This window comes from Phyllobates terribilis, unplaced genomic scaffold (assembly GCF_046119375.1).
Source record: "Phyllobates terribilis strain yellow unplaced genomic scaffold, ASM4611937v1 Scaffold_8__6_contigs__length_399053987, whole genome shotgun sequence".
In the NCBI taxonomy this organism is placed as follows: domain Eukaryota; kingdom Metazoa; phylum Chordata; class Amphibia; order Anura; family Dendrobatidae; genus Phyllobates; species Phyllobates terribilis.
This window is the reverse complement of record NW_027362768.1, coordinates 135,329,543-135,401,631: the sequence shown is the minus strand read 5'-3', so window position 1 is coordinate 135,401,631 and position 72,089 is coordinate 135,329,543. Positions and strand designations below refer to the sequence as shown.

At 46.1% G+C, this 72,089-nt stretch overlaps 1 protein-coding gene across 5 annotated transcripts; it reads right to left on the bottom strand.

The window, feature by feature from the left end:
- Positions 1-14,414: 14,414 nt before the first annotated feature.
- Positions 14,415-49,248, bottom strand: LOC141156872 (histo-blood group ABO system transferase 2-like). Of its 5 annotated transcripts, XM_073643355.1 has the most exons (6): positions 48,355-48,730; positions 46,082-46,120; positions 45,850-45,982; positions 21,880-22,011; positions 18,664-18,792; positions 14,415-16,754 (listed from the first exon to the last, which is right to left on the bottom strand). In XM_073643355.1, the coding sequence occupies exons 4-6, from the start codon at positions 21,963-21,965 to the stop codon at positions 16,070-16,072; spliced, it is 900 nt and encodes a 299-aa protein (XP_073499456.1). In that variant the 5' UTR covers positions 21,966-22,011; positions 45,850-45,982; positions 46,082-46,120; positions 48,355-48,730; the 3' UTR covers positions 14,415-16,069. The 5 variants fall into 5 exon arrangements, with proteins under 5 accessions (XP_073499456.1, XP_073499457.1, XP_073499454.1 ...); XM_073643356.1 differs by lacking the exon at positions 46,082-46,120; XM_073643353.1 differs by lacking the exons at positions 45,850-45,982; positions 46,082-46,120; positions 48,355-48,730 and adding an exon at positions 49,205-49,248.
- Positions 49,249-72,089: the final 22,841 nt, after the last annotated feature.

Sequence of the window (72,089 nt, the reverse complement as noted above, 5' to 3'; positions counted from 1 at the left end):
TGCATGCCACACCTCCTGCCCAGTCTTGGGAGGGGAAGGACTTCCCCTATATAAACCCGGGGCTGAGGCAGGGTTAGTGAGAAAGAAGACAGAACAAGAGTAGAGAAGAGAAGCAGCATAGCAAGAAACAGCAGAAGCTCAGTGGGAGCAATACTACTACGAGTCAGGGGCTGGCAGCTGCAGAGCTCGCCCTGACTGAGAAGATTTCTTACCGGACCCGGAGTCCGAGGCTGTGGGGACTAACTCCTACCCAGCAGCAGAAACCGTCCGGCAGAGGATTTCAGGTCCTCTGGCCCAGAAGCCCGAAGGCACGGTCACACGCGTGGGACCAGCACCGCCATCGTGGAGCGGAAGCCATTAGAAGGCCCCGAGTCACCGGCCATACGGGTGAGCACCACACGGTACACTCAGGGACGTGGGCTACTTATTCCCGCCTCTAGCAAGGTAGCCAGAAGAGTACAGTTAGTTGGGAAGGCCTACAACTCCGCCTGGCCAGGGGAGATCCCATCTGCTCAAGGACTGACCAGGCCCCGTTCACTAGCAAGTACTCCGGGAGGGTCTAACGTTGTTACCAGTAAAGACCCTGAATTACACCGCACCGTCTCTGAGTGGTTCCTGCTACCCCCATCATCCACATCTGCTGCCCTGAGGCCATACCTCTCCCGTTGGGGGTTATACCATCTACGCTGCACCATCCATCCACCGGCCTCAGCGGACTGTCCTGCAGCGGCAGCTCCATAGCTGCATTCAATGGGTGGCGTAGTCGTCCTACATCTAACGCTGTTACATCGCCGCTCAGTTTGACTCCCTGGGCACGGACCGGGTCACCGCCACGAGACTACAACCCTCAAGAGATCCGGCTCCGGGTAAGCTCCCGCGTGCGCAACGCAGCGCGACACAGGCCCAGGGGCGCGTCATAATAACTAGTGTTGAGCGAGCATGCTCGATACTGCTCGGTACTCACCCGAGCATCTCACTACTCGGGATGTTCGGCGAGCACCGAGCATTTCCAGGTTACTCGGGCGCGAGCTCAGGTCTCCGCCGTGCACGTTTGCCGCTCTTTACAGAGCCAATGAATATGCAGGGATTGCCCGCCAGTCACTGTAATGCCGCAGCCATGTTGTTTGTGGGCATTACAGTGATTGGCTGGCCGCACAGCGTCACCTCGAGTATTTAAAACTGGGCGCCACCATCTTGGACACAGTCGCTCCGTATCAGACAGTGTAGGGTCAGTGCTACAGAGCTAGGGAGAGATTTATACTGCAAAATAGTTAGTATAGGGTCTCTAAAGCCTGCCAAATCAAACAAACAGTCCTTCTCAGGATTAATATCCATCCCAGATATCAGGCAGGCAGGCAGGCTGCATAGGAGACGCAGTGGTTATACCAGCAAACGCTGCATTACAGTCCTGTGTGCTCCTGTTGGTCAAATTGCTAGACTTATCCCCCGGTCTAAGGGGCCAGGAAAAATCCTTTTTTTTTTCATCTAAATCCTGTATTTATTTTTTTTTCTCAGTCAGACTGTACAAATACGCGTCTTATTAACCTTTTGGTATCCCCCGACCCCCAAAAAAAAATTGAGTGTGTCTGTTACTGTTCAGACACCAATATATCTGTTTAAAAGAGTCTGGTGTAGGCCAGATAACTAGAACTGTGGTTTTGCAGTACCATGGGTCAAATCTCTGGATTATCCTGCTTTTGGCATTTTTTCCGTAAAAAAAACTGCAATAGTGTCTCCCTGACTGTTCAGACACCAATATATCTGTTTAAAAGAGTCTGGTGTAGGCCAGATAACAAGAACTGTGGTTTTGCAGTTCCACGGGTCAAATATCTGTATTATCCTGCTTTTGGCATTTTTTCCACAAAAAAAAAAAACAGTAATAGTGTCTCCCTGACTGTTCAGACACAAATATATCTGTTTAAAAGAGTCTGGTGTAGGCCAGATAACTAGAACTGTGGTTTTGCAGTTCCACGGGTCAAATCTCTGTATTATCCTGCTTTTGGCATTTTTTCCATAAAAAAAAACTGTAATAGTGTCTCCCTGACTGTTCAGACACAAATATATCTGTTTAAAAGAGTCTGGTGTAGGCCAGATAACTAGAACTGTGGTTTTGCAGCTCAACGGTTCAAATCTCTGTATTATCCTGCTTTTGGCATTTTTTCCATAAAAAAAAACAGTAATAGTGTCTCCCTGAATGTTCAGACACCAATATATCTGTTTAAACGAGTCTGGTGTAGGCCAGATAACTACAACTGTGGTTTTGCAGTTCCACGGGTCAAATCTCTGTATTATCCTGCTTTTGGCATTTTTCCATAAAAAAAAAAAAAAGTAATAGTGTCTCCCTGACTGTTCAGACACAAATATATCTGTTTAAAAGAGTCTGGTGTAGGCCAGATAATTAGAACTGTGGTTTTGCAGTTCCACGGTTCAAATGTCTGTATTATCCAGCTTTTGGCATTTTTTCCGTAAAAAAAAAACTGTAATAGTGTCTCCCTGACTGTTCAGACACAAATATATCTGTTTAAAAGAGTCTGGTGTAGGCCAGATAACTAGAACTGTGGTTTTGCAGTTCCACGGGTCAAATCTCTGTATTATCCTGCTTTTGGCATTTTTTCCGTAAAAAAAAACTGTAATAGTATCTCCCTGACTGTTCAGACACCAATATATCTGTTTAAAAGAGTCTGGTGTAGGCCAGATAACTAGAACTATGGTTTTGAAGTTCCACGTTTCAAATCTCTGTATTATCCACCTTTTCGCCTTTTTTACATTAAAAAAAAAAAATTGAGAGTCTCGCTCAGCGTTCAGACACAAATATATCTATTTAAAAGATTCTGGTGTAGGCCAGAGAAATAGAACTGTGGTTTTCCTCTTCCACGGTTCTAATCTTCTTTTTAGTACCCTTTTTCCATTGATAGTGAAAGTGTAAGCTATTTTATTTAATTTACAATGGGCAAGGCGCGTGGCAAGGGACGTGGAACTGGACGTTCCGGTGATGGTGCGTGTAGAGGACGGGGCCGTGGCCAAGGTGAAAATGTGCCACAACCAACAGCCACATATTCTCGCTCCCACTTCTTGACCGAATTACTAGGGCAGCACACTACAACACCAGTATTGCGAACTGATCAGTGTGAACAGGTTATTAATTGGATAGCAGATAATACTTCCAGTTACCTGGGCACCACCACCTCCGGTCTGTCTTCCACACGGTCAAGTTTTGAGTCTCGACCGCATACTCCTTCTCACCCTGATACTCCTTCCTCCCACCATGCCGAGTGTCGTCAGACAGCAACTGATCCCACACTTGGACACTCTGAAGAGCTGTTCACTTGTCCATTTCCATATTTGTGCCCCTCGCCTGCTCTGCTTGAAGTGGTGGAAGAGGAAATCCCATGTAGCGAAGGCAAATATTTGAACAGCCACGGCCAGAGGAAGTCGACCCTGGCAATTTGTCACAAGAGGTGGACAATGACGAGGCACAATTGCCACAAAGTCAGGAGGAGGATCGTGGTGCGCAAGTGGAAGAGGAGGAGGTGGTGGATGATCTAGTAACTAACTCAACGTGGCAGGAGGACACGCAGAGCGAGGCCAGTAGCACACAGGGGGAGGGAGGCAGAGTACCCCAATAGGCAGGAAGAAGCAGTGTGGTGGCCGCACACAGAAGGCGGGCAACAGTTCCCCGTATACCAACACGAGAGACGTTGCCAGTACAACCGGTAGGTCTTCCAGAGTCTGGAATTTTTTAAAGACTCTGCTGATAACCCCAAAAAGGCCATTTGTACCACCTGCCATGCCAGCATCAGCAGGGGTGACAAAACTACCAGCCTGACCACCACCAGCATGATCAGGTACATGTCAGCAAAGCACCCGACTTTGTGGGGCGAACCCCAGGGTCCACGACCAGTGTCAACGGGTGTCACCACTGCTTCTTCCGCTGTTGTGCGTGTAAGAGAACCCTCTGTTGTGCGTGCAAGGCAATCCCCTGTCCATACTGCATGCAAAGATGCCCCCTCCTCTAAGTCTTCACTTGTTATTGCAGTTTCTCAAGAAACAGTATCAACGTCCACGTCCCACCGCAGCGTTCAATTGTCCATATCCCAGAGCTTTGAACGAAAGCGCAAATTCGCAGCCAACGCCCCACAGGCCACAGTCCTAAATTTGCACATTTCACGACTGCTTGCGTTGGAAATGCTGCCTTTTAGGCTGGTGGAGACGGAATCCTTCCGCAACCTTATGGCGGTGGCGGTCCCTCGGTACTCGGTCCAAAGCCGACACTATTTTGCCCGGTGTGCCATCCCCGCACTACACAAGCACGTGTCCCAAAACATCTGCCATGCCCTTAACAACTCAGTTACTGGGAGAGTCCACCTGACAATGGACACGTGGACAAGTGCTTGTGGCCAGGGATGGTACATCTCCCTGACGGCACACTGGGTAAACATAGTGGAAGCCGGGACCCAGTCGGACCTTGGGACGGAACACATGCTCCCCACACCGAGGATTGCGGGCCCTATGTCAGTCAGAGTTGCCCCCACAGTGTACAGCTCCTGCGCATCCTCCTCCTCCTCCTCATGTTCTGCCTTCATCTCAGATATCACCACATCAGTTACAAGCTGGAAGCACTGCAAGTGGCAACAGGCTGTGGTGAAACTCATAAGCTTAGGTGATAAACCTCACACTGCTTGTGAGTTGTGGACAGCTGTGAAAGAGCAGGCAGATTTGTGGCTAAGACCGCTGAACCTACATCCAGGCATGGTCGTGAGTGACAATGGCCGTAACCTGGTGGCGGCTCTGAAGCGAGGCGAGATCACACACATACCATGCCTGGCTCATGTGCTTAACCTCGTGGTTCAGCGGTTTCTTAAATCATACCCCGAGTTGCCAGATCTGCTCGTCAAAGTACGCCGCCTGTCAGCTCATTTTCGGAAGTCGGCTACAGCTTCCGCTGCCCTTGCTGTGTTACATCAGCAGATGTCCCCACACGTTGGAACTCTACCCTCCACATGTTGCAAAGGATTTGAGAGCAGAAGAGAGCAGTTGTGGAGTACCAGGTGCAACAAGGCCGTCGATATTCAGGTCAGACTCCACACATAAGTAGGAGGAGGAGGAGAGTATGGTCAGTTGTCATCTTGGTGAGGATACGCTACAAGGAGAACTTTCACTCTCTTATTCCTGAGGTGGAGAGGTCTACAAAAATGGGGCAGTACCAGAAGGCCCTTGCTGCAGAACTGTTAAAAAAATTCCCATCTGAACACGCTAGCGGCAGAGGTCACAGTTTGTTGCCCAACCAACGCGTACAGGCAAGAGAGACGCAACTCCAATCCAGCAGAGGCAGGGGATCACTGTCAACATTCTGGGACAGTTTTCTGAGCCCGCCCAGCTTGCAGGCCCTGAGGCACGGGGTACTGTCACAAGGAGTGGAAAGTTTCAAAAGATGGTGAGGGAGTACCTTGCCGACCGTACCAGCGTCCTCCGTGATTCCTCTGTGCCTTTTAATTATTGAGTATCCAAGCTGGACACTTGGAATGAACTCGCTCTGTACACCTTGGAGGTCCTGGCCTGCCCTGCCGCTAGCGTGTTATCAGAGCGTGTTTTTAGTGCCGCTGGGGGAATTATAACTGATAAGCGCACTCGCCTGTCAACTGATAATGCTGACAAGCTGACCCTTATCAAAATGAACAAGGGCTGGATTGGGCCAGACTTCTCATCACCAGCAAATGACAGCAGAGTAACATAAAGTCAAATCCACTGTGTTATTTCGGGAGGTGTATTCCCATGCACCGCTTCAGACCCACACATGGGTATACGCTTCCTCATTTTGGCTGTTTTTTGCTCTTCTCCTTATCCTCAGCCTCCACCACCACTATACCACCAGAGTGACCGTGGTCTGTGCTGCCAGCATTGCAAGTTCCTCCGTCCTAATTTTTGGCAGCTTTTGCTTGGAAGGCATAGGCAAAGACTATGGGAGACCCACTCCCCAATAATGGGAATAATGTTTTTAATATGCTGTACTGCATGGCTCTTGTAGGGGGCATTAAAACCGTCTTGTTAAGCTACTGTGACCTCCACCACTCTTCCAAGGGGCATTAAAACTGTCTTGTTAAGCTACTCTGACCTCCACATCTCTCCCAAGGGGCTTTAAACCCGTCTTGTTAATCCTCTCTGACCTCCACGTCTCTTACAAGGGGCATTAAAACCGTCTTGTTAAGCTACTGTGACCTCCACCACTCTTCCAAGGGGCATTAAAACTGTCTTGTTAAGCTACTGTGACCTCCACCACTCTTCCAAGGGGCATTAAAACCGTCTTGTTAAGCTACTCTGACCTCCACGTCTCTTCCAAGGGGCATTAAAACCATCTTGTTAAACCACTCTGACCTCCACGTCTCTTACAAGGGGCATTAAAACCGTCTTGTTAAGCTACTCTGACCTCCACGTCTCTTCCAAGGGGCATTAAAACCATCTTGTTAAACCACACTGACCTCCACGTCTTTTCCAAGGGGCATTAAAACTGTCTTGTTAAGCTACTGTGACCTCCACCACTCTTCCAAGGGGCATTAAAACCGTCTTGTTAAGCTACTGTGACCTCCACGTCTCTTCCAAGGGGCATTAAAACTGTCCTGTTAAGCTACTGTGACCTCCACCACTCTTCCAAGGGGCATTAAAACCGTCTTGTTAAGCTACTGTGACCTTCACGTCTCTTCCAAGGGGCATTAAAACTGTCTTGTTAAGCTACTGTGACCTCCACCACTCTTCCAAGGGGCATTAAAACCATCTTGTTAAGCTACTCTTACCTCCACGTCTCTTCCAAGGGGCATTAAAACCGTCTTTTTAAACCACTCTGACCTCCACGTCTCTTCCAAGGGGCATTAAAACTGTCTTGTTAAGCTACTGTGACCTCCATCACTCTTCCAAGGGGCATTAAAACGGTCTTGTTAAACAACTCTGACCTCCACGTCTCTTCCAAGGGGCATTAAAACCATCTTGTTAAGCTACTCTGACCTCCATGTCTCTTCCAAGGGGCATTAAAACCATCTTGTTAAACCACTCTGACCTCCACGTCTCTTCCAAGGGGCATTACAACCATCTTGTTAAACCACTCTGACCTCCACGTCTCTTCCAAGGGGCATTAAAACTGTCTTGTTAAGCTACTGTGACCTCCACAACTCTTCCAAGGGGCATTAAAACCGTCTTGTTAAGCTACTCTGACCTCCACGTCTCTTCCAAGGGGCATTAAAACTGTCTTGTTAAACCACTCTGACCTCCACGTCTCTTCCAAGGGGCATTAAAACCGTCTTGTTAAGCTACTCTGACCTCCACGTCTCTTCCAAGGGGCATTAAAACCGTCTTGTTAAACCACTTTGACCTCCACGTTTCTTCCAAGGGGCATTAATAACGTCTTGTTAAACCACTCTGACCTCCACATCTCTTCCAAGGGGCATTAAAACTGTCTTGTTAAGCTACTGTGACCTCCACCACTCTTCCAAGGGGCATTAAAACTGTCTTGTTAAGATACTCTGACCTCCACGTCTCTTCCAATGGGCATTAAAACCTTCTTGTTATACCACTCTGACCTCCACGTCTCTTCCAAGGGGCATTAAAACTGTCTTGTTAAGCTACTATGACCTCCACCACTCTTCCATGGGGCATTAAAACCGTCTTGTTTAGCTACTTTGACCTCCACGTCTCTTCCAAGGGGCATTGAAATGTTGTTTTTAATTAACTCTAACCTCCACAACTCTTCCAACGCGCATTGCATTTCCTCCTAATTTTAATCAGCTTTTGCTATTCAATGCATAGGCGAACACTAAGGGAGACCCACTCCCCAATAATGGGTAGAAGGTTTTTAGTATGCTGTAATCCACGTCTGTTTCAAGGGGCATTGCAGTTCCTCATAATTTTTGGAAAGCCTTCCATTCACTGCTTAGGCCAACAGTGTACAGGAGACCCAGTTGCTATAAATGGAAAAAACGGTTTAGTTAAGGCCCTCTGACCTCCATGTCACTTCCAAGGGGCATTGGAGTGCCTCAAAATTTTTGGTAGGTATTGCACTCACTGTATGCCCTATAACTGTGTAGCCGAACTACTCCTTTTGGTACAGAAACATATCCTACAAGTCATGTGTGGTTGACTGGCCTGAAATTGATGTGAATGGTCCCTGTTCTTACTGCTCTTTCTCCTTTGCCACCACCTCATCCATCATTCATCACCTGAAGCTTTGTTGTAACGGGAGTCATAGAACTGGGATAGTAGCAGGAAAACATCCAGCAATCCTCGGAGGAGGTAGGATATGCGCCAAAATGCTGACCACCTCAAGCCTAGCCGCTACTACATACATGCGCTTGTATTCCAAGGAACAGAAAGCTAAGGAGATGGATGGCCTCATGATCATGAATAATTTACTCATTGTGTAGGAAGTCGACCACTGCTGCTGTCTATCTTCTGAACTTTGTGTTGAAGCCTGATTGACCCAGGACCCGCAATCCTCTATGTCTGGAGGACGTGTTGCATCCCAGTGTCCAACTGTGTCCTGATTTCCACAATATTAACCCAGTGTGAAGGCGTCAGTCAGATGGACCATCCCTGGCCACATTCACTTGTCCACGTGTTTGTGGTTAGGCTGTCCTTCAAATAGGGGCGGCTGGGGAACGTTTATGGACACCCGGCCGCCCCCAGGCGGCTGGGGACCATGTGTGGGCACCCAGCCGCGGGGCGGCTGGGGACCGAGTATGGACACCCGGCCGCCCCCTGGTGGCTGGGGACCAAGCGTGGACACCCGACCGCCGGGCGGATGGGGACTGAGTATGGATACCAAGCAGCCGACCTAGCCATGACGTGGTGGCCAGATTCCGCCACCACATGCCTAAAAGGCCCAATTTCAAATGCAAGCAAGCAGTATGGTATTGCAGCCTGGGGGTGGATGGCAGGCTGCATACTTGTGCTTGCATTGCAAAGAATGGGGGAGGTACAATTGAACACTGCTCTGGGACAAGGACTTGCATGGGGATAGTTGCAAGTCTGCATCTTCTGATGCGGCAAGGATCACTTCTGATGGGCACACTTTTAGGCAGTGACCTGGGTGTCAGAGATGCTTCCAGGGGTCTTCCCCATGCTCTTCCCATGTCTTTTCAGCACTGTATGCATGTGTCACACAGCACATGGCCAGATAAGGTTGTAAAATGTTAAAATGACATTTCCCAGTGAATGCATTTGTCACGGTTGAAAGCAATACAAAAGTGCAAAAATGCATAAAAAAATGCTACTTGTGAACATAGCCCAAGGTGTGGAGGAGTATTTTTGTTTTTGGTAATTTATTTTACCTTAAACACAAGTCTTTACCCTGGAAAGGAAGTTCCTTAACATATTTCACAGGAAAACCGTTACAGTTTCGTTTTTGAACGTTTTATTGTGAGCCCGTAAAAGTGGCTTAATACCTCTGACCACGTTGTTGACAGCAGTGACTTGGGGGTCAGAAATGCTTCCTGGGGCGATCGCCATGCTGTCCCCATGTCATTTGAGCACTGTCACTATCGTTTTGGGCACTTTTTAGGCTTTCTATAGACTGCCGGGGGTGCCACCGCAAAAATGCTCGGGTCTCCCGTAGACTAACATTGGGGTTGTTGCTCGGGTCGAGCACCCCAGTATCACGGTGAGCTCGGCCCGAGCTTCAAGCACCCGAGCATTTTAGTGCTCGCTCAACACTAGTAATAACCTGTCTAATAACCTGTTGGTATTGCAGACCCCCCAGCCTTCTAATAACCTTGGTCGCTCTTCTCTGCTTTAGTTCAGCTATGTCTTTCTTATACATCGGAGACCAGAACTGTACACAGTATTCTAAGTGTGGTCGCACTAGTGACTTGTATAGAGGTAAAATTATGTTCTCCTCATGAGCATCTATGCCTCTTTTAATGCATCTCATTATTTTCTTTGTCTTTGCAGCAGCAGCCTGACACTGGCCACTAAACGTGAGCTTCTCATCCACCAATACACCCAGGTCTTTTTCAGTGACAGTTTTGCCCAGTGTTTTACAATTAACCACTTTACAGCCTGTGCCGTATTAGTACGCACAGGCTGTAATCCCCGGGTTCAGTGAGGGCTCCGGTGCTGAGCCTGCACTGAACCGGGCACATGTCTACTGATTATTACAGCTGACATGTGCCCGCAACAGCCGCGGGTGGAATCGCGATCCACCCGCGGCTGTTAACATGTTAAATGCCGCTGTCAATCTCTGACAGCGGCATTTAATAGCACCACACCGGAAGCGCGTCACTTACCCCGCCCATTGGTGACCCCGTCACGTGACCGCGGGTCACTGATGGGTGGTCATGACAACCCTGGGTCTGCAGCAGACACCAGTGGTTGTCATGAGCTGGTCGCTATGAGCGCCACCTAGTGGTCGGCACTCATAGCACAGGACTATTTCTGCTACATACAGGTGATCAGACAAGTGCTGCTTCTAGTCTCCTATGGAGATTATAGAAGCATGCAAAAAGTGAAAAAAAATGTTTTTAAAAATATTTAAAAAAATATAAAAGTTTAAATCGCCCCCCTTTCGCCTCATTCAAAATAAAATAATTAAAAAAAAACCTACATACATATATTTGGTATCGCCGCGTTCAGAATCGCCAAATCTATCAATATAAAAAAAGAATTAATCCGATTGGTAAACGGTGTAACGAGAAAAAAATTCTAAACACAAGAATTATGTTTTTTGGTCGCTGCAACATTGCAATAAAATGTAATAACGGGTGATCAAAACATCGGATCTACCCCAAAATGGTTTCAATAAAAACTTCAGCTCGGTTTGCAAAAAATAAGCCCTCACCCGGCCCAAGATCCCGAAAAATGGAGACGCTACAAGTCTGACAAAATGGCGCTGCTTTTTTTTTTATTTTTTACCAAACTTTGGAATTTTTTTTCACCGCTGAAATAAAAAAGAACCTATACATGTTTGGTGTCTACGAACTCATAATGACCTGAAAAATAATAATGGCAAGTCAGTTTTAGCATTCAGTGAACGTGGTAAAAAAAATAAAAAAAAAACAACTGTGGTATTACACTTTTTTTGCAATTTCACCGCACTTGGAATTTTTTCCTCGTTTTCCTGTACACGATATTTTAAAACTAGTAATGGCGATGAAAAGTACATCTCGTCCTGCAAAAAATAAGCCCTCACATGGCCATATTGACCAAAAAATAAAAACGCTATGGCTCTGGGAACAAGGGGAGCAAAAAACGAAAATGCAAAAACGGAAAATCCCAGGGTTGCGAAGGGGTTAAGCATGTAATAATACATTTTATTTCCTCTGCCCAAGTGCATTACCTTACATTTATCCCCATTAAAGCTCATTTTCCATTTATCAGCCGAAGCTTCTAGTTTACATAGATCCTCCTGTAATATAAACTTGTCCTCCTCTGTATTGATTACCCTGCAGAGTTTAGTGTCATCTGCAAACATTGAAATACTACTCTGTATGCCCCCCTACAAGGTCATTAATAAATATGTTAAAAAGAAGCGGGCCCAATACTGACCCCTGTGGTACCCCACTGTTAACTGAGACCCAGTCTGAGTGTGTTCCATTAATAACTACCCTTTGTTTCCTATCACTGAGCCAGTTCTTAACCCACTTACATGTATTTTCCCCTATCCCCATTGTTCTCATTTTATGTATCAACCTCTTGTGTGGAACCGTATCAAAATCACTATTGTTTGTTGCTAGAATTTTTTCTTTACCTACGTAATATGAATTTTACAATTTTTCTACCTACAATACTGCTTGTAAACGTTGATATATTGCACTTTAAAGCTAAGTTCCCTTGAAGAGTATTTTGTTGCACAAAAAATGCAGTGTCTTACAGTTCCAGAAAAGTGTATGGGATGTCTCTAAATCTCATGCCCACTACGCTTTTGCTTACGCTGCAGAAATTAACCTGAAGAGAAAATTTGGTGTATTTTTGATGTTGTGGATTGCACCATTTAGCTTAATTAGCGTACTTGCATTTTCTCATTCAATTTTCTTTTGCTTTTTTTTCTACTACTATTTTTGTCTCCTTTGCTGCCATGTTTAAAAACATTTTTATTGTGCAAAAGCAGCAAAACTAAGAAAAAAAGCCCTACATAAATGTGGTGTCACTGTAAGGCTATGTTCACAAGCAGCGTTCTGGCTGCATTTTTTTTCTGTAGCCAAAACCTGCTTTCTTGGCAGTGAAAATTCTGTGTTCAAAATAGATTTTTTGCAGCGTTTTTGGGTGCGAATTACATGGGTTTTGTCTGTAGTATATGTTTAATAAAAGTTAAAGTTAGCAAAAGATGTCGTAGCAGCATTTTACACTTTCTCATTACTTCCTATGGGTGAAAAAAAACGCTGCAAAAATGCTGCAAAATTTCTGAAAAAATGTACATGCTGCAGTTGTCAAATTCAGTCAGAAAAAAACAAGGGTGTGCATGAGGTCTCTGAAATCTCATCTTATAGGTTTTGCTGGTACTCTAAAAAAGCGCTTTTAATTTTCATAAACAGAAAAAAATGCTGCATGTGAACATAACCTAAGGCTATGTGCCCACGATGCAGAAATGCTGCATATTTTTTACGCTTCTCCCTGGCAGGAAAAATGCATGTGGTTTTTACATGCGTTTTTCCCACCAGGTAGAAGCGTTTGTCAAGCGTCTTTGCATGCATTTCTGCATACGGGTTATCAAGCGCTTTTCCAAGCAATTTTAGCATCACTTGGAAAAGTGCTTGACAACTTGTTCACACTATATAAATCCATGCAACCGGCACAGCTTTATAGTAGCGTGACCAAGTTAGTTAAAAAAAAAAGAATAAGAATGGTAAAAAATATATTATACTCACCTTCCGGTGTCCTCCCGGTGTTATCTCCACTGCTCCGGTCTCTTGCATTTCTCGCGCAGTTGTGAAGGACCTGCGGTGACATCATTCAGTCATGTGTCAGGTCACATGACTCAATGACATCATGGCAGGTCCTTCACAACAGCGCGAGCAATGCAAGAGACCGGACGGAGCGGACAAAACACCGGGAGGACATCGGAAGGTGAGTATAATCTTTATTTTTTATTTTAAATTCTTTTTTTTACAGTTTCTATGGTACCCGGGTCTGGATGAGAGTCTCCTCTCCTCCAGGCCTGGTTACCATCCGCACATCGAACCGTGTGATATCCGCTTGTGCAGATGTAGTGATGCGGATCATGTCACGCGGTCCGATGCAAGTCAATGGCGGCGATTACGCTGCGTGTCCGCAAAATTAATGGACATGCTGCGGATTTTTGAGCGCAGCATGGGCATTGACATTGTGGCTTGTTATTGGGGACCATGGGGAGCGGATTACCAAGCGTTTCCCAAGTGTTTACGCTGCGTAAATTCTACAGCATAAACGCTTGGAAAATGCTTTGTGGGCACGCAGCCTAAGGGTGTATGCACATGCTATGTATTTGCTGTGCTTTTATCGTGATTTTTCTGAGCAGTTGCCACAAAAACTGAAGGATTTCCTAGTGCAGCAAAGTGAATGAGGTTCCTAAAGTCTCATGCACGCGTTGCTTATTTTTTCCTTGCAGATTTGAAGCAGTTTCATATCTGCAGCATGTCAATTCATTCAGTGTTTCAGAAGAATTTTTCATCCATTCTAATGGATGGGACAAAAACGCATCAATAACGCATAGAAAAAACACGTAAAAAATGCATTAAAAACTTGCATATTTTATACTGCGTTTTTTTTTGCCAACACTTCAGCATTTGCTGCAGAAATGTCTGCAGCAAATACTTATTGTGTGCACATACCCTTATTGTACTGACCAGAAGAATAAATCTGTTTTATTACTTTTACCACATGTTGAACGGTATAAAAAAAAAAACAATTACTGAATTGCTGCTTTTTTGTTTATTCTGCCTCCCGAAAAATCAGAATAGAAAGTGAACAAAAAAATGTTATCCTTCAAAAACAAGCTCTCTCATGACTATGGAGGCACAAAAATGTCAAAAATTATAGCTCTTGAAATATGGTGAAGCAAAAACTTTATTTTGTAAAAAAAAAAAAAAAAGCTTTAGTGTGAGCTGGTAGCTAAAAAAGCTATATAAATCTGTTATCGCTGTAACTGTACTGACCCGAAGAATAAAAGACATGTTATAGCTTTTCCTGCTAATGGCGTAAAAAAAGAATAAGAGCAATTATTGAACTGCTATTTATCTGTTAATTTTGGCTCGCAAAGATTGCAATAACCGTTGCTCCACAAATAACTGGTCACAATACTAATGCCCATTTTCATATGTTTTTGTTCACACTGTAAACATTTTCTTTCTTAAGCATTTGCACTTGAGTTTCCCTGTAAATAAATTAATCTGATTTTCCAGAACATGACTTCTGTATCTGAATATAAAAAATACTTGTTTATTTCATTCACAATAAAATCCGACAAAATACTTTTATTCTTAAATAATCACTGTCATTTCAACAAACTTTGCATAAATCAATAGTGCAAGCAAATGTAGAAAACTTTGTAATATGCTTTAAGAAATATTATTTTTTCTCTACTTATGAGCAACATTTTCCCTTCCCCACACCTTCTGAGCTCGTCAACCACTCTGATAAACTACTAAAATCCATCATAGTACAAAAAAGATAGTCTGCCAGTTCACTGAGAGATCAGGTTACAGCTGCTTATTGAAGTCAATATAGAACAGATATGGAGAGCAAGGAGAAGAAGAGAGGATGAGCATTAGGGCAGGTGCAGACAGTGTATATTCTCTCATCCGACAGAATCGAATCAATTACACAAATCACACTCTGATCAGAGTGTGATCATCGTGTGCTTTAATTCTCTTGGATGGGAAGAAGATGCAGAAAATAAAATTTCTCCATCTCCTCCATTCTGTGAGTCTTCAGAAATCAGACTGCACTCAGATCTCATCCGAGAGCAGCCCGATGTTTTCCACGGACTCATTGACTTGCATGGCCATCTGCGATTCGAATATTGGATCACACTTTGGCATGTAGTAATTTTTTTCCTCGAAGTGACCCAGTGGAAAAATTGTGAACTGTGCATGGCCCTATAGAATAACATAGGTCTGAGTGTGATCCGATGTTTTGTCGAATTGCACTTGGACCGAAAAAACAGTCATGTACACGATCCCTTAGAGAGATACAGACACAATGCTGCTTTCTTGGAAGTGATGTATCTCATCCTAGTGCTGGACTCACAGCTACACTGCTTAGTACGGCTGTATAATGCCCTTGGCATTCTACATAGAGAGAGAAAAGCAGGAATCTACATAGAGAAAGAAAAGCAGGAATCCTTCAGATCTGTGTGCTGTGTATAGGACACATAATTGCAGCTTGTCTCTATCTTCTGTCTCAGAGACAACTGAAAATTCGAAAGAACCTGCATAGGGGAAAACTGGAGAAAGATGCAGAATACAAGTGATATAACAGTCATAATTACAAAGGTGAACACTTATTCTGAAAAATCACATGTAGTGACAGATATGCTTTTAAGAGTTTTTTCTCCAACCCACATAAAAGCAGTTCATTCGTTGCAGAGAGGTATATGTAATATTATAGTCCATGTTCATTAAAATGGACTTATTTAAACACAGTAAAAAAGTAAATTGTTAACAATTGTAAAAAAAAGTCCAGAGGTTATAACAACCAAATCACAACTCAATGACTATGACACTGTATATGTTAAAAGAACACAAAGAATGCTTACAGCAATCCCTGAACCGAAAAACCACAAAAAATGTGGATTCCTATGTCACGCGCCTTCCTCTCAGCTGTTATTCTAGAAGTTAAAGAACACTGAAACATTTCTCACATTCTCCCAATCACTTTAACAAAGAGATATATGCAGAATGTAAAAAGCAGGAACATTGTTTGCTGTTTGCACTGGTCGTCTCCACTTCCAGTATGACCAACACGTAAAAGATAAAATGTAAAGTTCAATGTCCTTGTCAGGAACGTACCATAAACTTCCAGTACGTAAATATAAGGCTAGAACAGCTTCTAGTTCCTTACCGGAGAAACCCATTACATATTTCATTTCATCTTTACATACAGTAACAGCATTTTAGTTCCTCACTTGTTGGTGGTTTTTGTGCACTGCTAAGAATCGCTTCTTCTTGATGAACTCACCATTAGGTAGGTTGGTGTCCCAGAGGTATTCAGGTGAAAGTATCTTAGTAGGTTTATTGTAGACCAGATACCTGTTGAGATGAGATTCCTCCTGCCACACGGCTTCAATACCCTTTTTCTTGTCCTCCATAATACCTTTCTGGCATTCCATACAAAGTTTGTAAATTTCTTCCACTTTTCCACCATACAGAGCGGCCATGTAATAGAAGTCTCCTTCCCCTTCTGGTATACAAGCTGCAGAAATTGGTCTACGCTCATATGTAAAGGACTTTGGTTCAGAAAGAAAATATCCTGGGTGGAGCGTAGCTACCAGGTCTCCAAGTATTTCGACGCCTACGTGATCATTGAATACCATATCTACATCAGCGCATATCAGGTAGTCTATTTCATTGGGCATATACTCCTTGGTGAAAATCGTGAGGGTTTCCATTCTTCTCATGGACACATCCTGCCAGCGTTGGTCAGCATCCACATTGTGCAGTTGTAAGATGCGACCATCGGCCATTTTGGGTTTAACTACATCATTAACTTTGTCAGTGAATACATAGTATGTAACATTGTGACCAACCATGAAATAACGCTCCGCAGACTTCAAGAATGGTGGAAGGAATTGGATATACCTGTAAAAAAATTAATTTAATTTATTAAAAGGGGTTGTCCACTACTCAGACAGCCCTGTCTCAATCAACATGTTTGCACACAACAACATCTACACTTTCCTCTGTTGCCCGCGCCAGTGGTGTCAGCACTCACTCTCTGAGGACTCATGTGAGATTGTCATGTCACGTGAGCCCTGCAACCAATAAGCGCTGGCTTTGCTCTCCCCACCTTCTGATGAATCAGACATCATAGAAACTGAGCGGCCAGCCGCAGCTCTCATCACTTCCTCTTAATGTCTGATTTGTCTGAAAGTTGGGAGAGTGAAGCCAGTGCTGATTGGGTGCAGGGCTCACTTGACATAATTTCCCGCTAGCCCTGGGAGGGCAAGGGCCGACACAGCTGGAACAGAGCCGGCTCTGGAGGAGAGTATAATTTTTGCCATTTTACTGGTGCAAACATGCTGATTGGGACAGGGTTGTCCGAGTAGTGGACATCCCCTTTAAATACAATAATAGGTTTTGACCTGAAGTTACTTAACAATGGAAAAGTATCTGTCCTCCAGCCAGCCATTTATATTAACATTGTAATCATTTGTTTCACTCTGGATTTCAACAAAATTTTATTTTGCAGCAAAGCGATTATATAATTATATTAATGTGGCAGGTTATTATAATCTTATTTTTATCAGTTTCTGGGTTTAATTTGAAAGAAAACTCTCTTCTGGAAGTGAATTTAAAAAAAATTCCACAGCCATGTAAAATAAATACGAGTATGAAACTCAAATAATAAAGGAGGATATATCTGCTTCTAAAACTTTAATCTACAAGATGAGGACATAGCTGCGTGTAAAGAGTTAATCTGCTAAAGGAGAACATGCCGTTTTAAAAAAAATAGAACACCAAAATCACAGGTTAAAAAAAGAAATTGTAAAAAATAGAAAAAAAAAATCCCTGCAAAAATAACACATATTTGGCATCACCATGTGTAAAATTACCCATACCCTATTATTTATCCTTTATGGTGAATTTAGTGGAAAAAAAATCTATTCCATCATTGCTGGGGGTTTTTTCAGCTTGCCTCACAAAAATTATGTTAAAAAAGATCAAAAAGTCAAATATCACAGAGTGGTACCAATAAAAACTACAGTTTGTTATGCAAAAAAAAGTCATAAAACTGTAAATCAAAAACTGTAAAAGTCATGGCTCTACTTTCAATTGAGTAGCTTGTGTAAAAAAAAAAAAGTAAATTGGCATCACAGTAATCATGTGAACCCTCACCTAACTGGGAACGTTGCATTATATTGATTGTGAACACAGTAAAAATGTGTTTTAGCAAACAATTTCAAATATATTGTTTTTTTGCTCATGCATCCTGCCAAAAATGAAACAAAAAGTGATGCAAAGATTCGATATAAGAACTAAAACTGACTTTGGAGGAAATGGAGCTTAAACTCAAGCCCTAAATTCATTTTTTTATATTTCCTTTTACATTCTTTTAAGCACTTGGTGTTTTCCTGTTATGACGTGTGCAATGATCACACTAACAGCTTATCTAGAAAGGATACTATCAAAATAACCTCGACCAACGCCACTCTTCTTCTAAAGTTAGTTATTCCATTTATACGGCATTATTCGTTCCTAAGAACGCATGTCTCACTATAATCCGGCAGATCTCTTGTACTGCACAAAAAAAAATCATTTTCAGCGGCGTAATGTCCTGTGTAAACAGGACTCGAGCTGCTAAGAACAGCAGCCTATGTGCACTGAATAATCTATTACTGATCGTTCAGTGCACATCTGAAGTGCAGTCGGCCTGTGTAAGTAAACTACTAAATGATCATCGACCAGCAAGCAAGTTACCGATCAACGGTCATTCAACACTGCACATCACGCAGCGTGAAGCAACCATTGGTTTCCAATGTATACTTACTTTTTGACAGCAAATACAAACAATCCAATTCTTGTACCATTGTGTTGTTTATCTAAAATGTTGATGTTATATATTCCATCCCAGATAATTGGGGCGAGCCAGGGAGTGAGAACATTGAGACCCATTTTCCTATTGAAAAAAAAATAGAATGGTATGAAAATAACAACACATACCACACTCTCCCCATATATGTGTATATCTACAATGGTTTATCTCACATAGAGAGGCTTTAACGTTGGAGAATGGACCCCTTACCAATAGACGTTAAAGAGGTTGCCCCATTTCAAAATTTTTTTGCTTGTAACGCTAATGCTGGCGCCTCTGCATGGTTCCCTCTCCATGCAGGGACGTTAGCATACTCACCACCCTGGCCGTACAGCATGGTCCCCGGCATCCTCCCTGCTGCCTGTCTTTGTGCGCACCACACTACCTGGCAGCGTGCTTGATGCGCGCCGTCGCTACTCTGCTCTTAAAGGGGCAGTGCACACACATAGTAAAATGCCCCCAGCCAATGTCTTGGAGGCATTTGGTTTAAATGGAACCCTCCACAGTAGTGTGGCGCCCTGCTGCGCATTGGTGCCACAGATCCCAGAGGGGTGCATGGACGGATTCCTCCACAAGAGGCCCTCATAGCATTCACACACCTCCACCTTCCACCTGAGACCAGCAGAGGGAGCCCATTAGGGATATAAAAAGGGAAGGTGGAGCTAGGCAGTTAGTCAGTCTGGAGTCTACAGTCTGCTGCAGCCAGAGAAGTTGCCAGGTCAGTACAGACTCAGTGAGCTCAGTTAGTGAGCCTAGGGCGTGCCGACACCGTAAGAGTGGTGAAGAGTAGCGAGGCCTACTGCCAGTGTGAAGCCTAGTGAGGGCCCCGAGCGTGGCCAAAGGCAAGTGGAGTAAGCGAGCTACATAGGGGGCAGAGGAGCTTAACCAGCTCACCCCACAAGCATTTACCGGACACCGGGTCCGCGTCTGCAGGGATCCCTAAGGCCCAGCAGAAACAACCGAAACCCCTGGCGAACTATATGTCCCAGGAACACCAAAAGCTGACCATTATACCAGGGTCAGGAGTCAATGGAGGCCCAAGAGACCGGGGAGTGTGATCTCTAACAGAAGGCCCTACCACCAGGTCAGCCGGTGCAAGACAGAGACCAAGTTAGGCCTAGCTCCAGGCAGGTCATAAACTTATCAGGAAAAGGCAAGAAACAGGAGGCCCCACACCCACTCATTGGGGAGAGTCCTGATATGCACCCTTCACCCTACAGTGCCCTGGATCGTGCCTGAAACACCACCAGTAAAGGTGCTGAAGTGAACTCCGGTGTGCGTGCCTATTCTTCTACCCTTCCTCTGACCCGGCTGGGTCCCCTCTGTCCTGTATCCCTTCTCTCTACGTTGCCCTGAGGCCCCGCTCCACCTGTGGGGAGCTGCACCAATTAAGCTGCCTGCACACCGGCCTCAGAGGACTGTAGCAGCGCTGGTGACTCTCACCAGACACCACGGGTGGCGTCACGAACTTTCCCTATCCCATATAACTTTCCCCATTCCTTGCTTTTTAAGAGTGACCCCAGGGTACGGGCCCGGGAGCCGACCACCGCGACATCCCCCAAGCTCAGGCAACAACAAGGCCGGGGCGCCGAGTCGTCCCCATCCCCTGGGCGCGTCAGTAGCGAGATGCCAAAGCAACATTGAGTCACTAGTGAGTGAAGGGTGCTAGTACTGAATTGTTAGGTCCCCTGGTCCGTGTGTGGCCAGTTCCTGAACCTCGTCCCCTGGTCCGTGTGTGGCCAATGCCATAACCTGCTTCCCTGGTCCTTGTGTGGCCAGTGTCTCAACATGTACTCCGTATATCCGGACTGCTAAAACCAGTCTCCAAATACAGTGCTGTCTGTGACTCTGTGTCAGTATCCGTCCTGCCCGAAGAGTAGTCTGAACGGAGCTCGAGTCAGTGCCTGCATGCTTGACCCTTGGGGTCAGCAGCAGCAGTACTGGGGACTGCTAGGAGCGGTACCTGGCAGCTACCTGCCGCTCAAGCCTGACTCCACCATCAGGAGCTACCGTGAACACCAGGTAGCCGCTTCTAGGTAAGCACAGCCCCTTGGCACAGTGGGTCCATGAACCACGTGTGCCATCTGAGCGTGTGACATAGCTCATAGGCTAGGTGATGTCTGAAATGACAAACTGGGCTTTATTTACCATCCTCAGAAGCAGCACTGTCTCTCCACTGCTACTCTGGTTTTTGTTGATTGCCTGCAGAGGTGACATTGCGTCGGCAGCACTGCAGCCAACCAGTAAGACCACAACTGCAGATGATCAACAAAGACTGGGGAGGGTAAGTAAAGCTCAGTTTGTAATTAAATGTGTCAATGAACCTATGAGCTAAAAAAGTTGAAATAGGACAATTCCTTTAAGTGCTCGCCCACACCAGCATATAGATCGGACGAGTGCTATCCAATTTTTTATAACCAATGTTATTTAATAGGGCAATGCTAATTACCAATTTTTTCACTGAGCGAATCTGTCTGTAAAATAAATTGTAGCATACTATGATTTCACTCTGAAATCGGAAGCCACTCACTTATTCAAGTCTATGGGTGCGTGAAAAGCATCTGATTGCACTCGGATGACATCCAATTTCCACAGACTCATAGAATCGAAAAGATGGAAAAAAAATTAGTTAACCATCTTCTCCCAATAGTGTGCTATGCTTCTATCATCCGAGAGAATCAGATCACACTGTTGACACTTGGATCAATCTCTGAAACTTCCTGCTGGGTTAAGCAGGTGATCTATTTCATGGAGAATTTATGATATTCCTGGTCAAGGTAAAATGAATGGTGTCATTAAAAACTGCAACTTGTCCCTCAAAAAAAAACAAGCCCTCATACGGCTATGTTGACAGAAAAATAAAAAAAAGTAATGGCTCTTGGAAGAAGGAGAGTAAAAAAGCACAAAAATGTAAAATCTCCTAGTCGGGAAGGTGTTCAAATACCAACAATAGTGCCCAATAAAAGATACGATCTCCCAATTGAAATGACAGCCACGCAGCCCCCATAATAAGTGTCCGACATCTGTCCACCTGTCTTCTGCCTCCATAAACAGTGTCTGAAGATTGTCCTAGACTGTGTAGTAACAGTAGCACAGAGTTGGCATTTTACTTTTTGGCAATATACTAATTAATTTACAACACATAGTTTACTTTATCAAAGTTTGACTTGCCTCATATTTCCACTTTTTAGAAGTAGTTTCCTCTCACAGTGCTCCAGCTCTATAGACTTCTCCACTACTTTCTGTGACCAATCCATAGGCGCTTCTTGTTTGGATGGAAACACTAACTCCACGTTCTGTATGCTGTGAATGAGAGAAGGAAAAATTTGATTGAAAAACTAATATTACAGAAAGAAAGTGATTGTAACTGTAAATATGCAGGGACGTAGCTATAGGTGAAGAAGTCGGCATTGTTCTGTCCTTCTGTTATTGCTCCTAAGAAAGTATAAATATATTTACAATAGAGATGAGCAAATTTATTTTAGTGGAATTGAATTCTACCTGAATTTTACAAAAATCTGCATTCTCTGAAATGTGGATTTTTTGCAATTTGCTTATGCGCATTTGACAAACTGCACAAGTACACGGGAGGTCATAGCACACAACTAGGCTGACCAGGTGAGGAAATACTATAAGCCCCAGGTCTGAAAAGGCACACGGACTCCGGGCGTTGATGCAGCAAGCTGAAAGACGTGGGCAGTGAGTGTGGCGCCCTGCTGCGCATTGGTGCCACAGAACGCAGAAGGGTGCATGGATGGACTTCTCCACAAGAGGCCCTCACACATTCACACACCTCCACCTTACCACCTCAGACCACCAGAGGGAGCCCTGATAGGGATATATATAGGGAGGGTGGAGCCAGGCAGCTCAGTTGGAGTTAGAAGTTAGTTGTTGTTCAGCCAGAGTCAGAGTCAGACAGAGAGCGTGCTGATGCTCAGAGAGCAGCGAAGAGGCAGCAAGCTGGCTGCTGTGCTTAGGCGAGCCAAGGCCTACAGCACGTGTGAAGGCCTAGTGAGGGCCTTGAGTGGGCCGAAGGCGAGAGGAGAAGGAAGAAGTAGCGAGGGGGCAGAGGAGCATACCAGGCTCACCCCGACATATATACCGGACACCGGGTCCGCGCCTACAGGGACCCTTTATACCCAGTAGGAACCACCGGAACCCCTGGAGAACTACAGGTCCCAGGTTCACCAAACGCTGATTGCAGTACCAGGGCTAGGAGTCACGGAGGTCCCAGCATCCAGGGAGAGTGATTTCCAAAGAGAAGGCCCACCAGGTCAGCAGGTGCAAAGAGAGACAGTAACCAAGCTAGACCTAGCTCCAGGCAGGTCAGAAGCTTAGAGAATAAAGCAACGGATCAGGAGGCCCTATACCCGCTCACTGGGGAGAGTCCAAAAGTGTGCCCTTCACCTGGAGTACCCTGGACCGTGCCTGCAACATCACCAGTAAAGGTACTGAAGCTTAACCCCGTGTGAGTGTCTGTCTTTCCCCCGGGACCGTCCTGCCATCTCTCCCCTGCACCACCATCCATTACACCCCGCGCTGCCCTGGAGCTAGCTCTACCGGTGGAGAGCCACACCATCCCTGCTGCAGTAACACCAGCTCCAGAGGACTGCTCCGCAGCGGCGGCACCCCTTAGCCGCATTCCACAGGTGGCGTCACGAACTTTCCAAATCTCCTATAAACTATCCCCCCTTTGTCTGACCACCCTGGGTCACGGACCGGGCCAGCCACCATGATATCCCCCGGCAACCAGAGGCCCGGCTGCCGAGTACCCCACGGCCCAGGGGGCGCGTCATGAGCACTTGGCACACATAGCAATCTCAGGAATAGCAGGACGAATGAAGTGGAACCCAGCAGGAATTAAGGCAAGCGCAAACATTGCAAGCACAGGTAATGGAGCAAACAAACATGGAACACTAAAGTCTCAATCCCAAGACACAGGTGTGTGTCTAAATGGGCCTTAAATTGGTCTAGGAAGATTATATCATTGATTCACTCCAGGCTACCAGCGAAATCCAACATGAAGAGCAACAGAAGGCAGAGGACCCAAGGGAAGGAAATGAAGCCTGGGATACCCGGGACAGGAAAGTAACTTGCACATCGAGAAGTCATGACGCTGTGATCTCCCACACGTGTGCGCAGAGTCTTTCCATGAAGTCCCGTCTGAGCGTGAGAGGTCCGGGGATTTCATTGCGGGTGGTGGGAGATCAGAACATGCAGAGAGTAACAAAGCGGTGGACAGATGAGCAATAAGGTGAGTAAGAGGATTGGGCGTTTTTTTTATATCACCTTTATTATGCTCTATGGCCTCGAGAGACTCCAAAGCATAATAAGAGACATTAAATTCACAGACAATATCTTCCCGTGATAAATAAATACATTTCCCAGAAAAAAAATTGCAATTAGGCGAATTCTACCTGATCTGCTCATCTGTAATTGAAAACTATCATTTTGTTGGGTTTTCTGATCTCTTTGTTGTGAAATTGTCCAAAATTGCTCTAGAAAATAGAAATAACTGAGAATTCTTAGCGCATAAATTGGCCAATTCATCTGTACCCAGCAAGAACGGTAAGGTGACTCTCGTTGCTGGGAACCTGCCTAGTGTGAATCCTCTCTTAGACTGAAGTCTACATGTATATGGGAAGGAAGGATCCCGCTATAATTAAAACCCCCTGAAGATGTTTTCTGGAGCAGTAATGTAATTAAAATTTCATATATTTAATGTTTGCATGCTATAGCGCTACCGAGTGCTACTTTATTTGTTGAATACATAATATGTGTTACAGGAATAAAGACTCCACAAACTCTGTGTACTTATAGCCTTAGTTTACTAAAGCAAGTTACCAAGACAGTGCATTGGTTACTAATCCCCATTTTTATATTTGTGTTCTATGAGTAGCAATGCATCTGAACTTTCCAATCAGCATCTATACAAAGCTATACACAAGCTAATCATTTCCAACTAGAGACAGCACTGATATAATTAATTAATAGCTACAAAACAAAGAAATTTCAATCCAATTTCCCATCATGAACAAAAAAATTATTCCCACTCACTTTAACTATCAATATATAAATCTTAATAATTAAAGAACAGCTCCAGCGTTTTGTTTATGTATTTCAGAGCTGGGGCGGTGCCATTAATCTACTGTAAATTCCCTTATCCTAGTATTATTCTTACCAGCCACTGTCTTCAGGTCTTCCTAGTGCCACTCTGGTCCTACACCGCCATCTTGTGACTTGTGACTGCAACTTCTGACTGACTGGAAGTTGGAGGTAACAGTCGCAAGCTCTGAATGTAAGTCTATGAGAGGCTTGTTCTGGCCTTGTTCTGGCTTTCATAGACTTACATTGAGTTGTGACTTCCGGCTCACCCAGCAAACCCTGGAGTGATCCCGAAAGTCACAACCTGCAGAAGACGATCGGAGCAGCACCGATTAAAGATTAAAACAGCGGCTGCTAAGTACAAGACTAAGGACAGGCCACTGAGATTAGTTGCACCACTCTAGAGAAGCAATGACAAAAAACAAAATGCTGGAGTGGTGCTTTAAGTGCATTTATCAGAAAATAAATTGTAGATGATGTGGTCTCTAAATGCAGTCTGAAATGGAAGCTAAATGTCTGACTGTACAAAAGGGCAGGCCTCCATTGCATTGCATCTCCAGATCTTTGTTCACTGTAGGCTAGAGCTTCCAGCCACGAGCAGGCCCTGGAATTCTGTACTGCACATGCACCAAGGCCTACTCGCGGCCGGAAGTACCGATCTAGAGTGAACATTGGAGAGACCTAAGCGCATAATAAGTGACATTAACTTTACAGAGAATAACTTCTCCGAAAATCTAATTTCCTGTGAAAATTCACAAAAACAAGCAAATTTGAATTTCGCCTGATCGTGGCCCACAGCTTAGACTGCGGACTTCCATCTTCTCGGGTCTTCTGTAGCACTTCCTGACATGTTGCCTGTCAGCAATAGAACATCAGGATTGGCAAAGTCGCCACTGGCGCCCTGTGCTCTTCACAGATGAAAGCAGGTTCACACTGAGCACATGTGACAGACGTGACAGAGTCTGGAGACGCCGTGGAGAGCGATCTGCTGCCTGCAAAATCCTTCAGCATGACCGGTTTGGCAGTGGGTCAGTAATGGTGTGGGTGGCATTTCTTTGGAGGGCCGCACAGCCTTTCATGTGCTTGCCAGAGGTAGCCTGACTGCCATTAGGTACCGAGATGAGATCCTCAGACCCCTTGTGAAACCATATGCTGGTGTGGTTGTGTCATGGTTGTGTCGCCACGAAGATCGTCACGATTGCACAGCCTGACTTCTCGCAGCTGAGTTTTTGGTGCTTTGTGCTTTTCGGCAGTGAGGGAGTTAACTCTCTCTCTCTCTGTGCTAGACAAGGTCCAGCCTCGCCCAGCTGCAATCAATTCTGCTGTAGTGAGATTCCTTCATATGTCTGCTGCTCTGTTAGGGAAGTGTCGGTGAAAGCATTTCATGCAGACTAACAGAGCGGATCGTGGTATTTGGAGTTTCAGAGATAAGTGTATTTGGAGTGTTTTTTCCCTTCCTCGCTTAATCATTTATCTCCTTTCCCGTTGGTGTTCCCTCTGTTGTAGTTGTGTAGTTTTTGTATGCAAGGTGGTTTTGGTTTTACCCTTGTACTGTCTCGTTCGTCTAAGTACTGAGTGTTGGCATATTATTACCTGTCCCCTTTTGTTGTGATCGGGGTCCTTCTCAGGACTAGATTACTTAGGTGCAGGGATCCTCAGGAGGTAGGGGATACGCTGGCGGCCTGGACCTCTGTACCTTTAACAGTACCTGCAGGTAGAGGGATTAGTCAGGGCCCCAGCTCAGGGTCAGCTTAGGCCCCCTACCTCCAGTACACAGAGACAGCGTGACATTTTCACCGACCCCCTTAGATTTTCTCCAGCTACCATGGATCCAGTAGCCGGTCTAGCTCGGCAGTTGCAGAGTTTGTCCATGGAGCTGGCGGACGTTAGGTCCAAGGTTTTGTGTCCCCAGGAGCAAGCTGGACCAGAACCTAAGGTAGCTCTCCCTGACAGGTTCACTGGGGGGCGGGACAAGTTTTTTGTTTTCCGAGAGGCATGCAAGTTGTACTTTCGGCTGCGGCCTCGGTCATCGGGGAGTGAAGAACAAAGGGTGGGAATTGTCATCTCGCTCCTACAAGGGGACCCACAATCTTGGGCGTTCTCTCTTCCCCCGGGCTCCCCGGCTCTCCAGTCAGTGGATAGGTTTTTTGCTGCTCTGGGTCTTGTATATGATGACCCGGATCGGATCTCCCTTACTGAATCTAAGTTACGTAGGATCCAGCAGGGAGATCGTCCGGCGGAGGAATTCTGTTCGGAGTTCCGTAGGTGGGCCACTGACACCCAGTGGAATGACCTGGCTCTTAGGAGCCAGTTTTGTCAAGGTTTGTCCGACAAATTAAAGGATGTGTTGGCACAGTATGACTCTCCCGCGTCACTGGAAGCCGCTATGGCCCTTGCTATTCGCATTGACAGACGGCTTCGGGAGAGGTGCGGGATAACTCCACCCCCTGTGATGACTCCACCTCCTACAAGGTCCCCTCATTTGGTGGTTCCCCTGGTCAGTCCAGAGGAGCCTATGCAATTAGGAGGGACATCATTTCGGGGGAGGGGACCGGTGGCACACCACAAGACTGGAAGGTGTTTCTTCTGCGGGAGAAAGGGACATTTTATTGGGGGGTGTCCATCCCGTCCTTTGCAGAGTAAAGAGTCGTCGGAAAACTTTTAATCCCAGGTTGTGTGGTGGACGGCAATCTGGGAGTAGGTATTTCGTCCCTGGGGTCATCTCAGTTTCTCGTACCGGCGGAGGTGGTGGTGGGTATGAGAACTGAGAAGATATCTGTTCTTTTAGATAGTGGGGCCGGGGCTAATCTGGTGGACGCTCGGTTTGCCCGGGTTCAAGGTATGCATTTGAGTGAGTTGGCTAAACCCATCCCCATATTCTCGATCAATGCCAGGCCCCTCGGTCAGGGAAGTTTTTTGCATGTTGTGCATAACGTAAAACTTCAAGTGGGGGCGATACATAATGAACTGTTGTCTTGCTACGTGTTGGAGGGTCTTCCCACTCCTATAGTGTTGGGCCTTCCTTGGTTAACTAAGCATAACCCGGTTATTAATTGGCAATCCAGAGAGATAAGCCAATGGAGTAATTTCTGTAATAAAAACTGCATGAATACGGTCATCGGTGCTGTCACTCCTAGGGTCTTGCCTCCATTTTTGGTGGACTTTGAGGATGTATTCTCGGAGAAGGGGTGTCGGGAACTACCTCCTCATCGCGAGTATGACTGTTCTGTTAAACTGCTCCCTGAGGCCAAGTTACCTAAATCTAGGTTGTATAACCTTTCTGGTCCTGAGAGGCAGGCCATGAAGGATTATATTTCTGAAAGTCTGGCTAAGGGGCATATTAGACCTTCATCTTCCCCGGTGGCCGCGGGGTTCTTCTTTGTGAAGAAGAAGGATGGAGGCCTACGCCCTTGCCTGGATTTCCGTGAACTTAATCGGATTACGGTCCGAGATCCGTACCCGCTCCCACTTATTCCCGATCTCTTTAATCAGATCGTGGGCGCCAAATGGTTCTCTAAGTTGGATCTCAGGGGGGCGTACAATCTGATTAGAATGAAGGAGGGGGATGAGTGGAAGACGGCGTTTAACACTCCGGAGGGGCATTATGAGAACCTTGTCATGCCATTCGGTCTGACTAATGCCCCGGCGGTGTTCCAACACTTTGTTAATGACATTTTTCGCCGCCTGGTTGGACAGTTTGTTGTCATATATCTGGATGATATCTTAATTTACTCGCCTGATCTGGTGTCTCATCAGGAGCACGTTAGGCAGGTGTTACAAATCTTGCGGGATAATAAACTGTATGCTAAATGGGAAAAGTGTGTGTTCGCCGTACAGGAACTCCAGTTTTTAGGTTTCCTGGTTTCAGCGTCTGGTTTTCGTATGGACCCTGGGAAAGTGCGGGCAGTTCTTGAGTGGGATCTGCCTGAGAATCTTAAGGCACCACAACGTTTCCTGGGGTTTGCTAATTATTACCGGAAGTTCATTCGTAATTTCTCGTCCATGGTTAAACCTCTCACTGACATGACAAAAAAGGGGACGGATTTTTCTAGGTGGTCTGACAAGGCTTGTCAAGCTTTCTCCTCCTTGAAAAAATGTTTTGCCTCAGCACCCATACTCATTCAACCTGATGCGTCACAGCCATTCATTGTAGAGGTAGACGCTTCCGAGGTAGGGGTGGGAGCAGTGTTGTCACAAGGTTCGTCCCCTGGTAAGTGGCATCCGTGCGCCTTTTTCTCTAAAAAATTGTCGTCCGCCGAGAGGAATTACGATGTCGGCAATAGGGAACTCTTGGCCATTAAGTTAGCTTTTGAGGAGTGGCGCCATTTTTTGGAGGGGGCAGTCCATCCGGTCACCGTCATCACCGATCACAAGAACCTGCTTTATCTGGAGTCTGCAAAACGTTTGAATCCCAGACAAGCCAGGTGGTCGTTGTTTTTTACCAGGTTTAATTTTGTCGTTACGTTTCGTCCTGGGTCAAAAAATGTGAAGGCGGATGCCTTGTCTCGTAGTTTCCCTGGGGCCGGGAATACGGATGACCCGATTCCTATCCTTCAAGAGGGGGTGGTGGTGTCGGCAGTATGCTCTGAGCTTGAGGAGGAGGTATTGGAGGCTCAGGGGGACGCCCCTGTTGGACCTCCAGGGAGACTGTTTGTTCCAGATCAGCTACGACAAAAGGTGATCGAGGCACACCATAACTCAGCTTTAGCAGGACACCCAGGGAGTAAAGCAACTGTGGATCTCCTCTCGCGTCGATTTTGGTGGCCTAACTTACATAAGGAGGTGGTAACTTTTGTTACGTCCTGTGGGGTTTGTGCGCGCTCTAAGACCCCACATACCCGTCAGTCTGGGGCCCTCTTACCTTTGAAGATCCCGGAGCGTCCTTGGACTCATCTGTCTATGGACTTTATTACGGACCTCCCGCCGTCTTCGGGTAAAACTGTCATTCTCGTTGTAGTAGACAGGTTCAGCAAGATGGCACATTTTATCGCTCTTCCTGCTCTTCCTAATGCTAAAACTCTTGCGCAGGTGTTCATTGGGGAGATTGTGAGGCTTCACGGGGTACCCTCCGATGTGGTGTCGGATCGGGGGTCTCAGTTTGTGTCCAAGTTCTGGAAGGCATTTTGTACTCGGCGGGGGATGCATTTGTCGTTCTCATCGGCTTTTCATCCCCAGACCAATGGTCAGACGGAACGTCTGAACCAGAGTTTGGAGACATATCTCCGGTGTTTTGTGTCAGAGAACCAGGAGGACTGGGCTTCTTTCTTACCTCTGGCGGAGTTTGCTCTTAATAATAGGCGGAGCGAGTCCACTGGTAAGTCCCCGTTTTTTGGGGCATATGGTTTTCACCCCCAGTTTTGTACTTTCAGTAGAGGGGGCTCTTCGGGGGTTCCTGAGGAGGAACGATTTTCGTCATCACTCGCTTCTGTATGGAGAGGGGTACTGAATAATCTGAGTACTATGGGGAACCGTTACAAACGTATGGCTGACAGGAGGAGAGTGTCTGGTCCGGACCTAAGTGTGAACGATCTGGTATGGTTGTCTACTAAGAATATAAAACTTAAGGTTCCTTCCTGGAAACTGGGTCCCAGGTTCATCGGGCCTTACAGGATCAGTTCTATAATTAATCCGGTGGCATTCCGTCTTGATCTCCCCCCTACGTTTAAAATTCACAACGTGTTCCACAGATCGTTGCTTAAGAGGTATGTGGCGCCGGTGTTACCGTCACCTTTACCTCCGCCTCCAGTGGTGGTCAATGGTAACTTGGAGTTCCAGGTATCGAAGGTCATCGATTCACGCTTTAATCGTCGGTCCCTTCAGTACCTGGTTCATTGGAAGGGGTATGGTCCTGAGGAGAGGATGTGGGTTCCTGCGTCAGATATTAACGCAGACCGGTTAATTCGGGCCTTCCACACGACTCACCCAGATAAACCTGGCCCTGAGGGTCCGGAGGCCCCTCGTAGAAGGGGGGGTACTGTCATGGTTGTGTCGCCACGAAGATCGTCACGATTGCACAGCCTGACTTCTCGCAGCTGAGTTTTTGGTGCTTTGTGCTTTTCGGCAGTGAGGGAGTTAACTCTCTCTCTCTCTGTGCTAGACAAGGTCCAGCCTCGCCCAGCTGCAATCAATTCTGCTGTAGTGAGATTCCTTCATATGTCTGCTGCTCTGTTAGGGAAGTGTCGGTGAAAGCATTTCATGCAGACTAACAGAGCGGATCGTGGTATTTGGAGTTTCAGAGATAAGTGTATTTGGAGTGTTTTTTCCCTTCCTCGCTTTATCATTTATCTCCTTTCCCGTTGGTGTTCCCTCTGTTGTAGTTGTGTAGTTTTTGTATGCAAGGTGGTTTTGGTTTTACCCTTGTACTGTCTCGTTCGTCTAAGTACTGAGTGTTGGCATATTATTACCTGTCCCCTTTTGTTGTGATCGGGGTCCTTCTCAGGACTAGATTACTTAGGTGCAGGGATCCTCAGGAGGTAGGGGATACGCTGGCGGCCTGGACCTCTGTACCTTTAACAGTACCTCCAGGTAGAGGGATTAGTCAGGGCCCCAGCTCAGGGTCAGCTTAGGCCCCCTACCTCCAGTACACAGAGACAGCGTGACAGGTTGGCCCTGGGTTCCTCCAAATGCAGGACAATGCCAGACCTCATGTGGCTGGAGTGTGTCAGCAGTTCCTGCAAGATGAAGGCATTGAAGCTATGGACTGGCCCGCCCGTTCCCCAGACCTGAATCCGATTAAGCACATCTGGGACATCATGTCTCGCTCCATCCACCAACGTCACGTTGCACCACAGACTGTCCAGGAGTTGGCGGATGCTTTAGTCCAGGTCTGGGAGGAGATCCCACAGGAGACCATCCGCAACCTCATCAGGAGCATGCCCAGGCGTTGTAGGGAGGTCATACAGGCACGTGGAGGCCACACACAATACTGAGCCTCATTTTGGCTTGTTTTAAGGACATTACATCAAAGTTGGATCAGCCTGTAGTGTGTTTTTCCACTTTAATTTTGGGGGTGACTCCAAATCCAGGCCTCCATTGGTTAATAAATTTGATTTCCATTGATGATTTTTGTGTGATTTTGTTGTCAGCACATTCAACTTTGTACAGAACAAAGTATTCAATGAGAATATTTCATTCATTCAGATCCAGGATGTATTATTTGAGTGTTCCCTTTAATTTTTTGGGCAGTGTATATAAAGCCCGGTACATTCACTGCCAACTCAATAATAAAAAAAAAAAAAACACTAGCTGCCATCACCAATTGTTTATACAGGCCGATTGGACACCCATTCCGTTACAGGTACCGTATGGCTTCAGGGGTGCGGTTTACAGAGCAAGAGGAACAGAGCTATTAAATTTTATATATTTAATCTGGAAAGATAGGCAGTGTTTATAAAAAATATATAAAGATGATACAAAATGGGAACAAACAATACGGTATATACAACTACATAGAATAAAAGGTATAACAAAAGAAAATGACTAAACCTGATGTCACTGAAATGGCTCGGAGCTTAGCTGAGGGAGGTACTCCTTAGAAAAATGGACAGAACCCACAGGAAGCTGTACCTTCCAAGACTGACAAACGATGAAACCCACATTTTGTTAGATCAAGGTTACGCACACATACCTCTCCTTGGTTAGCTCATGTGGGGGCTGGTTGTCGGATGTGTTAGGTCTTTTAGAATTTTATGAGATCCCAAACTTACAGGATATCTTCGCCTCTGGAGGTCCCAGTGAATTGATATTGTTATCATGTTTCTTATCTCGATTTTACTTGTCTATTGAGATGAAATAATGGCATAGATAGCAACATCCATCAGACCAATATTAAGTTGTGTTATGTCCGTCCCTTCGCTAAAAATATTTCTCCCATAAATATCGGATCGATGCAAATCCCAATATTCATCACTGACCACTGGCTCCAAAAGGTCTGGGAGCCGGGATTTGATTAGAGGAAGTTTATTCCTGGGAATCATACTGCCCCGCCTCTGTGTAATTGAATCTCAGTCTTGGTTAGAGATGAGCGGTGTTCGACTAGAACTGTTCGCCAATCTCAAATTCGAGCTGTTTTGGGCGGTGTTCGAGTTGTTCGACGAACCCGAACGATTTGCAAAAAATTCGGCTGTTCGAGGTTATGTTCGATAACTGTTCGTGCACCAAAAGCGTGTCCTGCATGTCTGGCGCTATTTAGAGCACCAATCATGCAGGGATTGTCTGCCACTCACTGTAATGCCACAGCCATGGTGGTTGTGGCATTACAGTGATTGCCCAAATCGATGGGAACAGTGCTCACAGTGAAACATGGAAAGCCGGCTATTCAGCAGCGGCATAAACCTGTACCCGACAATTTAGAACCGAAAGAATACAGCTTCACACATAGATTAGATAGATATAAACATGTCAGCCACATATATACGAAGTACAGTGACAGTGCTGCTTACTGTACTTGTCATTTAGCGTAAAGGATTTATCAAAAAAAATAATAGTGTTTTCATGCACCGTTTCTTTAAAAAAGCCGGCCGGCAATTCAGCAGCGGTACCCGACAATTTATAACAGACAGAATAGAGCTTCACACATAGATTAGATAGATAGAAACATGTCAGCCACATATATACGAAGTACAGTGACAGTGTTGCTTACTGTACTTGTCATTTAGCGTAAAGGATTTATCAAAAAAAATAATAGTGTTTTCATGCACCGTCTCTTTAAAAAAGCCGGCCGGCAATTCAGCATCTGTACCCGACAATTTATAACAGACAGAATAGAGCTTCACACATAGATTAGATAGATAGAAACATGTCAGTCACATATATATGAAGTACAGTGATAGTGTTGGTTACTGTACTTGTCATTTAGTATTAAAATAAAGGATTTATTATTAAAAAAATTGGCGTGGGGTTCCCCTTAATTTTAGGCTCTAGCGGAGGTTAAGCAGACGGCTGGGGCAGATGTTTGAAGCCTGGGAAGGGGGTAATACCCACGGAGCTTCCCAGGCTACTAATATCAGCCCCCAGCTGAATACATAGCCTTTACTAGCTATTAAAATGGGGACCCCCCAAAAAAAATGACGTGGGGTCCCCCCTAATTTAATAGCTAGCAAAGGCTAGGCAGACAGCTGGGGGCTGATATTAATAGCCCAGGAAGGGAGCCATGAATATTGGCCCCCTCCCAGGCTAGAAACACCAGCCGTCAGCCGCCCCAGAAATGGCGCATTCATAGGATGCGCCAATTCTGGCACTTAGCCTCGCTCTTCCACGCTGCCCTGGTGCGGTGGCAGGGGGTAATAGGGTTGGGGTTGATGTCAGCTTATAATGCCAGCTGACATCAAGCCCAGGTTAGTAATGGAGAGGCGTCTATAAGACACCCCCATTACTAACCCCATAGTCAAAGTTAAAAAAAACACAAACACCCAGAATAAAGTCCTTTAATTGAAATAAAGACACAATCCTTTATTGTTCTAAATTAAACCATACTTACCGTCACGCCCATTCCAGCTGAAGCCAACGATCTCCTGCAATAAAAGAAAAATAATAAAGCAACCTCATCCTTACCTTTCCATGGATCCCACGACAGCTTCAGCTCTGCTACATCGAGATGACAGGCTGGACCGCAGCAGAACGCTGCCATCCAGCCTCTCATCCCGCAGACACTGAGAAGCGCAGGCTTGCTTGCGCTGCTCAGCGTCTCTCTGTGACGACATCCAGATGAGCCGAGTTCATGTCCAATGAACTCGGCTCACCTCATGCACGTCACTGACAGCGTGGGAAAATTCTCACGCTGAAGCGGTGAGTGCAGGAGAATTCTCCCACGCTGTCAGTGACTTGCATAAGGTGAGCTCATGTCCAATGAACTCAGCTCACCTCCTGCACGTCACTGACAGCGTGGGAGAATTCTCCTGCACTCAGCGCTTCAGCGTGAGAATTCTCCCACGCTGAAGCGCTGAGTGCAGGAGAATTTTCCCACGCTGTCAGTGACGTGCATAAGGTGAGCTCATGTCCAATGAACTCAGCTCACCTCCTGCACGTCACTGACAGCGTGGGAGAATTCTCCTGCACTCAGCGCTTCAGTGTGAGAATTCTCCCACGCTGAAGCGCTGAGTGCAGGAGAATTTTCCCACGCTGTCAGTGACGTGCATGAGGTGAGCCGAGTTCATTGGACATTAACTCGGCTCATCTGGATGCCCTCACAGAGAGACACTGTGGAGCGCAAGCAAGCCTGCGCTTCTCAGTGTCTGCGGGATGACAGGCTGGATGGCAGCGTTCTGCTGCGGTCCAGCCTGTCATCTCGATGTAGCAGAGCTGAAGCTGTCATGGGAACCATGGAAAGGTAAGGATGATGTTGCTTTATTATTTTTCTTTTATTTCAGGAGATCGTTGGCTTCAGCTGGAATGGGCGTGATGGTAAGTATGGTTTAATTTAGAACAATAAAGAATTGTGTGTTTATTTCAATTAAAGGACTTTTTTCTGGGTGTTGTGTTTTTTTTAAATACTTTACTAGAAATTCATGGTGGTCATGTCTAATATTGGCGTGACCCCATGAATTTCGGGCTTAGGGCCAGCTGATAATGCCAAGCTGGCCCTAACCCCTTTATTACCCAGTGAGCCACCGCATCAGGGCCCTGGATGAGTTGGGTACAGCGCCAGAAGATGGCGCTTCTATGAACGCGCCATTTTCCGGGGTGGCTGCGGACTGCAATTTGCAGCGGGGGTGGCCCAGAAAGCTTGGGCCTCCCTGCGCTGCGGATTCCAGCCCCCAGCTGCCTAGTTGTACCTGGCTGGACACAAAAACAGGGCGAAGCCCCACGTCAATTTTCTTTAAATTATTTCATGAAATAATTAAGAAAAAAAGGGCTTCCCTATATTGTTGTGTCCGGCCAGGTACAAATAGGCAGCTGGTGGTTGGGGGCAGCCCGTTCCTGCCTGCTGTACCTGGCTGGACACAAATATAGTGCGAAGCCCCACGTCAATTTTTTTTAAATTATTTCATGAATTTCCTGAAATAATTTAAAAAAATTGAAGTGGGGCTTCGCACTATATTTGTGTCCAGCCAGGTACAGCAGGCAGGAACGGGCTGCCCCCATCCACCAGCTGCCTATTTGTACCTGGCCGGACACAACAATATAGGGAAGCCTTTTTTTTCTTAATTATTTCATGAATTTCATGAAATAATTAAAAAAAATTGAAGTGAGGCTTCGCACTATATTTGTGTCCAGCCAGGTACAGCAGGCAGGAACGGGCTGCCCCCATCCACCAGCTGCCTATTTGTACCTGGCCGGACACAACAATATAGGGAAGCCCTTTTTTTCTTAATTATTTCATGAATTTCATGAAATAATTAAAAAAAATTTAAGTGGGGCTTCGCACTATATTTGTGTCCAGCCAGGTACAGCAGGCAGGAACGGGCTGCCCCCAACCACCAGCTGCCTATTTGTACCTGGCCGGACACAACAATATAGGGAAGGCCTTTTTTTCTTAATTATTTCATGAATTTCATGAAATAATTAAAAAAAAAGTACGTGGGGCTTCGCCCTATTTTTGTGTCCAGCCAGGTACAACTAGGCAGCTGGGGGCTGGAATCTGCAGCGCAGGGAGGCCCAAGCTTTCTGGGCCCCCCCCCCCCCGCTACAAATTGCAGTCCGCAGCCACCCCGGAAAATGGCGCGTTCATAGAAGCGCCATCTTCTGGCGCTGTACCCAACTCATCCAGGGCCCTGGTGCGGTGGCTCACTGGGTAATAAAGGGGTTAGGGCCAGCTTGGTATTATCAGCTGGCCCCAAGCCCAAAATTCATGGGGTCACGCCAGTATTAGACATGACCGCCATGAATTTCTAGTAAAGTATTTAAAAAAAACACAACACCCAGAATAAAGTCCTTTAATTGAAATAAAGACACAATTCTTTATTGTTCTAAATTAAACCATACTTACCATCACACCCATTCCAGCTGAAGCCAACGATCTCCTGCAATAAAAGAAAAATAATAAACCAACCTCATCCTTACCTTTCCATGGTTCCCACGACAGCTTCAGCTCTGCTACATCGAGATGACTGGCTGGACCGCAGCAGAACGCTGCCATCCAGTCTGTCATCCCGCAGACACTGAGAAGCGCAGGCATGCTTGCGCTCCTCACTGTCTCGCTGTGACGGCATCCAGATGAGCCGAGGTCATGTCCAATGAACTCGGCTCACCTCATGCACGTCACTGACAGCGTGGGAAAATTCTCACGCTGAAGTGCTGAGTGCAGGAGAATTCTCCCACGCTGTCAGTGATGTGCATGAGGTGAGCTCATGTCCAATGAACTCAGCTCACCTCCTGCACGTCACTGACAGCGTGGGAAAATTCTCCTGCAATCAGCGCTTCAGCATGAGAATTTTCCCACGCTGTCAGTGACGTGCATGAGGTGAGCCGAGTTCATTGGACATGAACACGGCTCATCTGGATGTCGTCACAGAGAGACGCTGAGCAGCGCAAGCAAGCCTGCGCTTCTCAGTGTCTGCGGGATGACAGGCTGGATGGCAGCGTTCTGCTGCGGTCCAGCCTGTCATCTCGATGTAGCAGAGCTGAAGCTGTCGTGGGAACCATGGAAAGGTAAGGATGAGGTTGCTTTATTATTTTTCTTTTATTGCAGGAGATCGTTGGCTTCAGCTGGAATGGGCGTGATGGTAAGTATGGTTTAATTTAGAACAATAAAGGATTGTGTCTTTATTTCAATTAAAGGACTTTATTCTGGGTGTTTGTGTTTTTTTTAACTTTGACTATGGGGTTAGTAATGGGGGGGTGTCTTATAGACGCCTCTCCATTACTAACCTGGGCTTGATGTCAGCTGGCATTATAAGCTGACATCAACCCCAACCCTATTACCCCCTGCCACCGCACCAGGGCAGCGTGGAAGAGCGAGGCTAAGTGCCAGAATTGGCGCATCCTATGAATGCGCCATTTCTGGGGCGGCTGACGGCTGCTGTTTCTAGCCTGGGAGGGGGCCAATATTCATGGCTCCCTTCCTGGGCTATTAATATCAGCCCCCAGCTGTCTGCCTAGCCTTTGCTAGCTATTAAATTAGGGGGGACCCCACGTCATTTTTTTGGGGGGGTCCCCCATTTTAATAGCTAGTAAAGGCTATGCATTCAGCTGGGGGCTGATATTAGTAGCCTGGGAAGCTCCGTGGGTATTACCCCCTTCCCAGGCTTCAAACATCTGCCCCAGCCGTCTGCTTAACCTCCGCTAGAGCCTAAAATTAAGGGGAACCCCACGCCAATTTTTTTAATAATAAATCCTTTATTTTAATACTAAATGACAAGTACAGTAACCAACACTATCACTGTACTTCATATATATGTGACTGACATGTTTCTATCTATCTAATCTATGTGTGATGCTCTATCTTTCTGTTCTAAATTGTCGGGTACCGCTGCTGAATTGCCGGCCGGCTTTTTTAAAGAGACAGTGCATGAAAACACTATTATTTTTTTAAATAAATCCTTTACGCTAAATGACAAGTATAGTAAGCAACACTATCACTGTACTTATTATATATGTGACTGACATGTTTCTATCTATCTAATCTATGTGTGAAGCTCTATTCTTTCTGTTCTAAATTGTCGGGTACAGATGCTGAATTGCCGGCCGGCTTTTTTAAAGAGACGGTGCATGAAAACACTAATATTGTTTTTAATAAATCCTTTACACTAAATGACAAGTGCAGTAACCAACACTGTCACTGTGCTTCTTATATGTGTGACTGACATGTTTCTATCTATCTAATCTATGTGTGATGCTCTATTCCTTCTTGTTTAAATTGTCGGGTACCGGTGTATGCCGCTGCTGAATTTGCCGGCCGGCTTTTTTAAAGAGAGTGTCTTCTGAGCAGTTTGTCAGCTTTTGGACACCTTTGCAGGTGTTTTCTATGTGTTTCTATGTGTTTTTGTTTGCCTGCCATTGGTTTTAACGGTGTTCGACGGTGTTCTAAGGTGTTCGACGAACAGTTCGACGAACAGTTCCTCGAACATCCCGGTGTTCGACGAACCGAACCGAACCCGAACACTACGGGGGTGGCTCAACACTAGTCTTGGTGTCTTTTTCGCAGAACAAATATCCAGTGGTCATTACCTGTTCATGACAGGAGTCCCCTACTTCAATAGAAGTTGAGGTGTTAGTCCTTTCTCACTTTCCCAGTTGTAATTAGTTTCCTTCTTCCCCAGCTCTAATTAATCCCATATGTTCAATGTGAGAGTGATATGTCCCCCCTCCAGAAATGTCTTTATGGATTTTAATTTTTGTTTATGACAGTGCCCTTAAAAATGTATCATTATTTATGTGGTGTCCCTGAGGGTTCGACCGCCACAGGAATGAGGCACTTCTTCAATGGAGTGTGGTGTTCCTCCTCTGAGGTAAGGCCAGTGTGATGGTGGTGACCTAACCTTTTGCATCCAACACAACATTTGCACCAGAGGGAGCTAGTATGCACTAGGTGCTGCTCCCCTGGTTACAGGGAGACTGGGGAACACAAAGTAGTAGGAACCAGTTAGTGGGTGTGGGTGGAGGAACAACTAGTTTGTTACACTTCAAATCTAGTACTTAATAGAATGCCATCTTTGATCTTGGTTCTTCTCTGGTCTTTTGGTCGTTTTCTGTCTCTTTGGTCCGCCTTTAGTCTAGCCTTTGCTAGTCTGTCGGCTGTCACTGTGCTGTCAAACTACTGTGTGATGTGACTTCCCTCCGGGAGCGCAGATCCTGTGTGGGCCTGCACCGGCATGGGACACAGCCCTCGTACCCTGATATTGGGACGAGTGGTAGGTTGCAGACAAGGAATGTCTCAACCCGGCCGAGGACCAGGATCAAGAAGGCCCGGGAGCTTTAGAGTGTGGCTCCCTAGCAAATGGGTCCCGGGGAGGATGCAGACGGAGCGGAGCACACCACCTGTCCTCGCCTACCTGATCTATTCAGAGGGACTCCGGCTGCAAGAGGGGTACTGGCCCCCGACACCCGACCTTGTACTCTACGTCCAGAACGGGAAAGCCCGGTTAGGCCCTGAGGATCCCACCGGGCGTCGGATGGAGAGGAATTGCCACCCGACCCCTACACCTGAGAGGAGCTCAGAGGGAGACCCGGCCTATCTACACATGCACAGACGGGAAAGGGTGAAGTCCGTAGTGCAGGAACACTCTGGTGTAGGGTCGCTACCGAACACTGGACTTCCTCGGAGGTAGTCGGACCCCCGTCCCTGGTGAACGCAGGACTCCGCGAGGAGCAGGGAGTCGCCTTCCCGCTAACATCTCTGAGTGAGTAAAGCCTTGGAAGTTCACCCCTATGGCCTCTGGACTGTTCATTACGCGCCATACCACGCGACGCGGTGCCCATACTCCCCGTGCTACTGCTACCCCCCTTCGTCCTGTTTGCCTGCCCTGAGGCCTTGCTCCGCCTGTGGGGAGCAGTAATAACTTTAGCCGCCATGACATCGGGCCTCAGCGGACTGCTAGCAGCGCTGGTGACCCTTCACCAGACACCACAGGTGGCGTAGTCGTTAATCAGCCACTCAACCCGGACAAGCCCACACCATCTCTTTCTAATGTGACGGCCCTGAGCACGGGTCGGGCCCGGGCCACGGCTGCATCCCATCTCTCCAACAGGGCCCGACACCGAGTCCCCCAACACCCAGGGTAAAACACGGGCTTTCTGAGTAGAGGCGTCACATTTATAATGCCTCTTATTATACATTGCCTCCATACTGTCCCCCCTTATAAATTATCACCACCACAGTGTCCTCCCTTATGAGCTATAACTGCCACGTTGTCCTTCCTTATGAACTATGGCTTACACTGTTCTTCCTCATGCTGTTCTTATCTTTAGTGCCCCCCACTACTAACTCTGCATACTGGCCCCTCATGCTGCTATCTTTCCATGCTGTCCGGCCATGCTGCTAACCCTCCATATTTTTCACCAGTGCTGCTTTTCTCCACTGTTCCCCAATGCTCCAAACTCTCCATACTGTCCCCTCACACTCTCACCTCACTATACTGTCCTCACCGCTCCATATGGTTCCCCTATACTGCCGCCTGCAAACTGTCCCCCACACTGCCACTTCTTCATAATGTTTACTCACACTGCCCCTCTCTATAATGTTTCCACACCCTGCTCCTCTGCATAATGTTTCCACACACTGCCCCGCTCCATACTGTGCCCCCTTTCACAATTCCCACCCCCCCCCCCATTGTTCATCATGTACCATCACTGTAACACCAACCAGTCTCCCATCTACAATATTAGGCCATGTTAACACGTTCAGTATTTGGTCAGTATTTTACATTAGTATTTATAAGCAAAAAGTGGTGCATGTGTTTCTATTATACTTTCCCGCTTATTGTTCCACTCCTGATTTTGGCTTACAAATACGGATGTAAAATACTGACCAAATATTGAACATGTGAACATGGCCTCTCAGGACATTTAATCTTTGGCTCTTCCATTAACGTTCCCCAGTGCTTAATGTTCATATACAGTGGATACACAAAGTCTACACACCCCTGTAATATTTTTGGCCAGATTTTTGTCAAGTAAAAAAAAAAACATATGAAGGAGAATAATTTCAGAACTTTTTCACCCTTAATGTCCCCCATAATCTGTACAATTCAATTGAAAAATAAACTGAAATCTTTTTCGTTGGAAAAAGAAAAATAAAGAACTAAAATAATGTGTTTGCATAAATATGCACACTCTTAAAGTAATACTTTGTTGAAGTACTTTGAACTTATGACAGCATTCAGTCTTTTTTGGTAGAAGTCTATCAGCCTGGCACATCTAGAATTCACAATCTTTGCCTACTCTTTCTTGCAGTATCACTCCAAATCTGTCAGATTCTTAGGGCATCTCCTGTGTACAGCGCCCTCTTCAGGTCAACCACAGATTTTTAATTGGATTCAGGTGCAGGTTCTGGCTGGGCCATTCCAAAACGTTGATCTTCTTCTGGAGTAGCCATTCTTTTGTTGATTTGGAGGTATGCTTAGTATTGTTGTGGAGCTGGAAAGTGATATTTCGCTTAATTTTCAGTTATTTAACACAGGCCTGAAGGTTTTGTAGCAGAATTGTCTGATAATTAAAACTATTCATAATTTCCTCCAGATTCACTAAAGTCCCAATTCCAGATGCCAAACAAAAACAGCTCCAAAGCATAATACTTTGTCCGATATGCTTCACTGTGGGTATAGTGTTCTGCCAAACATACCTTTTGGAATTATGGCCAAAAAGTTGATCCTTCTTCTCATCAGATCATAAAATTAAGTTTTCCACATGCTTCTGACAGACTTGTAGCTGTTGGCAAAACATAGCCAGGCTTGGATGTTTTTCTTTGCAAAAAAAGGCCTCCATCTTGCCCCCCTGGAAGATTGTTGTCACATGCAGTATACAACCAGTGCTTGCCAGAAATTCTTTCAATTCCTTCAATGTTGCTGTAGGCCTCTTGCCAGCCTTTTGGATCAAATTTCTTCTTGTCTTTTCATCAATTTTTGAAGAACGTCCAGTTCTAGGTTATGTCACTGTTGTGCTAAATTTAAGCCACTTCATGATAACCATCTTCACAGTGTTCCTTGGTATATTTAATGCCTTGGAAAAAAAAATGTTGTACCCTTTTTGCTGACCGATAACTTTCAACAATGAGCTCCTTTGCTGTGTTGTATGCTGTTTATGAACCATGGCTTTTTGCTGTAAAATGCACCTAAGAAAATGGCAGACAAATCCTACTAGAACAACTCAACTTTGTGGGGTTAATCAAAATCCTTGATGGCAGTTGCGCACTGACTACTATTTAACATGAGTTTAAATGTGATTGGCTAATTCTGAACACAATCACATCTTCAATTACAGGAGGGTGTTCAAACTTATGCAACCACATCATATTTGTTATTTTTATTTCCCCTCTCAAAATTATTTCAGTTTGTTTCTCAATGGATTTTTACACATTTTGAGTGACATTAAAAGTGAAAAAAGTTTACAATTGATTCTTCTTGGTGTGATTTTTTTCACATTACAAAAACCTGACATTCTAACAGGGGGCGTATACACCTTTTATATCCACTGTATTAATTAAAATTCATTATTGTTTCAAACTTTCTTTTTCTGTAATCTTTTTATTTCTCTAACAAAGCCACAAAGTATAGTGCAACAATGAGTCATTGAGTGTATCGTGTGGCGCCCTAAAATATGTAGTCTACCTCCCACTATTTGGTGCACACTGACCTGAACAATGCTTATATTGGTAAATGCCCCCCTCTTGTTCTCTGCTCAATGTAAAGGACTCTCAGACAAAGCAGGGCGAATCCCTCTGCAGCAGTTCATAAAAACTCATATGTTACACTGTACAATGAACTTGCCTGATCCTTTTTTCTCCTGATTACAAATGCTAGTGGACTGTCTAGCTACCTACAAATATATTGGGCTATGTGCACACTGAGGTTTTTTTAAGAGTTTTTGGAGCAGAGGCAGAGTGGAAACTCTCCAAATACTCCTCGAAAGCACAAAACTCTTCAAAAAACGAGGAGTTTCTGCTTACTTTCCACTTCAAAAATTCAGCAAAAAAGACTGTGTGCACATACCCTAGCTGTGTGTTCATAATGAATTTCTTTGCTAAGTTTTTAAAGCGGAAACTCCCCGAAATCTTCCTCAAAATCTTAAAACTCCTCAAAGATTTGGGAAGTTTCAGATAAAAAAAACTTGGCAAAAGACTCATGCTAAGTCTGGGGTCACACGAGACTATTTAATGAGAAAAAATAAAAAATGAAAAAAAAATGATTCGGTCCCATTCTCATCCAGAAGAGTGAGATAATTTTTGCGGTCCGTATACAATTCGTTTTCTTGCTCGGCAACTATTAATCTTTTACAGGGGCATTTACAGCTTCCCATTTTACAGAATTGCAATGTATCCGTAAAAATCGGATTCCACTTTGATGCTCCGTATGACATCCGATTTTTTTCTCGCACCCATCTGATTTAGTTTTTTCCTCACTTCAATACAGCTGAGAAAAAAACACATATCTGCACTGCCTAATTGAATAACATTGGTCCTAATGCAATCCCTTTTTTTTATCGGATTGCCCTCACCCGAGTTATGCACTCCTGTGAGTGAACCCTAAGGAAAAATCACTAAAAAAAAAAACATGCAAAAGAATTAATATATGCACTGCAATGTCAAAATGACTTGCAGTACATATGTTCCTTCCTCTTTTTTTAACCGTTTCAGGCATCGAAAGCTGTAAAGCTGCTAAAATAAGTGACTTACTTAGTAAATTTAAAAAATAAAGCTGATGAAGCTGCTGCAAAAATGACTGAAAAGAAGTCAGATGTTTTTAATCATCATTCATGAATGTCCAGGGTAGCTGTGTAGGACCTTTATCGTTACAGACCTTTATCATTTTATTATTATTATCATTTAGAATGCATTGTATTTTTTTTTTCCCTGTACCATATTTTGTTATGGATTTTAATTGAGATGTAATAAAAAGAATAATTTTATCTTTGTATGAAGCTGGACAACTTTGTTTCTACTGCCACTAATTTGCTCATCGCCTTGCATAGGTGAATATCTGGGTTCACCGATTGCATGTACACAGGAACTGAGTGAGCTGGTTTTTCTTTTCTATTATTTTTGCAAATGGCTTTTGTATGCAGCATACATTGAACTGCTGTGCATTTTTTTAAATCTGCAACATGTCAAAAAAATTTTGCAGTAATTATTAATTAATTTTAAATTATAATTTTATTTGTGGATTTTATCTATAGACTTTGGATGAAATAAGGAAAATCAGCAGGTAAGAAAATGCATATGCATTTTTAGTGTGTTTCTGCAGAAGAAATGCACGAAAGGTTCATTCAGCAATAACGTTTTTACCAACGCTAACAGGAAGTATCCAGAACAAAGCAGTTTTATGTTAAACGTGACAGGCAGCAACAGGAAGAACATGATAAAAACACAAAGAAACTACTTACATAACCTAATTATTGGTGCAGAAATGCTGCAGCAACAACATATGTACCAAATAGCAGGAACTGTGTAAAATCTGCAGATTCCAAGCTATTTCTGCAGCAGGAAATATCTGCAGCATGTAGACATGGCCTAACATGGTATGTTCACATGTATCAGTTGAGGAGAGGCAGTTGTAGATGATCATTTTTTCTCCATCGTAGAAAATCGCTCCAATTATACTGATCACACTCGGATTAGAGTTTAATCAGAGTGTGATCAGAGTTGGATCAGATTTTCTTGGAGGTGAAGAGAAGAAAAAATAAAAGTTTCGTTACCTTCTCCATTATGTCAGTCTGTGAAAATCAGACTGTTCTTGAATGTTATCCGAGTGTGGTCTAATTTTTTCCACAAACCTATAGACATGAATGTCATCCGATTCTAGGAGGCATATCGTGCATGCTGCGATTCTTTTCCTCGAACCATTTGGTTAGAGGAAAAAAAAAAAAATAGATAATAAAAAGCGAAGTGCACAGCCTCATTAAATACAAAGATCAGAGTGCGATCCGATGTTTTGAAGGATTGCATCTGGACCAAAACTTCTGTCGTCAAGATTAATAGCACCCCCCTCAAGATTAATAGCACCCCCCACCTACAAATCAAAAACGGATCACATATTCTACAGACAGGTAATACAATTTAATTGTGGGACAACCCCATTCATTTCGAGAGATTAATATTTTTATGCATGAACAATCCATTTGATCAAATATTCTTCATTGCTTTTTACATTACATAGGAAAACTATGGTAGTTACAGAACCTTACTGAACTAAATGGAAACATTAAAAAACGAGCTCTAATTTAAAAGCTATATTCATATTTAAAGTGGTTTCTCACTTATACAAATAAAGCGTAATCTCTTTAAAGAAAACTTACAACCCTCTATTATCATTTGTTTTTAAACTGCTCGTCATTCTCAGGATATTTGTTTGCTGTCAGTGAATGAGAATACTCTTCATTGTAGTCAGAGGCTCAGAGAAGAAATCAATACTGTATAGGCAATGGTCTATGAGCTAAACAAATTACCTTTATTTATTTTCTTTTAATTATGTTAACTTTACTTTTGTCCGCCCATTGTTTTCCATCATAAAATTTTTGCCACAATTTTGTCTCTTAGAAAACGTATTTGAACATTACAGGGTTCATGCAGCTCTGTTAACTGAAGATGATCAGACAGGTATTAACCGTTAAGGCTCGTGCAGAAAATCATGTAAATCGGAAGAGTGCTATCCGTGGATTTGACATATAGCAGACGTACCCATGTTATTCTGTGGGGCTGTGCATTTGACAGTATTATCTGAGGAAAAAAAGAAAAGAAAAAAAGAAATCGCAGTATACACGATTTCGCTCCGAGAATCAGATGGCACTCGCCCGTACATGTCTATGAGTCCGTGAAAAAAAAAAATCAGAACACACTCAGATGACATCCAAGTGCAGTCCGATTTTACCAGACTAACACAATGGTGAAGATAGAAAACTTTTTTTTTTCCTCTATCTCCAAGAAAATTAGATCTCATTCTGATCAGAGTGCGATCAGAGTGCGATCAGAGTGCGATCAGAGTGCGATCAGAGTGCGATCAGAGTGCGATCAGAGTCTGAATTGTAAAGTGCTGGGGAATATGTTGGCGCTATATAAATAAAAAGATTATTATTATTATAAAGTGTTATCAGAGTGCAATCAGAGTGCAATCAAAGTCTGATCAGCAAAATCAGGAGAATTTGGGTGCGTGCACACGGTCAGTAAATGCTGCGGATTGGACGCAGTGCTCCACAGCGGACAGATGTTAGAGCATAGTGGATGGGATTTCAAGAAATCCCATGCCCACTATGCGTCTCCGTGCACCTGCGGATCACCCGCGGAGACGGACACACCGCGCGTCTTCGCAGACCATAGCAAGTCAATTTTTCTTGCGGAGACGCTAGTCTACAAAAGAGAAATTATATCAGTGTAATGTATAGAATGCGGTGAATCCGCATGGTTCAATGAACACATGCGGATTCACCTGCGTGCAGCACTTTGGATGCAGCATAAAGTATATTGTGTTCAAAGAGCTCCCAGAAAGGATCGTGTGCACATACCCTTTGGGGAGAAAATGGTCGTTTGCACTTGCCCTTAGAGGTTAGCAAAGATGTTTCTATTAACTGGCAACAATAAGAAATCTTAAAAATAGCAATAAATGTAAAAACAATGTACATTAGAAAACTGGAAAACTGTACATATATGATTGTTATTCTTTATGCAGATACAAGTAATTAAAACCCCTTACAGGCCCAGGGCGTATTAGTACGCACAGGCTGTAATCCCCCGGTTCAGTGAGGGCTCCGGCGCTGAGCCCGCCCATCGGTGACCCCGTCACGTGTTCGTGGGTCAGCGATGGGTGGTCATGACAACCCTGGGTCTGCAGCAGACCCCAGTGGTTGTCATGTGCTGATCGCTATGAGTGCCACCTAGTAGTCGGCCCTCATAGCACAGGAGTATTTCTACTACATAGAGGTGATCGGCTCATCACCTCTATGTAGCAGAGGCGATCAGGTAATTGCTGCTTCTAGTCTCCTATGGAGACTATTGAAGCCTGCAAAAAGTTTAAAAAAATGTTTTTAAAAAAATATAAAAGTTTAAATCACCCCCCTTTTGCCCTATTCAAAATAAAATAATAAAAAATAAACCCCACATACACATATTTGGTTTCGCCGCGTTCAGAATCGCCCGATCTATCAATATAAAAAAATAATTAATCCGATCGGTAAACGGCGTAACGAGAAAAAAATTCTAAACGGCAGAATTATGTTTTTTTGGTTGCCGCAACATTGCAATAAAATGCAATAACGGGCGATCACAACATCAGATCTACCCCAAAATGGTATTAATAAAAACGTCAGCTCGGCACGCAAAAAATAAGCCCTCACCTGGCCCCAGATCCCAAAAAATGGAGATGCTACGGGTCTTGGAAAATGGCACCATTTTTTTTTTTTTTTTTTTAGCAAACTTTGGATTTTTTTTCACCACTTAAATTAAAAAGAGCCTATACATGTTTGGTGTCTACAAACTTGTAATGATATGGAGAATAATAATGGCAGGTCAGTTTTAGCATTCAGTGAACGTGGAAAGAAAACAAAAACAAAAAACAACTGTGGAATTGCATTTTTTTTTTCAATTTCACCGCACTTGGATTTTTTTCCCCGTTTTCCCGTACATGATATGATAAAACCAGTGATGGCGTTTAAAAGTGCAACTCGTCCCGCAAAAAATAAGCCCTCACATGGCCACATTGACAGAGAAATAAAAACGCTATGGCTCTGGGAACAGGGGGTGCAAAAAACGAAAATGCAAAAATGGAAAATCCCAAGGTCGCGAAGGGGTTAAAAAAATCAGCCAAAAGATTCATTTTTACAGCATCCAATTTTTCAATTAAGCAGAATGGATGAAATCAGTATATATAGATATTGTATTTTATGGTTATTTATTTATAGAAAATACATGTAAGTTAACAAATAAGGAAAATGCAACAATGATACACAGAAATTACTTACCAAAATCCCACTATAAACAATACGAGCACAGACAGGGCTCCAATTACATAAGACCTTGGTGACAACATGTTCTTCCTAGCGTTCTTGCATTTATCCTGAGTTGTCAGAGTTACAGCTTCTTACACGCAACAGAAAAAATACAGCTCTCAGAAAGTTAGACTAATGTGTCATTGAGACATATAAGCGTATGGAATGACAAATACGGTCCTGGCCATCCATTACATTACCATTTACTATTCTCTAGATCTCAGAGGACAATGAGTCAGTTTTTCATGTAGCACGAGGCTAAGGCGTAACCTCCTCTTACTCATCCTTATAAGGCTTCAACCACATGATATTACACTCCCATCTAGAGCATACATGGAATTACTTGTTCTGAGAAACTTAAATACAGCTTAATATTTATTCTTCTCTTGTGTAGAGGATAAACAAGAAGACAACAAAAGGAACAAAAAAAAAAAAGAACAAAGCACGTCATTATAATAAGGGTTACTACTAAACGTACTACTCTTAGCTATACACTGAGGGCGTAGGCACAGAACATAGGCGCTCTTCATATATTTGAATGTGTTACTTCCTGTAATTGGGTTCCTCTACTTCATTTAGTAAGAAATGTCTTCCAAAATACTTTTAGGACTATCAGAAAACCATCTAAGTAATCCAAATAACTACCCTCATAACCAGTCACCAGAAATCCCTACCCAAACCTCCATACAATTATGAAGATTTTTTAGGATGTTTATGAATTCTGACAGGTTTCATCCTTTCTTCTATAGCTGGAATGTGTAACGCTAATGCTGGCACCCCTTCATGTTCCCTTTCTCTCCTCCCGGCACAGACGCCAACGTACAGCAGTTTCCTCCTCCTGGGCCCACGCATGGGCTCCCCGCCTCCTAAAGGGATAGCGTGCGCACTCTGAATCTGCTCCCAGCAAATAGCTTGGATGAATTTAGTATGTAAGGCTAGCTTCCTTGTAAAGAGGTGCCTGTACAACGCCCTTTTAGTATTAGTTTGACTTTATTCTTGCTAGTTATTTGTCAGGTTCTGTTAGTACATGAACCTGTTGCTGAACCCGCCTAGTCTGAATCTGAACCTGCTCCTGCAATCCATGTTACCTGAACCTGAAGTCCCTCCAGCAGTACCTGAACCTGCACCAGTGTCTGTCCTGTCAAGTGTTCCAGGATCCGCATTGTCTCAACCTGCACCAGTGTCTGTCCTCTCAAGCGCTCCAGTATCCGCACTGTCTGAACCTGCATCAGTATCCAGTCCTGCCTTGGAATCCGAATCCGGCTCTGCAATCCTGACCCTTGGGGTCAGCTGCCTCAGTACCGGGAACTGCTTTTGGAGTGGTATCTGGCAGCCACCTGCAGCTCAAGCCTAACTCCACCATCAAGAGCTCTAGCGAAAACCAGGTGACAGCTTAGCCATGCCCTCCAAGGGCAAGCCCGGACCGTGGCGCAGTGGGTCCACGATCCACGAGCGTAACAGAATGAATGTACATAATGGTCTCTTTATCATTATGTAACGGGTCTGGGAGGCGGAACCTCTGAGCTACTATACAAGGGGGCGGTCCTTGTAAGGGAGCGGGTGGCGACCAGGGAAGACGGGCAGGAAGTCACAGCAGGTGACCGGGACAGTCTCTGAGTGAACGGGCTGGAGGTCACGGCAAGTGACCGGGGCAGTCTCTGGATGAACGGGCAGATGGTCACGGCAAGTGCCCGGGGCAGTCTCTGAATGAACGGGCAGATGGTCACGGCAAGTGACCGGGGCAGTCTCTGAACGAACGGGCAGATGGTCACGGCAAGTGACCGGGGCAGTCTCTGGATGAACGGGCAGATGGTCACGGCAAGTGACCGGGGCAGTCTCTGGGTAAAGGGTTTGGTACGACCTGTGGCGGCTGATGATAGACGTGAGCTCCCAGGTGAGCAGGCGAGAGTCTCTGGATGAACGGGTGGTCACAGCATGTGACGGCAGAGCCTCCAGGAAGACCAACAGACAGGCGGCAGATGAGCGCTCCCAGGTGAGCGGGCAGAAGTCTCTGGACAGGCGGGTGGTCACAGCACGTGACGGCAGAGCCTCCAGGTAGGCTAGCAGACAGGCAGCAGATGAGCGCTCCCAGGTGAGCGGGTAGGAGTCACTGGACAGGCAGGTGGTCACAGCACGTGACGGCGGAGCCTCCAGGTAGGCTAGCAGGCAGGTAGCAGATGTGTGCTCCCAGGTGAGCAGGCAAGCTGGTCCATAGACAGACTGACAGGAGTTGGAAGGCAGACCGTCGGACCTCAGGCAAGCAGGCAGGTGGCTGAAGTGCGCTCCCAGGTGAGCGGACAGGCTGGTCCTTAGACAGACTGACAGGAGTAGTAAGGCAGACCGTCGGACCTCAGACTAGCAGGCAGGTAGCAGATAATCAGGCAGGAATAAGACAGCAAGCTGGCAGGAATCTGGCAGGTAACTGGCAACGGGACCTGAGGGCTGAAGCAGAGTAGTGAACAGTGCAACAACATTGCTCGGGCACCTCCATTTTGGAGGAGGTGCCTTATATATGGTGAAGTCCTCCGGCCATTGGCCGGGGACTCCTTAGGACGGCGCGCGCGGCCCCTTTAAGAGGGAGGGAGAGCGCGCGCGCGCGCCCTAAGCACAGTGGCCGGGAAGGAGCGCGCGCTGCCAGCAGAGCGAGAGGAGGACGCCGGGCACGGAGCAGAGAGGTGAGGGGAACAGCGTCCCTGCCTAGCAGAGGGCAGGGACGCCGGCGCTACACATTATACACATCCTTCCTTGGGATGCCAGGTGTCCATCTATGGCATATGTGTTCGGTAAGGCTAAGAATCTAAGGCTACACAATTCCTGCCTCTAGGTTGACCTGGTGAGGTGGATCCTCAGAGGCCAAGGTCCGGGTGGGCATATGGGCATCATACAGCAGGTGACGCGCCCCCAGGGTCGTGGGGTACTCGGCAGCCGGGCCTATGGGTGCCGGTACGGGGGATATCACGGTGGCTGGCCCGGTCCGTGACCCAGGGCGGTCAGTAAAAAGGGAAGATTTCTATTTATATGGGGTTTTTGGAATAGTGTTCGTGACGCCACCTGTGGATTGCGGCTAAAGGGTGCCGCCGCTGCGGAGCAGTCCTCTGGAGCTGGTGTTACGGCAGCAGGGATGGTGTGGCTCTCCACAGGTAGAGCTAGCTCCAGGGCAGTGTAGGTGGTGTAAGTTGCGCTGGGCGTTGTAGTGCCTGGAGGGAGAGCTGGCGCAGATGAAAGAAGGGATGGAGGCAGTACGGTGCAGTCATCCGAGTTTTTACTCAGAGTTCTTTATGACAGTTCCACTGGTGCACTGTACGGGTGTCAGCCTCCCACGTCGCGCTGCATTCACCAATCAGAGGTTCAGCACTTCCTCAGGCAGATTAGGAGTACCTGACAGAACCCCACTTTCTTGTGTTCCTAGCTAGACCGTCTTCACGCTGGGTCTTTCTCCCTCCTGCCCTGCGCTTCCCCACTCTCAATCCCGCTCGGGTGCTCTGAAGTCCCTCCTGTCTCTTTGGAGTTCCCGGACCTGCTTGACCTTCACGGGGATTAGAATGAGGCTCCGGCAACTGACTATATAAGCCAGAAGCCTCCGGTTTTTCCAGCCGAGACTTGAAGTTACACGACTGGGCCAGGGGCCGGTCCCCTTCTTGCGGCCTACGATCCTTCTGTCTTCTGACAGATTCGGGGCGTACGGGTGCCGTCCTGTACTTGCCGTACCCCCTAGGATCCCTTCTGTAGATCGGAGCCTACTCCTCTGCTCCCCTAATGACCCTCTGGTACTGGGCCCTTACTTGTGGAGCAGAGCTCCTAAAGAGACTCTGCTCCCTGACTGACTGTCCTACTGTCTCCTCTTTCTGACTGACTTACCACCCTAAAATGGCTTCCCTTTATATATCTCACTCTATACTGCTCCTCTAAACTGCTTCCTCCACCCACACCCACTACTGGTTCCCCCTACCTCTGGGTTCCCCCCACTCCAGCCAGGGTTAGGGCTCAGCGGGAAACACATTGCATCTTGCCCTTCCAGCCGGCCTGGAGCAGTGTAGTGTTGGATGCAGGTGTTGGGGTTTCGGGCAGCACTCCCTCCTTACCTGAGAGAAGGAGACACCACACCTCTGGGTGAGTTGCAGTACCTCTGTGGTGACTGAACCCTCAGGGGCGCCACACAGGCAAGTGAGGCACGCATGAAAAAGGTAACAGACGTACTGACACAGTGGGCAAATAGGAGACAGGGAACTGGTAGCAGAGCTCCTAAAGACCGCAAGTGGACACAAGACCAGGAGCAGGAAGCAGAGGTCCTGGAGACCACATGTGGACAGGTGACCTGGAACAGTGTCAGAGGTCCTGGAGGCTGCAGGCACACAGGACTACTGAGAACTTAAAAGTCTTAATACCAAGACATAAAGCATGTGTCTTGGTAAGCATGAGATCACGTCAGGTCACCTGCAAAGCCCAACGTGGAGCAAAATGGATTTCAACGGACTGGAGTGAAGAAAGCAAAGCCTGGATCCCTGCCATCTGCGGCATGGATCACTGTTAGCAAGTTCCACCTGACTTATTGTTTGTTTTTCACTCCTTGGTTGTATGTTATCTGGTAATGCATCAACTAGACTCTGTCCAATTAGGATTGTCAGCTACCTGATTTACAGGACTGCTCTGACATATTTGCCCATATTCTGTATTACTATTGCTTGTTAGCATTTTTTTTCTTTATCTACATGATATGCATTTTACTATTTTTCCATCCACAATACTGTATGTAAACCTCAAGGTATTGCACTTAAAAGTGTAACCGACGTTTTATTTTTTATTTTGTATTTCATAAATCAATAGTACACAAGAAAATATCTTTATCTACATGATATGCATTTTACTATTTTTCCATCCACAATACTGTATGTAAACCTCAAGGTATTGCACTTAAAAGTGTAACCGACGTTTTATTTTTTATTTTGTATTTCATAAATCAATAGTACACAAGAAAATAAGCAACTTTGTATTATAACTTATCAGAGAATTTCACTTCTTTCTCCACCGGGACTCACCATTCATTCTCAAAATTCTCAATTCCTGGGTAAAATCTGTATTAATTGAACACAGATTGTTACATTACTGAGATAGGAGATGGCAGTTGGTACTGATAAGATTCTATGTAGATGAGAGGGGCATGTGGAGGGAGGGGTTCTGCCTTTAGCTCTATAAGTAGCAGCTGCCATCTCCTATCTCAGTAATATGAAAATCTGTCTTCGCTGAATACAGATCTTACCTGTGAATTTAGACTTAAGAATTAATGATCAGTTGTGGTGGAGAGAGAAGCAGATTTCTCTGATAAAATATATTACAACGTTTCTTATTTTCATGTGTACTATTGATTTAAGAAAAGCAAAAAAAACTCAGCATATTATCCTTTGCGCAAAGAGGATGGGATTTAAATAAATCTCATGCCCACTTTTTTTACGCTACAGAAGCAAAATAATGTAGAGTCAGAGACCCTGATTCCAGCAATGTATTACTTACTGGGCTTCTTGTCATACTTTCAATAAAATCAGTGTTTTATCAGCAGGAGATTATCACTAGAGGACTAGGTGTCTCATGCCATGTAGTCCTCCTGCTCTGTATAATCCCTCCCCCACCACTGATTGTACAATGTACATTGTCAAGGGGCTCCCAATCAATGGTGTGGGCGGGTTTACACAGAGCTCAGCATTCAGAGAACTGGTAGATGTAATGCACACGCCCGGGCTGAGTGGCATGTGCGTGTATATGTAGTGATTCCACTGGACCGTGCCGGAGAGTGAATGCCTGGAGGGGCGTAACTAAGTATCCACCCGATCCAACCAGGGTCGCATGATGGCATACGACGCAAGTGCACCAAGGAGGAACCGAGCAGAGGGACCAGGTGCTACTCCAGGACAGACCCCGGACACGGCTGTTGACCCACACAGGGGAATACAGGAACAGGCAGGTTAGGCTGGCACACAGACTGCTGGGTATAGGCAGACACGGCTGGTATGCAGACTGGCGGATGCCGGTAAGCACGACTGGTATGCAGGCAGGGAGGTACTGGCAGGTACGACAGGTTGGAGCACCGAGTGGATAGGACCCAGTACAGACTGGGACTCAGGAACAGAACCGCAGATGCGGTGGACAAACAGCAGAGTGAGGCCGCCCAGAGCGGCGAGCAAGAGCAGAACAAGACGAGACCGCCTGGAGCGGTGAGCGAGAGAAGAGCAGGATGAGACTGCCAAAGCGGCGAGCAAAGGGTCAGAGCAGAGCGAGACTGCCGAAGCAGCGAGCAAAGGGTCAGAGCAGAGCGAGACTGCCGGAGCAGCGAGCAAAGGGTCAGAGCAGAGCGAGACTGCCGGAGCAGCGAGCAAAGGGTCAGAGCAGAGCGAGACTGCCGGAGCAGCGAGCAAATGGTCAGAGCAGAGCGAGACTGCCGGAGCAGCGAGCAAAGGGTCAGAGCAGAGCGAGACTGCCGGAGCAGCGAGCAAAGGGTCAGAGCAGAGCGAGACTGCCGGAGCAGCGAGCAAAGGGTCAGAGCAGAGCGAGACTGCCGGAGCAGCGAGCAAAGGGTCAGAGCAGAGCGAGACTGCCGGAGCAGCGAGCAAAGGGTCAGAGCAGAGCGAGACAGCCGGAGCAGCGAACAAAGGGTCAGAGCAGAGCGAGACTGCCGGAGCAGCAAGCAAAGGGTCAGAGCAGAGCGAGACTGCCGGAGCAGCGAGCAAAGGGTCAGAGCAGAGCGAGACTGCCGGAGCAGCGAGCAAAGGGTCAGAGCAGAGCGAGACTGCCGAAGCAGCGAGCAAAGGGTCAGAGCAGAGCGAGACTGCCGGAGCAGCGAGCAAAGGGTCAGAGCAGAGCGAGATTGCCGGAGCAGCGAGCAAAGGGTTAGAGCAGAGCGAGCTGCCGGAGCAGCGAGCAAGGCAGAGCAGGCAAGAACCGCCGGAGCGGTGAGCAAGTCAGAGCAGAGGGGACAGGGCTCTGTTCACACGGAACAGACTGGAAGAGAAAGGCAGAACCAGGTACACACAGGATACTTGTAATGAAGCAGCGATTGGACTCTAAACTCACAAACTGGAGTACAGGGACAACGAGTAGGAGTTAGGTACAGGATCAGATTCTGCAGGAAAAGGGAAGGTACGGACATAGAGAAAAACAGGTAACAGGCTAGGAGAGTGTTCAGACAGGAACAGGCAAGATGCAGGAACGGGTCTAGGTATGCGGCCCCTAGAAGGCAGAAAGAACAGGCTAGGAGAGTATTCAGACTGGCCTGGAAATACAGCCTCCAGGATAGGCAGAAGACAACAGGCTAGAAGATAGTTCAGACAGGACACAGTTCAGACACGGGAACTGATACCGCAAGGCAGGAAGCATAGACAAGACCTGGCACATCAGTGACTGGAAGCCAACTGACAGAACACAATGCTCAGGCATGGATTCCAGGGAGGAGCTGGGTTAAATACCAGGTGACAGACAGCAATAGGCTGAGGACGCACAAGGGGTGTGCCTGCAGCAGCTTCAAGAAACAGGAAGTGATCGGGCGCCGCCCTTAAGCAGCAGAAACAGAGGCAAGCAGACAGCAGGGAGGGAAGCCAGGCTAGCAGACTGGACTGGAGATCAAGTGCGCGCTCTTGCACAGTGGGAGATGGACCACTATGCAAGGACGCCGCCAGGTATGTTACAGTAGATCTACAGCAAAGAAAACTGATTTTATCAAAACTACATTAAGCAGCCCAGTAAGTAATACATTGCTGGAATCAGGGTCTCTGACTCTACATTATTTTGCTCTCAGATTACATAGCAAAAAGCTGGTGACAGATCCCCTTTAAAGTTTTTTTCCAATTTTAGCAAGTTATTGCTTATTCAAGGGATAAGTGATAGCTTGCTGATCTCTGGGGACTGACCATCAAAGCCAAGAATGGAGCTCTGAAATTCAAAATTAGGGTGCGCTCCCACTTGCGATTAAATCAGCGAATGCTATCCAATTAAAAATTGGATTGCTTTCGTACCAATTTTATCATATGCTTGTCTTCTCAATGGTGTTTTTTTTCTTGCTCTGATCGGATCGCGATCAGACGAAAAATAAATGCAGAATGCTGCGATTGTATCCGTGAATCGGATCGCATGCATCCAAATAAGCCTATGGGTGAGTGTGAAACATCGGGTGATATCCGATTTCAGTGCGATTCCCGCCAACGCCAGCAACAGAGGAGATGGAGAAATTAATTTCTTCATCTCCTCTGCAGCTGTGCTGTGATCCTCTGATACGAGAGGATCGGAGCACAGAGCACTGACACTCGGCTCCCGGTCGCAGCAGAGCAGGAGCCGAATGTCATTAGCATATCGCATCCAATGCTCTCACATCAGATGTGATTCTCTAATGTGTCTCCATCCTCAGAATAGAGTGTGCCATCATTGTAAATGGGAATGCCAGAGATTTGCAGTTATTTTCAGCTGCCCCAAATTATTGCAGCGGGGACACACAAGCATGGCCACTACTCTATTTGCTGGAATGGTGGAATTCCTAGTGATTTAACCCCCAGTGATCAGTAATTTATTGCCCATCCCGTAATGATACAAATAACTTTTTAAAAGATGACTGGTTTTCCTGTTCCTGCAGGACTCCACAATCTTTGGGTTAAGAAATTAAAGCAATCACTCTCAACCCATAATTATTTTATAATTTCTGCAGGTGCAATTTGTGTTTAATATAAAGTCTCTGAAGTTAAAGGAGCTCTCCGGTGAAAACAAGTTAAAGGAAACCTGTCATCAGGATTTTGCTAAGTAAACTACAGACATTTTCAGGTTGGTGCTGTTGCACTGATTACAATGATACCTGGGTTGAAGAAATCCATCTTGTGGTTGTTGTTTAATCTGTGTTTGCAGCTTGGAGTTAATGAGATGCTTGTGCTCTAGGGCAGACTGTGGATGGGGCTTTATTTGGTGCTCTGGCCTCATCGTCATCATTTTGGGTTTAAATGACAGGTCACTTAACATTCAGTGACCTGCCTATTTTAAATACTGCGCTTGTGCAGATAATAGTTAATATTGTGGTCTTTATAAAAAAAAATTAACTCCAGCAAAATGGAGTCGGCAGCGGCGCATGCGCAGTAGCATCTATCGCTTGTCGATAAATGCTACTGCGCATTCACCATCGCCCTTTTTCTGGGGTCAAATTGTTTTTTTGCTCCAACAAAATGGCACCAGCGCATGCGCAGTAGCATCTATCTGCAAGCGATGGTCTTGATATCTGATGGGCGGCGCTTGTGTAGATTGAGAGCATCGCTTGCTGTCGCCACCATTTTGCAGGAGCCAAAATTTTTGTTGCTCAAACAAAATGGCAGCGGCGCATGCGCAGTAGAATCTATCGGCAAGTGATAGATGCTACTGCGTATTCACCGTCTCCGTTTTGCTGGAGTTAAACATTTTTTTTAAAGACTACAATATTAACTGTGCAAGAGCAGTATTTAAAATAGGAGGCAGGTCACTGAATGTTCAGTGAGCTGTCATTTAAGCCAGAATGATGACGAAGAGGTCAGAGCACCAAATAAAGACGTGGTAAGGAGGCAGGAGAGGGTAGGAGCTTGACTCGCTGGGGAAACATAGGAATCGTTGCAGACAAATGTAGCTGGTGGGTGCCGAACCTGCTGGTGATCTCAGCCAAGGTTGAAGAGACAAAAAGGGTAATTCCAGGACATCCACTCAGGTAGGATAAATCCTCTTTTATTTGAACACGTTAAAAATGTTTAAAATGCGAGGGAAACCCTCCTATGACTAAGGGCGCCGAAGTGCACCAGAAACAAGTTACTCTGGTCGGTTTCCCTCTCATTTTAAACATTTTTAAACTGTTCTAATAAAAGAGGATTTCATCCTATCTGAGTGGATGTGCTGGAATTATCTCACGTCTCTTCCACCAAATAAAGCCCAGCCCACAGGCCTCCCCGGAGCACGAGCATCTCATTAACTGCAAACACAGATTAAACAACAAACCACAAGACGGATTTCTTCAACCCCGGTATAATTTTAATCTGTGTAACAGCGCCAACCTGACAATGCTTGTAGTTTACTTAGCAAAATCCTGATTACAGGTTTCCTTTAAGACTTATCCACAGAATCTGTGATAATTTGATGATCAGTGGGGATCCGACCCCTTGGACCTGCACTGGTTGACACAATAGAATTGGGCACTTTTATCCCCGTAAGTTTGGAATGGCAATGCACATGCTCAAAAGCCACTCCATTAATTTCCTACGAGTTTGGCTCTTTCTGCCAGCCCCATAGAAAACGAATGGAACAATGTTCAGGCATCCAACCTGCCGCTCCATTTTGTTATGGAGATAACAGTGTCCCATCTGAGATTAGAAGTTCATCATGGATAGGTGAGCATATTTTGACTGCTTTATCATCAGATGTAGCAGGTGGAAAAACCATGTTCTGAGTTTGCAGAGTTTATGGTTTAAAAGAGTTTTGTAAAAACTAATATTTTGAAAGAAAAACAACATGTAGGACCTCCATCGAGTCAGGATCTCCAAATAGTGCCAAGGAAAGAAAATTGATATTAGGACAAGAGAAAATAAGGATTTTAGATTGTTCAGATATGAGGTTTCACAACAAAGGACCTGTAGACGTGTGCTTTTTCACTTTTCCTCTTAGCTTGACAGTGGATGAGATGAAAAGTGACCTTGACTCATCATTATTAGTTGGACGAACCAGGATCACTATGGAATTATTGTGAACATGGGTTCCTGATCCTGTTGAATCTGAAGACAATAGTTAATGGAGGAAAGGTGTATGGAATTGTGATATTTTAGCAACTTGACACTGCATCCACAGTTAGATTGTTGTCCTCTATGTAATGGGATCAAAACAGGAAAGATTGTGCTGCAACCTGATGAAGTTCCTTGTTCAGGACTATAATTTAGTTTCTTTTTACCACAATTTTAAATTGTATTTATCCCATAAAATTGTTTCATTGTTCAATCTGAAGTACAAATGAAACTTTACCATCTGGAGGACAGCACTGAAAGAATGCCACACCTTGTTCTTTATATCTGAAAAACCCAAGGTCAGATGAGGTAATCCAACAAGGAGGAGACAGCAATCATATACTGTATGTAATGACTAATAAACCTGCTTGTAAATCTAGCACTCAATGGGAGAGTCTCATTTATCTCTTTCTTTTTGCATTTCTATTTGTTTAATTCTTTACAACCCGGAAGACTACTACTCATTTGATACCAGTTTGAACACCTGCCCAGTTTAATGTTCTTCTTGATAATGTACAATGTCTCAAATTTCTTTATGACATTATAGGCAGTGGAAACTAAAAGCAGGAAGTATTTTGATATTTTTTAAAACCTAGTCAGTCAGGGCCGGCGTCAGCACCCGGCGCACCCGGGCAAGTGCCAGGTTCCTGAGCAGGCAGGGGGCCCACTTGCAGTCGGGCTATGGGCGGAGGAAAGCGGTGCCAGCGACCGCCCTTCTACCCCGCTTGCTCAGGGCCCCGGCAGCTGGATACTTACCTCTCCCCATGCCTCCGCAGATCCGTTGTCTTCCTGCTGTGCGCTCCCTGTGACGTCTCAGGTCAGAGGGTGCGGTGACGTCTTTCCACCGTGCCCTCCCCTGAGCCATCACAGGCAGCGCAGAGCGGGAAGACGCCGGCGACGCTGAAGTCCGGACCTGAGCAGCGTCAGCAGGTGAGGAGGAGTGAGGTGAGTATTTGATTTTTTTTTTTTCATGTATGGAGGCATGGGGCATTATCATACGAAGGTGACCTTGTCGTGGTTGATGGGCACACATAAATTGACCAAATTATGCGCAAAAAACCTTCATTTTTCAAAGTGACATTAGTCTAGATACAATATTTCTTATATTTTCATGTATGGAGTGCCGAAGTTCTTTTTGCAATTGAGTATCCTGTATGGAGCGTTTTATGGGGGCCAGTATTTTGTTTGGAGCGTTATATGGGGGCCAGTATTCCGTATGGAGCGTTATATGGGGGCCAGTATTCCGTATGGAGCGTTATATGGGGGCCAGTATTCCGTATGGAGCGTTATATGGGGGCCAGTATTTCGTATGGAGCGTTATATGGGGGCCAGTATTCCGTATGGAGCGTTATATGGGGGCCAGTATTCCGTATTGAGCATTATATGGGGGCCAGTATTCCGTATGGAGCATTATATGGGGGCCAGTAATCTGTATGGCGCATTTTATGGGGCCAGTATACTGTGTGGAGCGATTCGCTGGTTTCTGAGCTATTGTGGAATTTACAATAGATATCACTCATGTAATGTAAGAAGTGAAATCTTTGCATTGTACTATACCTATATTTCTCTGCAGTATCTGTGCATCATGAATCGTGGTATTTGTTAAAGGGGCCCACTGAGACTCTTTCGCCCGGGGCCCAGAAAGACCTGGAACCAGCCCTGTAGTCAGGTACAGGTGCATCTCACTGAATTAGAATATCATCAAAAAGTTAATTTATTTCAGTTCTTCAATACAAAAAGTGAAACTCCTATATTATATAGAGTCATTACAAAGAGAGCGATCTATTTCAAGTGTTTATTTCTGTTAATGTTGATGATTATGGCTTACAGCCAATGAAAACACAAAAGTCATTATCTCAGTAAAATAATTAACAAAAAACACATGCAAAAGCTTCCTAAGCGTTTAAAAAGGTCCTTTAGTTCTTTTCAGTAGGCTCCACAATCATGGGGAAGACTGTTGACTTGACAGATGTCCGGAAGGCAGTCATTGACACACTCCACAAGGTCCCAGAATTTCTCATTTTCATTTGGAAATCAAGGTCCCAGAGTCTGGAGGAAGAGTGGAGAGGCCACAATCCAAGCTTGAGGTCTAGTGTGAAGTTTCCACAATCAGTGATGGTTTGGGGAGCCATGTCATCTGCTGGTATAGGTCCACTGTGTTTTATCAAGATCAAAGTCAGCGCAACTGTCTACCAGGTAATTTTAGAGCACTTCATGCTTCCCTCTGCCGACAAACTTTTTGGAGATGGAAATTTCATTCTCCAGCAGGACTTGGCACCTGTCCACACTGCCAAAAGTACCAATACCTGGTTTACAAACAACAGTATCACTGTGTTTGATTGGCCAGCAAACTCGCCTGACCTTAACCCCATAGAGAATCTATTATAGAGAATATATGGGGTATTGTCAAGAGGAAGATGAGAGACACCAGACCCAACAATGCAGATGATCTGAAGGCTGCTATCAAAGCCACCTGGGCTTCCATAACACCTCAGCAGGGCCACAGGCTGATCACCTCCATGCCACGCCGCATTGATGCAGTAATTGATGCAAAAGGAGCCCCAACCAAGTAATGAGTGCATTTATTGAACATACATATCAGTAGGACAAAATTTCGGATTTTAAAAACATTTTTCAAGCTCTTGTTATAAAGTATTCTAATTTACTGAGATAATGACTTTTGTGTTTTCATTGGCTGTAAGCCATAATCATCAACATTAACAGAAATAAACACTTGAAATAGATCGCTCTGTTTGTAATGACTCTATATAATATAGGAGTTTCACTTTTTGTATTGAAGAACTGAAATAAATTAACTTTTTGATGATATTCTAATTTAGTGAGATGCACCTGTATCTCGATTTTCAGATCCTCTTTCAACTGTTTGAGCCCATGTTCTCTTCTTTTGTAGATGCTTGGCCCAGAATATATTATAGATGACCACAAGAATTAGGAACTTGTGTCCATCGTTGTCCCTTGGTTCTCTCTGTTTGCAAGACCAAAGTCAGAAAAAAATGAATAAAGCAGGTAGGTGGTCATCAATGTGCTAGGCTTCTCTATGCAACCCTGAGCTTGACTATGTCTGTACCTTCGGTGCCATAGACAAGAGTGGAGCGGCAGGACCTTTAAATAGTGGAATTGTCTACTTGTAACTTGAATTCCACAAAATAAAAAAACCTTTGTATCCATCTACCTATTTTAATTTTTTTTTTCATTCTTTTAGGCTCTAATGCCTTGGAGACTTTCCAGTTTGTCTTGTAACATTTTCTAGTAGTTGATCTTGGTCATAAGAAACTCATTACATTTATTAAAACTGGGCTTCAAGCCAGAGTCAATTGCAACATTTATGCCATGGTCCCTGTGCTAGAAATTCCGTGCATCGTCCATTAGTTACACTCATTAACCTCTAATGATTAACAGGTGATTAAAGAGCCAGGAACATCTAGAAATAAAAAGCACTCATATATATTAGACACTACAAATCTTCCTACAGATTTTCTTTGAAGTAAAATATTTAAAGGAGAAGGAATATGAGGTGTATTGCTCATGAGGCATGGTACTCATAAATCTAGTGTCACTCAAGGTGTGGGAAAGACTTAGTGCAATACAGAGGGAAGAGGGAAAGGGAGTCCAGACTCTAGGGAAAGGGGGAAGTGGAGACCTCCTAGTCTGGTCTAGCGTCACCCTGTCTCAACTACCATCCCTATATTGCCTCTTCAGCAATCGCCGCACGCGTGCCTCGCCCTCTGTTTCCCTGGCGTATGGCTAAGGTTAGGGATGGAAGGAGATGAGCATTAGTCGATCTCCACTAAACTCTATAGACAACAAGGGTAGACAAACAGGGGGAGAATGCTTAGCTTTAGACGACTCCAGACAAATGTGAACTCGGCCTCAAGCTCCAGAGAGGACGAAGTGCTGCTCTTGCTAAGCCTTCACAAGAAGAAATGAATATAGCTGGCACCTTCCTCTGAGACACACCAGGTATATATATATAAACCCAGGCCAGGGAGCTAATTACCAGAGGGAGGTAGCCGCTAGGTCCTAGAGACAGCCTGTCATCTAAGAAGATGTCTGTAATGCCAAATGTAGAGATCTCCTGCAACCAACTGCAGGGCGACTGTCTGTCATCTCTGACACACCCGTGACAGTACCCCACCTCTACGAGTGGCCTCCGGACACTCAGGACCGGGTTTCTCAGGAAAAGAGGTGTGGAATGAGCGAACCAATCTGGGAGCGTTCACCTCTGACGCTGAAACCCACATACTCTCCTCTGGACCATAGCCTTTCCAGTGCATCAAGTATTGCAGAGAACGACGTTGGAGACGAGAATCTACAATCCTCGAAATCTGGAACTCCAGATTACCATCAACCATTACTGGGGGCGGTGGTAGAGGTGAGGGCTCAAGAAGTTCCACATACCTTTTGAGTAAGGACCTGTGGAACACATTTTGGACCTTAAGGGCCTGAGAAAGTTCAAGACGAAACGCTGCTGGGTTAATGATGGTGGTTATTTTATAGGGACCAATAAACCTAAGGCCCAGCTTCCAAGAAGGAACTTTCAATCTTATATTCCTGGTAGACAACCACACAAAGTCATTCACATTCAGGTACGGACATCGCAAGCGTTTTCTGTCAGCCATACGTTTATACCTGTCTCCCGTGATCTTTAAATTACTCAGGACACCCTGCCATACCGAGGAGAGCGACAAAGCAAACCGTTCCTCCTCAGGAACCCCTGAAGCTCCTCCCCCACTAAAGGTACCAAACTGTGGGTGATAACCATATGCACCGAAGAACAGTAACCTGCCAGTGGATTCTTGCCGATGATTATTAATTCTGCTAGAGGTAAGTAGAATGCCCAATCCTCCTGATTTTCCGAGACAAAACACCTGAGGTAGGTCTCCAAGTTCTGATTGACCCTCTCGGTCTGACCATTCGACTAAGGGTGGAAGGCAGAGGAAAAGGACAGCTGCACCCCCAGTCGAGAACAGAATGCCTTCCAGAACTTGGAAGCAAACTGGGTCCCCCCATCTGAGAGCACATCGGAGGGATCCCCGTGAAGCTTCACAATCTCATTTATGGACACCTGATCAAGGATCTTGGCATTTGGAAGCGCAGGCAATGCGACGAAGTGAACCATTTTACTGAACCTATCTACTACCACCAAAACCACCATTTTGCCTGAAGAAACTGGTAGGTCAGTAATAAAATCCATGGACAAGTGTGTCCATAGCCTACTAGGGATAGGTAGCGGAAGAAGAGTACCAGACGGACAGGTATGCGAAACCTTAGAACGCGCGCAAATACTACAAGTAGCTACGTGTTCAATCACATCCCGATGCAACCCCGGCCACCAAAAACTACGAGAGAGGAGGTCCGCAGTTGCCTTATCACCTGGATGCCCAGCAAGCACAGAGTTATGATGTTCTTTAATTACTTTGCGGCACAGATCAAATGGTACAAATAACTTTCCTGAAGGGCAGGAGTCAGGGGCATCCCCCTGTGCCTCCAACACCTCACCCTCCAGTTCAGGATAAAGTGCAGAAATGACTACCCCTTTCTGTAATATCGGGGCAGAGTTCTCATGGTCACCACCACAAGGGAAGCTCCGGGACAAAGCATCAGCCTTGACATTTTTGACCCCTGGACGAAAAGTGACAACAAAATTGAACCTAGTAAAAAACAGGGACCATCTGGCTTGCCTAGGGCTGAGACGTTAAGCTGACTGGAGATATGACAGGTTCTTATGGTCAGTAATAACAGTAATAGGATGGACAGCCCCCTCCAACCAATGTCGAACGCTAATTTGATCGCCAAAAGTTCCCTATTACACACGTCATAATTTCTCTCAGCCGAAGACAATTTTTTAGAAAAGAATGCGCATATTTGGCGCTCCTGCGGGTTCAGTCGCCACAGAGGTACTGCATATCACCCAGAGGTTTGGTATCCCACTCTCAGGTAAGGATGGAGTACTGCCCGGGACCCACACACTTGCATCCATTACACTCCACTTCAGAGGGAAGGGTGAGATTGCGCCTCAGGGAGAGCACAGTCCTGGTCCCTAGCTGGAGGGCGGAACCATGTAGTGGGTGTGGGTGGAGGAAGAGGTACAGGGGAGCACTTGAGAAGGAGGATATAAAAGAGGGAACCATCTTGAAAGGACAGATCAGTCTGAGAGGAAAAGTAGTGGGAGCAGGAGCTCTGCAGGAGCTCTGCTCAGAGGAGCGGGCCTGAGTGAGAGAGGCCCAGGAGGTGAGACTGAAGAGAGGAGAGGAGCAGGGAGGAAGGCTCCAGAAAGAACAAGGGGATCCTAGGGGTACGAGAAGTGCTGGAGGCCACCCGTACACCCGAATCTACCCGGACATGGAGGGATCAGGCTGCAAAGGGGACCGGCCCCTAACTAGTGGGAATTACAACATTCAGCTAGAAACCGGGGGCTTCTACATTTTCAGGGTGTAGTTGCCACAGCCACAATTAATCGCCAAAAAGGTAGCCCCACAGGATCCAGGGAACTCCAGGTTGCCTGCCAAGATCTGAGGTTACCGGCTTGGGACACTGTTTGCGAGGCACAGGGCAGGAGGGTGAGAGCCAGCGCAGGAAGACGACCAAGAAAGGCACACAGAAAGGGGTCCCGTTAAGTGCTCTTGAATTACCTGAGGGATTCCTGAACCCCTGCCTCGGTGAACGCAGAATGCCGCGGGTGGTGATAATTTGGCCGTTGTAACCAGGAGCAACGTGATAATCATGAGTAAACCTTGAAGACTGCACCCCACTGTCTCTGTGAATTGCTGCTGCACCATCACCAGCCCTGCACTACACTGCACAACAACAGCTACCTCATCATTTACCATCACAGCACTGCCCTGGAGCTTAGCTCTACCTGTGGAGAGCTGAACCAACTCTGCTGCATTACCAACAGCACCAGAGGACCTGCTCCGCAGCCGCATACCACAGGTGGCGTCATGAACATAGCCACATACCGCATACATATAGCCGCATACCACAGGTGGCGTCACGAACATTAAAACATAAATCCCCTTTTATTCACCGCCCTGGGTCATGGACCGGGTCACCGCCACTGTGACATCTCCCCTAGCAACGACCGACCTGGCACCGAGAACCCCACGGCCCAGGGGCGCGTCACACATAGACGCCATTTACCAGGGGACGGACCCTGAGACAACACAGCCCCAACACCGACATCCGACTCATCAACCTCCACAATAAAGGGTTGAGAAACATCGGGTTGACTGAATATAGGTGCAGTGGCAAAATGATTCTTTAAGGAAGAAAAAGCCTGGAGGGAAGCATCCGACCAGTTGGAAAAATCAGACCCCTTCTTAGTCATGTCAGTAAGGAGTTTCACAATAACAGAGTAATTTTGCATGAATTTCCGATAAAAATTAGTAAAGTCCAGAAAACGTTGAAGAGCCTTCAGATCTTCGGGACGATCCCAGTCAAGGACTGCACAGATCTTCTCTGGATCCATCCAAAAACCAGAAGATAACAACAAGTACCCCAAAAACTGCACCTTCTGAACAGCGAAAACACATTTTTCTAGTTTGGCATAAAGTTTGTTATCCCTTAATATCTGGAGCACCTGCTTAACATGCCCCCGATGAGTCTCAAAATCAGGTGAGTAAACAAAAATATTATCCAGATAGACCACCACAAACCTCCCCACCAAATGATGCAAAATATCATTTATGAAATGCTGGAATACCGCAGGTGCATTGGTGAAAGCAAAAGGCATAACCAGACTCTCAAAAATGTCCTTCCAGGGTATTGAACGCTGTTTTCCATTCGTCCCCTTCTCTGATTCTAGCCAGGTTGTAGGCTCCCCTTAAATCCAACTTGGAGAATACCTAAGCTCCCACAACCTGGCTGAACAAATCAGGAATCAGAGGAAGAGGGTATGGATCACGGATGGTAATTTATTTATTTAATGAAATCTAAACAGGGACGTAGACCACCATCTTTTTTCTTCACAAAGAAGAACCCTGCCGCCACAGGCGAAGATGAGGGTCTGATATGTCCCTTCTCCAGACTTTCCGCAATGAAATCCTTCATGGTTTGTCTCTCTGGGCCAGAAAGATTATACAGTCTGGACTTTGGTAGTTTAGCTCCTTGAGTCAGGTTAATAGGACAGTCATAAGCATGATGAGGAGGCAAATCCTGACACCCCTTCTCAGAAAAAATGTCCTCAAAACCAGACAGAAAAGCAGGTAAAATTTCTGTAGAGACAGTAGCAAGGGAAATTTTTAAACGGTTCTCATCGCAATAATCTCTCCATTCAATAACCTTCCTGGTTTGCCAATGCACCAGCAGATTATGTTGAACAAGCCAAGGTATACCCAAGACAATCGATGTGGGAAGATTGTCCAGAACATAGCAAGGAATTATTTCACAATGAACTGACCCCACCCTCAGTTTTACATTATGTACAATCTGAGTAAATGCTTTCTGTGCAAGTGGCGCCGAGTCAATGGCAAAGATGGAAATAGGTTCAGCTAAAGCACAGCAAGCAAGACCGTGAGTTTTCACAAACTCAGCATCAAACATGCTGACTCTGGCTCCACTGTCAACAAACACAGAAATGTTCTCGGTTTTGCTCTCTAGCACCACCTCAGCTGTCATGACAAAGCGGGAACTGCAGTTTGGCCACAAATGCACCCCTTGTTTATCCAGCTCCAGACTACTAAGGGTTAATAAAGTCTCCTTTTGTTTAGGAATTGAAGGACAGGTCCCAACAAAATGTCCCTTTTTCCACAAAAAAAAATATGCCTTTTTCTTGTGAATCTCTGGGGAGATGTATGATGTAGAGACACCCCCTAACTGCATGGTTTCCTCCACGTTCCCCCACTACTGGTTCACCCCCAGACCGCTCCTCTAGCAGAGGTAAACAACCCCGACAAGAAGGCCCCGGAGAAGGTGGTCTCACTCGTCTGTCCCGAAGGCGTCTATCAAGACGTATGGCCAAAGACATGGCAGCCTCAAGGACTGAGGGGTTTCATACACTGCCAAGGCATCTTTCAACCTTTCAGTAAGCCCTTCACAAAATTGACTTCTAAGGGCTGAGTCATTCCATTTGGAATCCGTCGCCCATCTACGGAATTCCTAACTGTACGTTTCCACTGACCGATTCTCCTGCTGAAGGCGACGTAGCCTAGACTCAGCCAAGGCGACTCGGTCAGGGTCATCATTGATGAGGGCCAGATCTTCGAAAAACCCCTCCACAGACTGGAGACAAACCGAATCCTGCGGTAACGAAAACGCCCATGTCTGAAGAACTCCCTGCAATAGAGAGATCACAATACCTACCCGTTGCTCCTAATTACCGGAGGAACAAGGACGAAGTTTGAAATACAATTTGCATGCCTCCTTAAATACAAAAAACTTGTCCCTACCTCCTGAAAACCTGTCCGGGAGGGCAACCTTGGGTTCAGGCTGGAAAGGCCTACCTGCTGAGACCCCCACATTGGCGACCTGTAACCGCTGATGCTGCTGCTGTACCTCACCATGGAGGTCATTCACCTCCAGAGACAGCCTGTGCAGCCGCTCTGAAAGCTCTGCAACTGAAACCATATCAAGGGAGAAAAGAAAAAAAAAAGTGCACACCCAAAAAACACACAGAAAAAAAAGGCAGGTTTTTTTTCCTTTTCAAAACGTGCTTGGCCGGCTATAATGTGTGGGAAAGACTTAGTGCAACACAGAGGGAAGAGGGAAAGGTAGCCAAGACTCTAGGGAAAGGGGGAAGTGGAGACCTCCTAGTCTGGTCTAGCGTCATCCTGTCTCAACTACCGTGCCTATATTGCATCTTCAGCAATCGCCACACGCGTGCCTCGCCCTTTTCTTTCCCTGGCGTATGGCTAAGGCTAGCGATGGGAGGAAATGAGCATTAGTCGATCTCCATTAAGCTCTATAGACAACAAGGGTAGACAAACAGGAGGAGAATGCTTAGCTTTAGACGACTACAGACAAATGCAAACTCGGTCTCAAGCTCCAGAGAGGACGAAGTACTGCTCTTGCTAATGACTCACCCAGGGGGGATGTGGGGGAGACTCGGTACCCGGGCCTTGACCTTCTGTGGGATGTCACGGCAGTCGGCTCCCGGGCCCGTACCCTGGGGTCACTCTTTAAAAGGGGGGTTTTGTTAACAGTTTGTCTCGTGACGCCACCTGTGGTTCCCGGTAATGAGGACCGGCGCTGCTGCAGACCTCTGGGGGTGATGGGATGGCAGCTGGGATGTTTCTGCTCCCCATAGGTGGAGCGGGCCCCCGGGGCAGTGTAGTTGGTGATGGTAATGCTGGGCGTTGTAGTGCAGGCGTGGTAGCGTGATGGAAATAACTGACAAAGACAGTGGAGTGCAGTCATCCGAGTTTACTCACAGTTCTTTTTAGGTTCCTCGGGTACACTGTCCAGGTGTCAGACTCCCGCGTCGCACTGCGTTTGCCAGGCAGGGGTTCAGCACTCCTTCAGGTATATTAGAAGCATTCAACGGGACCCCCCCTTTCCTTATGTTCCTTCCTTGGCCGACTTCCCGCGCTGGGGCTTCTCCCTCCTGCCCTGCGCTCCCCACACACAGTCCCGATCGGGTGCTCTGAGGTCCCCCTGGGCAACCTGGAGTTCCCGGACCCACTTGGTGCCCTTCACGGTGACTAGGGTGAGGTCGTGGCAACTGCACCATGGAAGTGCAGAAGCCTCCGGTTTTCCAGCCGAGACCTGGAGTAACACGGCTGGTCCAGGGACCGGTTCAATCCTGCGGCCTGATCCCTCTGACGCTTGGCAGATTCGGGTGTATGGGTGCCGTCCTGCACTCACCTTACCCCCTGGGATCCCTTCTGTTCCCGGAGCATTCCTCCCTTGCTCCCACTCCTCTCCTGGGCCTCTCTCGCTAGGCCCCACTCTGGAGCAGAGCTCCTGAAGAGACTCTGTTCCCCTCCTCTCCTCTTGCTGCTCCCTTACTTACTGCACTGCCACCCTAAGATGGCTCCCCTTTATATAGACCTACGTTCTAAGTGCTCCCCCTGGTCTACGTCCTCCACCCACACCCACTACTGGTTCCCCCTCACTTTGGTTATCCCCACTCCAGCCAGGGACAGGGCAGCAAAAGAAGTGCATAATGCCCTTCCAGCCGGCCTGGAGTAGTGTAGTGTTGGGTGCAGATGTTGGGGTCCCGGGCAGTACTCCATCCTTTCCTGAGAGAAGGAGATGCCACACCTCTGGGTGAGGTGCAGTACCTCTGTGGCAACTGAACCCTCAGGGGCGCCACACTAAGCCTTCACAAGAAGAAATTAATATAGCCGGCACCTCCCTCTCAGACTCACCAGGTATGTATACACCCAGACCAGGGAGCTAACTACCAGAGGGAGGTAGCCGCTAGGTCCTAGAGACAGCCTCTCATCTAAGAAGATGTCTGTAATGCCAAAAGTAGAAATCTCCTGCAACGAACTGCAGGGCGACTGTCTGTCAGCTCTGACACACCCGTGACATGTAGTAGATAAGCAGGAGGCTGGACATCAACCTTAGACTAAAAATTTGTCTGCTGTGAAGACTTTGTGATACTTTTCATAACTTTTACATATAATAAATTCTGTTTTTCACATGTAAAACTCTGTTAATAATCCTCTACCAATGAATATTTGGTCTAAAGAGAAAGTAGACTATATGTAAAGTCTTGAGTCCTGATGGGAGACTTGTCAAGAGTAGTGTTGAGCGATACTTTCCGATATCGGGAAATATCGGATCGGATTGGATCGGACCGATACCCAAAAAATATCGGATATCGCCGATTCCGATACCGGAAACCAATGCAAGTCAATGGGACACAAATATCGGAATGCCATCCCAGTGTGACGCCTCAAAGCCTTCTGTAAGCCCCTTACCCTGGAAGATGGGGGACTCGGAGTCGGGTCCTGTGATGGAGAGATGGGGGTGCAGCCGTGGCACGGTCCCGCTCCGTGCCCAGGGCTGTCACATTAAAAAGGATGGTATGGGCTTATCCGGGTTGAGTGGCTGATTACGACTAGGCCACCTGTGGCACCTGGTGAAGGCCACCAGCGCTGCTGCAGTCCGCCGAGGCATGGTGTTATAGCAGCCAACGTTGTTACTACTCCCCACAGGCGGAGCAGGGCCTCAGGGCAGAGGGACAGGACGGAGGGGGTAGTAGTCCAGGAGGTCTGGTACTGCGTAGTGCGGTGTAGTGCAGAATAACGAGTGCGGAGGCCATAGGGGTGAACTTCCAAGGCTTTACTCACAAAAGAGATGGCAGTAGGAAGGCGACTCCCTGCTCCTCACGGGGTTCTGCGGTCACCAGAGACGAAGGGGTCCGACAACCTCCTAGTAAGTCCAGTGTTAAATCAGGACCCTGCACCAGAGTGTTCCTAGACTTCAGACCGGGTCCTTTCCTGTCTGTGTGTGTAGATAGGCTGGGTCTCCCTCTGAACTCCTCTCAGAAAAAGGGTAGGTAGCTCCGCTCCTTACGTTACCCGGTGGGATCCTCAGGGCCTACCGGGCTTTCCCGACCAGGACATGGAGTAGCAAGGTCAGGTGTTGGGGGCCGGTACCTTTCTTGCAGCCGGACTCCCTCTGAGTATATCAGGTGGCGAGGACAGGTGGCGTATACCGCTCCGTCTGCATCCTCCCTGGGATCCATTTGCTATGGAGCTACACTCTTAAGCTCCGGGCCTTCTTGGTCATGGTCCTTGACCGGGCTGAGACGTTCATTATCTGCAGCCTGCCCCTCGACCCAAGGCTAAGGTACGAGGGCCGTGTCTCCGTCCTCTGCAAGCCCACACAGGATCCACGCTCAGGGAGGGAGATCACAGTACAAAAGACAGTCAAAAAGAACCAAGAACCAAAATGGCTTTATTATTAAATATGAAATTTAAAGTGTCACTAAAATGTGAGTCCTCCACCCTCACCCACTAAATGGTTCCCCTAACTCTTGGT

Bases quoted from the DNA above. Each gene is read 5' to 3' on its own strand.
- LOC141156872 (XM_073643352.1), bottom strand. From the start codon at position 48,422: ATGTTGTCACCAAGGTCTTATGTAATTGGAGCCCTGTCTGTGCTCGTA. The intron at 22,012-48,354 runs GTAAGTAATTTC...TCTCATTCACAG, and splicing joins TTGTTTATAGTGGGATTTTG to CATACAGAACGTGGAGTTAG. The intron at 18,793-21,879 runs GCAAGTCAAACT...TTTTTTCAATAG, and splicing joins CTAAAAAGTGGAAATATGAG to GAAAATGGGTCTCAATGTTC.